The following is a 72,089-nucleotide window of genomic DNA, read 5'->3' on the forward strand; positions in this document are numbered from 1 at the left end:
TTAAGAGTCTTACTCAGGGACACACATGGACAAATTGCTGGCCTGGCCTCATGGAATCGTACCTGGGACAACCAGGGGCTCTGGCTTCCCCCAGGCGTGCCCTTCTCACCAAACCACTATGGTCACTAAACCATCTATGGCCGCCCTCAATTTGGGGATGGTCTGGAACTGAACAAGTTTGGCAAGCCTTTATCTAACTGGCAGTGACATGTAAAACTATTGTGAAATGTCACTTGGAAACGAAGAGCTGCAATGAAGGGCTGGGCTGCAAAAGAACTGGGTGCCCGGTCACACGAGCAGCATAAGTATACTGTAGAATAGATCAACATGACATTGATTCTGTAGACTAGGAACTGTTTCCCCTCAAGTAGCTTCCAAAGTGTTCAGTCCTTCAAAATGTCACCATGCACATTGGAGTGGAGCTCTCCATGCAACTACTCTAAAGCAACACAATTACAACACAATTACAATACCATTTTTCAGTTTCTCTTTGCGGAATTACTGTAAAAAATAAAATAAAAATAAAACAACAACCAAAAAACCTGCAAGCCTCCCCCCCCCCCCCCCCCCCCGCCCCCTCTTTGCATTCTCATACCCTCTCTGAGTTTGGTGATTCTTTCTCTTTCTCATCCACCCACGCAGAAAACCCAATTGCAATTGCACACACACACACACACACACACACACACACACACACACACACACACACACACACACAGCACACGCGCATGATATATCGTCTCTTTCACTACCCACCTTGGAAAATAGCTCGGAAAATATTAACCTTTTCAATCACGTATATCACCTGCTCAAACCTATACAATACAATTATAGTGCTGTCTACATAACATGCTATAAGTCTGTGTCAAATGCTATCTAAGCCAACAGAAATGCTATCTAAGGGGTTAGGGTAAGTGCTATGGGCCATGATGGAGTCTGAAAAGGTGGGTTTTCAGGCTACGGCGGAAGATTGGGAGTGATGCTGCAATTCTGATCCTTTGGCCAATGGTTGTGGGCTTCGCATCCTCACCGTTTGGCACGGCCCTCTACCATAATCTCCAAATTTCGCGAAAAACGGTTCAGCCAGAACTGCTATTTTTGGTGGAAGAAAAAAAACTACAAAAACAATAAAGGACCAAGTTCTTTCAGGACTGCTTGGTCCTTTAATAATAATAATAATAATAATATTTGGAAAACAAATCTTTGAACATTTTTAACAACACAATAAATACATAATAATTTTAGATGAACTGCTACAAAACAGGCAAGAGTTTGTGTTTGTGAGTGTCATTGTATTTAAAAGACACTTAAGTTTAAAAGTGACATTTTATTTCAACGCTCCCAAATTACAGACACACGTGATCACTTTGACAGAAGCCCTAATGGTGTCCTTCCGCGACTAGAGGAAAAATATAATACAAATTTGCATTAAATTATTTGTCAGAACTTGTGTGACAGCCACGTGTGTGCCAAATCTAAATGCATGTAAAACTATATCAATATCGTGTGTATTTGCTGGGTTTAGTTAGCTCAGGTGTGTGTGTGTGTGTGTGTGTGTGTGTGTGTGTGTGTGTGTGTGTGTGTGTGTGGGGGGGGGGGGTACTATATCTCGTAAAGGCGGCAGGATATGTGTTGTAAAAAAAACCTAGCCTGTTCTATCTTCTTTTTTCCTTCGGTGGAGGCCATGATGGAAGCCTGAGTTCAGCTGGAGAGAGAGAGAGAGCGCGCGAGCGAGCGAGCGAGAGAGAGAGAGAGAGAGAGAGAGAGAGAGAGAGAGAGAGAGAGAGAGAGAGAGAGAGAGAGAGAGAGAGAGAGAGAGAGAGCGGAGAGCGGAGCAAGAGAACGGGAGAGAGAGAGACAAGAAAGGAAGATGATTCCCCGGGACGGAACTGTCAAAAGAATCCGTGCAGAGCTCTGATGATCGAAACATTATAGTTGCTTTTACATTCACGGTGGAGCCTGTCACTTTTCCCCGCACGCGTTTTTCGGGCCGGATCGACTGACGACCATGTTGATTCGCTAGGAGGAGAAAAGGGCTCTTTTCCCCCTCTGTGTGGAAGAAGCAAGAAGAAGCAGCAGGAGGAGGAGGAGGAGGAGGAGGGATAGCAGGGTTAGCTATTGACGCTAACGGCAGCGAAGCTAGCCACGGTGCTAGCCTGCCAGGCAGCTCTATTTAACTGGGTTAGCTTAGCCTAGCCTCGGCTAGCTTAGCTTCCCTCTCCGTGCAGACAGAGTGACTGGATCCGGGGCTGCTCTCCCTCTCCCCCCACCACCACCACCCCGCTCTGTGACTCAATCACAGCGGATAAGATTGGAGCCTTGACCCGCAGCGGACGGAGGACTAGGAGGAGGAGGAGGAAGAGGAGGTTTCTTCTCCCAACATACAGCCAGAGATAGAACTTTGCATGTGTGTTTTATTTTTCAAGTGGGGGTCCTCCTGGTGGTCCTGAGGCCGCTGCTGCTGCTGGGGGAGGAGGAGGAGGAGGGGGTCTCGAGCTCAAGCAAAAAAAAAAAAGAGAGCGACGGGATTTCATTTCAGCAGGACTCTGGGGGGGGGGGGGTGTGTGTGTGTGGGGGGAAGATTCAAGAAGGAGTACTGGCTAGCTTAGCCTGTACCACCACCGGTTGGGGCCTCGGTGGGCCCGGACCGGGCCTGCACGGCACGGATCATCACCACCAACCACCAAGGCCCGTTCTTTATATGATCCAACAAGAAGAAGCCATTCTAATCCTATTGACAAGCTACTGCTACTCTGCTACTAGCCCCCGCTGCTAGCTAGCGTAGCTAGCCGGGGGAGCCTGCACCAACACCACGGTGAACGGTGCAGCGGTTCGGTTCTTTACCCCCACAGCGGGGGGAAAACAAACATTCTATTGGGACTGTGAACCCATTTAAGAAATTACACACATATATATATATATATATAAATATATACTTTAATAATTTGAAACTGTTGAAGGACTCCTGCCCACACATCGCTTTTACAATGGCTGCGATTATAAAAGAAATGGTCAGCCGGAACAAAAGGAGATATCAGGAGGATGGCTTCGACTTGGACTTAACGTGTATCCTTTTTTTGCCCATTCTGTGGCTTGGCTTTTTTATTTTATTTATTGTGTCTGAATCCAGAGGATGTTCGTCGCATTTAGGGGTAATGTTGATGTTTGGATTTGGATTTGTAAAAAAAAAAGAAGAAAAGACCCGCAGAGGAAATGTCAAACGAGATACGGCTAGCACCAGTTAGCGCCGCTGCTGCACTCAGTCCTTTCATTTGCTTTGACTCGGTTAGGTTAGCTTCAGTTTGGCTGTGCTAGTTTGATTAGACAGCGCTGTGCTGCTTTCCAGCCCTAGCGTTGCTGTCAGCAAAGCGTGTTTGAAAGATGGTGGATCTGTCAAAACCAACCAAAAATAGAGAAAAGAACGGGGGCACGTAATGCATAGTACATGTCGCAATCATAATCTCTTTGTGCAGTTGTGAACCCCCTCTATTGACAACCACAAAGCTGGATTATTCTCAAACATGTTGTATTCTTTTTTTTTCTTTACATAAAACCGATAGACAAAGCTCGCAGGCTGTGATGTCAGTTAGATATGTCAGTCGCCCAGCCAGCTGTGACATTAAAAGGGGAAATATGCCCCCTCTACCTTTAGCGTTTGAGACACCCACACTCAGGGCTGATCAATCAGGACCCCAGCAATTCATTTCTGTGAATGCAGGTCGATTTTCAGCATTTATGTTAGACGCTCATCATTACTGTATCGTTTATAACATGGGTTTGGTGGTGATGTTGTAGGCAATTGATGTGTGAGTCAGATATAATATGCTGGTGACTAGTCTGACTAATAACGGCATGTTGAAGTAGCGGGCCCCATTTCTGTAAGCTCTGCTGCAAAACACCCCCTAAAAATATGCACAACCAGGATTTTTCCCTGTGTCCTTTATGCTCCCGCATAATAATGTGACCCTGTACTTTCTTTTGGATAGATTTCCAAAGTGTCTGCCTCACTGCCGGAGTGTAGTTTTCCTTCCCTTTAGGAACCCAATAATTGCCATAATACATATTGCATACTTGTGCAGCACTATTTTATCGGACCCAGCCAGTGACAGTTGTTGACCTGGTTGTGTTGACTGAATAGCCAGCCATGGTGGATATAAAAGTGGACATAAAGCTACAAATTGTTGGTTAGCCGGGTTTGATCAATGCTATGTAGACCAGTGGTTCTCAAACGTTTTTATACATTTCAAGCACCCCTACATTGGTATTTATAAGGCCATAACTCTGAGTGTATAATTGAACCAAATGGATGGACCCGTGGGGTCCCATCTGGTTACATTTGTACATTATCTGAGTTACACACCTGTAAATGGTCCATTTGGTTTCCTAAACCTAACTATCAATTTAGCTGGGGACCCTCTGGAACCCCCCCCAGACTCCCCAGACCCCACTTTTGAGAACCACAGATGTAGACCACTATATTAATGTAACGTTGAGAAGCTGGTTGATGGAATATTAGTACTGCATTGCTTTTCAGGTGAGTGATCAATTTGTGGTGTCTTATATCATGGCAAAACAAAATCAATACAGTGCAGTTTAACAGCTTGATTTTTTTGGAATTTGGCAAATGAACATTTAAGTAGGTCAAGTAAACATTTATCGGATTATTTTGTTTTGGTTAAGGTCTATTGCTGTACTAGCTTGTAATTCATTTGTGATAACTTAAAATAATGTAGTAGTGTGATCATAATCAGTCTCTGTTGGGTGGAAACTTCATATGATGCTACTGTGTGACACTAGTATGATCCAAGTAGGCCGCTAATTTTCAAAAGAACAAACGACTTAAAATATGGAGATTAACACATTCCCTGCCGTCTGCCATTGGGGGAGCTCTCCAAGTCTAATCCAGCGATTTACTGCCGATGACAGATGTATATTGTTCTTCGCCAATTTACGATTGGTTCAAGGTTACCAAGTAACCGATACAACTGGAAATGAAACGAATTTCGCTTGCCGTCTGATTTGATCAGATCCAGAAAAATGCTTTTTTCCCATATTGCATTTTTGGTCAAAACAAGTTTTATTCAACTTTCTACATCCATTTCACGCCTCAGGTCCCGGTGGACCTTTGGAATAAGGGTTTTGGAGAAAAAAAAACCTGAAGGAAAAAAATGATGAATTAATTAATACCTGGCAGTGAATGTGTAAAGATGTTTATTCCCGACAGCAACGATGTACTTTTTGTTGCACACTCAATGATTCATGATCTTTTCATGCGGTCAGATTTGTCACGGCCTCAGGGTTTGATATGTGGTTGAATCTGGTGTCATCATTGACGGCTGTCGCCAGCACTGTGGTGTGCCTCTGAGACAAGAAAGTAGAGGGGCTGTCGTTGCTGAGTAGGACTGCAAGATATGGCTTCAAATCAATATTGTAATTTTTTCAAACCTTTGCCTTGATTACGATTAACGAACAATTAGTACGGGAGAAAAAAAGGTAAAAAATAGCTCACAACAAGTCACTATGTGGCTATGCTCGCTATTTTTTGTTTTGTATTTCTTTTGCTTCTTCTAACGATTGGTTCTGATATTTTTGGTTAATGCCCAGCCCTATAGCCTCTGAGATGAGGCTGATGTTGCTGAGCCAGGGCCATCGCTGCTTAAAACTGATGCCATTCCAAGGACAGTTGGGGTGAAAGTTCCCTCTAGTTAAAAATCCAGCATATATATATTCTTTTATTTTATTCTTTACCATCCCTTTTATCATGTTCGGCACGGTGTCAAAAAACAATATGGGCCTACTGCAGTTATGTAATGCAGTATCACAGTTCTGGGAATTGCCCTTAAAATAGCGTACCAGTGATCTTGTATCAGCAGCAATGCCGTCCGAGTGCTTTCCCTCTCTCTCTCTCTCTCTCTCTCTTCACCCACCATCACTCCTTTTCTCTTCTACTCCCACTCTAATTCTCTTTCCCTCCCTTCCTTGCCCCTTTTCCCTAGCTCTCCTCCTTTCCTGCCTCTCCCCTCCCCTCTCCAACTCTCTCTTTCCCCTGTCTTGCTCTCAGTAGTAGATTCGGCGTATGCACAGAGCTGGAGCAGGACTGGGCTTTGGAGTAGAGAGAGGCATGCCTGAAACGGCAGTTTTTCTTTTCCTTTTTTTTCTCCCCCCCCCCCCCCCCCCCCCTTCCTCCCACCAACGCACCCCCCACCCTGCTCTCCTCGCAAGGAGCTTCCGTCGGGGTCCTGCGTGTGCGTTTCCTCCCAGCTGCAGAGAATAACCCCCCCCCCCCCCCCCATGCCCTGGCCCAGTCTCTCCTGGGAGCACTGGAGCTTTTTAAAAACACTTAGAAATAGTCTGGCTGGATTGGAATCACTTTACCGCTGGGTCTGAAGGGTTATAGTAGGGCTACTATACACAAAAGCACTTGCATTTGCGTCCTAATTAGGACTTTGGAGGCATTAATGGAAGTTATTACAATACAGTATGTATTGACATGCTTCCATTTTAAGAACTATGGGGAGGTAGGCAGGCCATATGCATTAAAGGAGTGCCATTGATTTGCTGGGTAGGCTCATTGAAAGCCACAAGGCCTGCTCTGTGTTCCTAAAACGTATATCTCATGATATACTGCATTTAGTACAGTATTTGAATCCATCTTTAAGGCAGTCAACCGTTTTTTTGTTTTTTCCCCGCATGAATTTAGTTCAACCACTTAAACCCCCACCATCCGTATTGTGTATTAAAAAAATCACTCGTGTGAAGTGAGGGCCACTCTTATACATCACATTCCAGCTAATCACAATTGGCGTCCTCAATTTTCTGTACTCACTTTTTTATCCTCAAAACCGTTGGTAGACACAGAGCTCAGCCAATCAAATGATCGCTATGCCTGGGCTACGCACATTGCTCAGCCACTCAGATCATCGCTATGGGGTACACACAAAGCTGGGCACAGGAGGGCCTAGCGACCCTCAAAAATAGCCGATGTACAACATTTACAAAATAGCTGATCTGTTGTGAGCTTGTAGATCTGCTAGTTTCAGCATGCAGCAACCAAACAAAAGTACCACTTAGTTCTACTGGATCGCTTCTCTACTAGTCCCTCCCTCACATTTAGTCTAGTTCTTATTGCTGACGAAATTGTCCATATATTTAGTCTTAGTCATCCTATTGTAGTTTTTATTGAGTTAGGTAGTCAATAATATTTTTTGTCATGGTCAACAAAAACAACGCTGCAGCAATCCCTGCGTTCATGAATAAAACTGCGTTCATGAATAAAACCCCTTTACCCGAAGATCTGGGATGCTCGCCTACGTGCGTGAATCTGCGCTAGGACGAAGCGAAACACGCACAATAATTGTATCAGTTTTGAAGTTATCGTGAAATTAGTGCTGGACGATTCTTGCTCAAATTTGAATCTTTCCTCCGCAATAATTGAGATCACAATTCTCACACGATTCTCATTTTTTTTCCTCACTAAGGTCGCCGGGAACGGAATTCGAACACATTGGCAATTGGCATTGCAGCCAATAATCAAAATGCTTTTTGCTGCAATAATCGTGACATGTGATTGCATTATCGTCCCCTGATCCCTAGTGTGCACTGTACACATGACATGGGCTAGTTTAAAATACTGCAGTGTCCGTTGTCTTTTGTCTCACTGTCACGTGTGTGTGTCATATATTTTGGACCATTAAAAAAAACAATAAGCCTCTGAAATAGTTCAGCTCAAAAGTGAAAGCGTCACATCAAATTAGAAATGTTCTGCCTATCTATTTCCGACATAGACACAGGAAAAAGTTTGGCCTTTTAGTCGGTGGTCAAAATGTTGAATCCCATAGCCTATGTCGACGAGCAGACTTCAGTTGCAGGTAGGCGTTAAAAGCTGAGTCGGGGAGACATGCATGCCAACTCAATTATGCTTTTCTCTGCAACATGACACTGAATTGGATATGGGTCTTTACGATTGCATGAATATCCTAGTTTAATTGGTTCTGACATTCACCCCCCCCACTATCCTTCAGTAGAATATGGAGCCATGTTTGCTGATGGGAGTCTTTAAAGAATGGCAGTGTGGTGTAGTTTATCGTGGAACCTGGTGTGTGTGTGAATATAGAACCATGCTCACTGATGGAATCTTTAACCACTTAAATCCTGTACACGCTGTCGACCGGAGTCCCCCAGAGTTGCATCCTTGGCTGCCCCCCCCCCCCCCCCTCTACAGAAATAGACTATTTTGCAAGCTCACAATGAGTCACGTTGCAATGTGATGGGGACTTGTAGAATTTTATTTAGATTGTGGCTACTTTTGCAGAATGCCCACCTATTATGATGTGACCAGAATAACGACACTAGGGTAAAATAATGTGGTTAAAGAATGACAATATGGTGTAGTTTGCAGTTGGAACCTGCCCGGTGTGTGTGTGTGTTATCTCACGTCTCTCGGCCATGCCCGAGTGCGGCAGCTGATTCCAGGCACCGTGAGCTTCCATCACACCTGTGTACACAAAAAACTATTACGGTGTGGATGGATATATGGTGTATGTAATTCTTGGTTAAAAAGCTTCCTCGGTTTTCTGGAGGTCGGGTCGGTGTCTTTTTTGCATTACATCGGTTTCAACGTTGCGCTCGATTCGGCTGAGAGCTCGGGAGGAAAGAGAGAGATAAGCCCAACATTTGCAATGATCTCAATATAACTTTGGGCTCTAAAAATACATGCAGGTCAGGCCGTAGAGCCTCTCCTAGTGCACCCACATGTGGGCCTGGCTCAAGCAGGAGCACTGTACTCCTGTCCCCTCTGCTCTGCCTGCCTCTCACAGTCAAGGCCATCTGTCACAGCAGACACGCACAAGCTGATCAGAGCCCTAGTTCCCATCTATCCTGGCTATATCCAGACTATACAATGACACCGCTTATGTTCACGCGACTGGTGCAAGAGTTAAACAAACTTAATTGATTCAGTCGATTATGAAACGCAATCGCTATTTCGCTAATATAATGGCGTGAAAAATGAACACGACAAATGCAAACGCGGCATACAAAAGAGATGGGATAATTACATTTACCTCCCGATATGTTTTTTTCAGGCCAATTTTGGAGAAAAAAAAGGGTTTTACATCCTTCCCTGCCACCTCTAAATGGCTCAGAGCGTTGCGGTTTTAGCCCTAATGTGGCCTCTTTAAGAAGTGAGTCCGACAAAATTGACGGACTTCCGGGAACACTGAAGCATTTCAGGGGTGCACCCTAGCTACATGGTCAGTGGTCACAACAGCTGAAACGGTCCAGCGCGGTCGCCAATTATTTTTTATTGAGCTATCTATTTCTTTTTCAGTATAAAAGTCCATTTTCGTCCAATGTCGTCCGTGGCATACTGTGACCATAAATGATGGTCGTCCAATGTGGTCCTTGGCAGGGAAGTATGGTGTCGGAGCATTCCACATTTTGGTGTCGGAGTAGTAGAAGAATGAGAGGTGCTTGATCAATTATTTTAGTAACTGATTGAATAATCGCTGTGTAAATAATCAATGTATATACGATGACCCGCTCTGTGTTGTTAACTAATACTGAGCAACTGAGCAATGGGATAATTATTCAGTGGCAGTCGTGCAGCTGCACGGTCACGTAAGTATGTCGATCTGTAAACTAATGTTTAATTTTAAGCAACTTAAAGGTATATTCAGTGATTTCACTCAAAAAACCTTAGGTTTCGTTTTTGGCTGTGGGACCCAGCCTTTCGTCCAATCAGGATAGAGAGTCAAAAACGAAACCTAAGGTTTTTTGACCCCACAGGGGTTAACTGGGGACAGGGAGGAACTCCTTATATGGCCAGCACACTCTATAGTAGGGAGGATTATCACAACAAAACAAAAAAATAAGTGATATTTGAATTAAGTGAAATCACTGAATATACCTTTAACCCATTCTGACCGGGCACCCATTTTGGTGTCAGCATCACGTCATGCTTTAGCTATTGAAAAATAGCAGATCTACAAGCTCATATCGCGCCACCGAGTGGCGCGATACGAGCTTGTAGGTCTGCTATTTTTAAAAAAATCGAAGAACGACTGACATTTTTTAGAATCTGATCTCAGGTCAGAATGGGTTCATCAGACCAGTGTGTGTCCGGCGGAAACCTCGTATGAATCTGATCTCAGGTCAGAATGGGTTAAAGGATTCCCCTTGTTTGACTGATTGCTTCATTGTTGTGGTTGTGATGCTTTTCGTAAGGTTCAGCCTTGGTGTCTGACTGTCCCTGCATGGCTGCAGGATGCTTGTAGTCACACGGTGGACGGGACAGTAACGATTAACCCATTCTGACCTGAGATCAGATTCATAACGAGGTTTCCGCCGGACACACACTGGTCTGATGAACCCATTCTGACCTGAGATCAGATTCTAAAAATGTCAGTCGTTCTTCGATTTTTCAAAAAATAGCAGACCTACAAGCTCGTATCGCGCCACTCGGTGGCGCGATATGAGCTTGTAGATCTGCTATTTTTCAATAGCTAAAGCATAACATGATGCTGACACCAAAATGGGTGCCCGGTCAGAATGGGTTAAGCACATTGACATCAGTAGCTAGCTGTACTACAGGTTCTACAAATGCCTTCTAAACCAGTAGTTCTAAAACGCTTTCGTGCCAAGGACCCCCAAAATCATATGTATTTGGCCGTGGAACCCCCCCCCCCCCCCCCCCCATCTGAAATTACTTTCTTCCTGGGACTCCAAGAAGAGAATCTGTTAATATTGATGGAATACTGGAATATTAAAACCCAAATGTACTTGTTGTTGTTGACATAAAACAGCTTCCCCTCCCGAACAAGAGTTACACAAGTTACATTGTCATTGTTTAATTCACCATTTTTAATAACTTTTGGTTTTCCTCAGACAGGATGATGCGTTTGGATGATGTAACTGGAAATCGATGAGTCACGCTGGTTTGCTAGGGCTTCTGGGAAACTGAGGCGCAAATGAATGTCGGTCTATGTCTCGTATCGTAATGGCTGTGTCCGTGTGCGATTAATTAATTTCCCAGTCAAACTGTTGGTAGTAAATAGTAAAGGGTGCATTTATATAGCACCTTTTATCCAAGGCGCTTTACATAGACGTGCGATACATTCACACACGCATTCATACACTGATGGCGGAGGAAACCACACAAGGCACCAACCTGCACATCGGCAGAAATTCAGGGTTCAGTGTCTTGCTCAAGGACACTTCGACACTAACTCCGGGGTAGCCCGGGATCGAACTGGAAACCGGATACCTCCTGAGCCATCAATTTAATTTGTAGTGTTTTGTATAGCATCTATTTTCAATGCACACAAGTTTTCCAATACTTTAACTGGAGTACAACTTTCACTTTTAATGGAGTATTAATATTTGACCGGGACTATCTGTACTTGGACTCAAGTACTGGGGCATGTGTTGTGCACTTTTGTCTTCCACTGGTCATATACACACCTTGTATGGCTCCTTGACCAACGGCTGAACAGATATCTATCCAAACATCATTGCTATGGGCTTTCCAGCAGAGCGACTGGAAGGAGTGTACAGAAACAACATAGATGATGTTGTACGGTAAGTCCCATCGCCTAGGCCCTGTCTAGGAAATGGCTGATCTACAGTACAAGCTCAACGTCACGGCGTGACCTGTTTTGAGCTTGTAGATTGGCTATTTCCATGATTTCTTTTCAGTTATTAAGTTCGGTTAAGTTATTAAACTATGTAAATGTATTTGTCATATCTGCCCTGTGCAACTTTTGTTCATGAAGCCTAAAAGCATTCATATGCTCTAAGTGTTAAACGACAGAAATGCAATTTGTTGCCGTCGGGCAGAAACCTCTTCATCTCTATACGTTTGCTGATCTACAGGCTCAAAATGTGTCGCTTCACGCCGTATTTCGAGCTTGCAGATCTACTTTTGATGCTCTTGTGTGACGCCGTGGTGATATGATCAAGTAGGTCGTTTAATTTATGGAAAAACAAAAAGTTAAATATATATGGTGATAAAGTGGTTTCTGCCCTACGGCAACACATTGGCAATGTGTGAAGTGCTGATTGTCAGCTCTGTGTGTCTTAAAATACAATGTTTTATGTTACTAGGCCCTGCATGTGGTCATGCTCTCACTCTGGCTGTGCTCTTCTCTTCCCCGCAGGTTTCTCGACTCAAAACATAAAAACCATTACAAAATCTACAACCTGTAAGTGTCCCAAAAACAAAACTAACAAACTCTTGTTACTAATGCATGAGGATACATACTAGTATGTCTTAGCTGTGTTTACCTAGTACAGAGCTTCAGCGTTTTTAAAATGTCAAGGATCCCCAGGTTTAGAATGTCAAGGATCCCCAGGTTTGGTATGCATTAGGGACCATGGACGAGCGCAACCGTACAGGTCCATTTGGTTTCGTAATACTGCAAGCAACAGTAGTTTATTATACACGGGGGCAGAGAGAGGGAGAACAATCAAGGAGAACAAAAATGCATGATAATATGCATATATGCATAATGAGCACAAGGTGTGACGGTGCACTTGTCGTGGCATTACAGCCAGTTGTGAAACACAGGCCGGACGTAACAGCAGAAAAGTAACAGAATGCAGTCGGCAGATGCTAATACTAAGATAGACTTCCCTCCCTGTTTGACTGTTAACTGCTTGTGTTCTTTCCCATTTCAGCTGCGCAGAAAGACACTATGATGCTGCCAAATTTAACTGCAGAGGTAGGCCATCCCATTTCTGCCACACTCACACTCACACACTTCAGCGATCTCATGTTCTGTCCTTGCCTGAAAGCCCGACTTGTACCAGGTCATTGAAGTCTGTCTCTCTGCTGCTGTCTCGCTGGGCGATACGACTTCAAATCAATACCACAATTTAACGTGTGCCCCTATAATAGGATTCATGAATGATTATTTAAAAAGATTAGATTGTAGATCAGCTATTTTTGCACACTATTACAAGTGTAATAGAGGGCTAAAGGGGTTAATTAAACACACAGATTTGTTCGCTTTACAAAAAAAATTATCAGAACTTTAGTGTCGATTCGTAGATATGACATTTAAAAAACCTTAAATAAATAAACTGTAATTGGTTCTAAATTAAACTTTTGATTTTCAGCTAATCGTCCTGCCCTACTGTTTTCTATTCTTTTTTTTATTTATTTTAATGTCAGTGTCAAGCATTACTTGAGCTTGTAGATCGGCTATTTTCAGCATGCAACCAAATGTAAAATTTGCCAGATTTACGCCATCGAGGCCTGCCAAAATACTTTTTTAGTCAACTAAATCGACTAAATCGACATGACTAAAACTAAATGGAATGTCATTCAACCCATTCTGACCGGGCACCCATTTTGGTGTCGGCATCATGTCGTGCTTTAGCTATTGAAAAATAGCAGATCTACAAGCTCATATCGCGCCACCGAGTGGCACGATACGAGCTTGTAAGGTCTGCTATTTTTGAAAAATCGAAGAACGACTGACATTTTTTAGAACCTGATCTCGGGTCAGAATGGGTTCGTCAGACCAGCGTGTGTCCAGTGGAAACCTCGTATGAATCTGATCTCAGGTCAGAATGGGTTAAAAAGACTAACGCCGCTCTCTCCACTCCCGCCCCCACGCACGTCGTCAGTTGCACAGTACCCATTCGAAGACCATAATCCACCTCAGCTGGAGCTGATCAAGCCGTTCTGTGAAGACCTGGACCAGTGGCTCAGCGAGGACGACAATCACGTGGCGGCGATCCACTGCAAGGCGGGGAAGGGCCGCACGGGGGTGATGATCTGCGCCTACCTCCTGCACCGCGGCAAGTTCCAGGAGCCACAGGAGGCGCTGGACTTTTACGGCGAAGTCAGGACAAGGGACAAGAAGGTCGGTTGGGGGTGGCCCTGCTTCTAGGCGTTAATTTTGTCGTAACTGTTTCCACGTTGAAAGATGTTCGTACGTTAAAAAAAAAAGCTGAAATGGCTCATCTACAAGCTTATATAACGTTGTAAGCTTGTAGAGCAGCTATTTCCGCTGTTTGTTTTTTTTAGTATACGATTAATGAATTATGTCAGTTGTTTCTTTGTGTTTTTCAGTTATTTGTCATATCTGCCCTGTGCATTTTTTATTACGGGGCAAACAGCTATTCTTTCTTAACCCATTCTGACCGGGCACCCATTTTGGTGTTGGCATCATGTTATGCTTTAGCTATTGAAAAATAGCAGATCTACAAGCTCATATCGCGCCACCGAGTGGCGCGATACGAGCTTGTAGGTCTGCTATTTTTGAAAAATCGAAGAGCGACTGACATTTCTAGAATCTGATCTCAGGTCAGAATGGGTTAATCAGACCAGTGTGTGTCCATGTGGAAACCTCGTATGAATCTGATCTCAGGTCAGAATGGGTTAAATGTAATTGTGTCGTGGTGGCGCAGTCTGTAGCGCTGTCGCCTGACAGCTAGAAGGTCCTGGATTCATACAAAATCATAGGATAAAAAAGGGTCATTGTTGACAGCCCTAGAGGTCCTGCCCAGGGCCACGAAAGACACTCTAGTTTGGGATGCGTTTAGGCCATGGACCCCAATGTGCAAATACAATCAAATGGACCCATTTGTACATTCAAAGATGCCAAAGCTAACACAGCATATTTGTAGCTTTGCATCTTTGTAGCCGAAGTTGAAACTAGCTCAACCTTTAGTAGCTTTGTAGCTGTAGCCTTGCAGCAGCTACAGACATTGGCTGTATCTTTGTATCTTCATGTCACTGGCTTCCATTGAAAATGTCAGATTTTTGTGTCTGCCCGTGTGAACGCAGCATCGGGCCCTTTTTCTACCGCGCGCGCGTGTGTGTGTGTGTGTGTCAGACGCAGACAATGTGTTAAGTGCTTTTTCGTGGCTGTGCTCGTGGTCCGCAGGGAGTGACGATCCCCAGCCAGCGTCGCTACGTCACCTACTACAGCTACCTGCTGAAGAACCAGCTGGAGTACAAACCCGTGGCCCTCCTTTTCCACAAGATGGTGTTCGAGACGCTCCCCATGTTCAGCGGAGGCACCTGCAGTGAGTCAACACCTTTCGCTCGTTATGCTTAATTACAATTTATGACCAAATCGTATAGAAACATTCACGGTCATTTTAGAAAAGATTGTGCGTGGATTTGTCTTTTATCTGTTTGATCCATCTGTTATCGTCTCTGTCGGGTCGAAACCTCATATGTTCACTTTTACTTTTCACGATTCAAATTCAAAAGTAGTAGACACGGCCTCGAAACTTTTCAAACGTGTGGATCTGTTACTTTTGATGCTTTTTTTGCGACAACGTAGTCGGGCGTAGTATGATCAAGTACCGCGTTAATTTACTGAAATAATAATAAAATATGCAGTGAGAGGTTTCTGCCTGACGGCAGCGATGTCCTTGTTTTGTGCTGCATTTATCAAGGTCCATCTTTGTCAGACCGGAGCATTAGAGCAATTATGTAATGCAACTTGTTAGACATAATTTAAAGCAGTTGTTTCCCAAACATTTTTCCGCTTGAGACCCAAAGGATACATTTGGCGTCTCCCCTGGACCCAAACTTCCTATTTAAAAACCACTGGGAAGAAGTAGGTCTAAGAGCACACATTAAATGTGGCATTTGTACTGTGAGCATGTACTGTAGATCGGCTATTTTCACTACTTACACGTTTTGTTTTAATTTATGGATCATTATATAAAAAAAAAAAACACTGTTTGGGAAACGGTGATTTAAAAGGCTAGTGTCTCGGTGTCTCTGAGCTGCTCAGAGACACCGAACTGTCTGCCAGTGATTGAATGTGATGGTCAATCAATGTTCTTCCTCTACTTCCAATCTCAGTTCTGTGCATGCGTGTGTATGCTTTCTATGTGGAGAATTGTTATTTGCTGGTTTTTTAAGACGAAACACATGTTCTCTGCTCAGACTTGACTTGGTGTCCTTCCACTCTTAACATAACACCCGGATGTCGTTGCTGCCGGCCTGTCGGGTGGAATCCTTGTATGTCCAAATTAAGCTTTAGGAAATGGGAGAAAAGAAGTTATCTTGGTCACAAGCTCTTTCAGTGGCTATGTTTACATGGACAGTTAAATCCCCTTTTCATTCAGAATAAAAGTTAAATCCTATTAAAAGTTCTCATGTAAACACCTACAAAAACTTAAATCGGAATGAAAATGGTCAATCTGATTTAAACTTAGATCTGATGTAACTAACCGTTTTATTCCATTTTTAAATCCTATTGAAACAATTGTGGACTCATGTAAACACTCATTCGGATTGAAGTTCATTCTGGTCTTTCTGTGCATGCTTGTTTCCATGTAATTGGTATGGCTATATTATGCTCTTGTTTTGCGATTAATTATATTAAGAAATTATATTAGAAACCTACAGGATACATAAAATATAAAGTAATACGGCATAAAAGTGTTTTTCTATTATTATTATTTTGTTTTTACTGAAATGTAGTGTAGTAAAAGTAAAACAATTGGAAAGTAAAGTAGAAATACCTCAAAATTGTACTTTAGTACTAAAGTAAATGTACTTTCCACCACTGGACGTAAACATATCCGCCCCCTATCCAGAAGCCTTCCCAGCCCCAAACCTGATGTTGAATGAAATAATGGGATTTAAAAGTATTGTCCATGTAAACACTCATTCGGAATGACCTTTCCCATGTAAACAAGCAGCAAAAAACATTACTTCTGAATTAATTAATTCTGAAGTTTTCATTCTGAATGAAAAAGCCCTCATGTAACCGCAGCCATTGTCAAGCTTTTTGTGTAATAGCAGAAATAGTAGATCTACAAGCTTGCTTGTGCAGAGCGGCTATTTTAGCTGTTTTTCCACAACACTCACATAGAATAATGTCCAGGGAACCTCTGTGTTCCAAATGGGACTCTTTACAGGTCTATAACTCGGAGAGTTGTACAAATGGAACCAAATGGATCCTTGTGGGTTCCATTTGTACAAAAACTTGGAATGTGGAGATACAAGGTTTCTGTCCTGGCTGCGTTCATCCGTCTCTTTCCCGTTTGAAAAGGCCCTATTCTGAGCTGGACATGTTCCCCCTCTCTACAGCAGGGCTTACCCGAACATATTCAGCTCCACAACCTAAAAGAAGCATTTGGTGTCACCCCGAGACCCACACTTTAATTTAAAATAATAACAATACATTGTGAATTAAGCTCTTAACCCGTTGAGACCTGTTTCTATATTTCTATCAGTGGTTCTCAAACCCTTTCATGTCGACAAGGACCCCAAATATTATATGTAATTGGCCGCGTAGTGATAGTAATATCACAGCCTGCATGTTGGTCTCGGCATTAGATTTTATTTCTGCAATATGCCGGCCCATATTTGCATACTGGGCCCTAAGTTGATTATAGCCTGGTTCCAGACGATTCTGGTTGGCTCGTCACCACTTCTGCCGTGAAGTGCAATATGCATGCAAAGGCAGATGAAGGCTGGCTAATGCGAGGCTAGGTCTTAAGGGTTAAGTCATATTTCAAAAATAGTGAAAATGGCTAAGCTGAGTTTGCACATGAGCTATTTTCACATGTGTGTGTATATAAAAATATGGCTAAAACTAAATGAAACTGTTCAAAAGACTAAAACCAAATCAAAGTGTGCTGTCCAGAGCATGTGAGCGCTTTTGTCCTGCTCGCCATTCGCTCGTGTTGATCCCCTCCCACGCCGCTCTCGGCTCGCTCAGTGCTCACCTTTCATTTGCGCATCGGGGCACTCCGCTCAGCTACGCTCGCTCAGCAGCTGTTTTCCTGAAATTGTCTAATTCGACACATTGTCAAAAGTGCCTGAAGTGCCTTCAGAGCATAAACATTTATGTGTTTTAAAAAGTGTTACCGGCGATTAAACATGTTCTTCTTTTTATAATCTAAACACTGACACATTTAAAAGCACGTTCACTAGCTTTCCCACTTTAACCAACAGGTGATCGACGTCATCATGATGGCTAACTGAAGCAGATGAATTAGGCATCGCAGGTGTAAACTTGACACTGTTAACCCATTCTGACCTGAGATCAGATTCATACGAGGTTTCCACTGGACACACACTGGTCTGATGAACCCATTCTGACCTGAGATCAGATTCTAGAAATGTCAGTCGCTCTTCGATTTTTCAAAAATAGCAGACCTACAAGCTCGTATCGCGCCACTCGGTGGCGCGATATGAGCTTGTAGATCTGCTATTTTTCAATAGCTAAAGCATAACATGATGCCGACACCAAAATGGGTGCCCGGTCAGAATGGGTTAAGTACTGGTTTACCATAGCCTCCACGTTATTAGTAACCGCGTCCACTTGGTTTTGCGAGGGCGAAGGTTCCTCCTCCTCCTCCGCCGTCATCATCTTTCTCCACTTCTCCTTCAACGTCAGGGAGGATGTTAAATGCGCGTTGATGAATGTTCCAGTTTTTCAGCACACTTTAATACTTTTGGTAAATGCGCTGTGTGTCTGCACACGCTAAATCCACACGTTTTAGGTTCTAAACACATGTGCCGTGTGCACTGAGCGGCCCTGAGCGGAGGACAGTTCTCGCTCCGGAAGCCATTCTGATCCATTTTAACCCATTCTGACCGGGCACCCATTTTGGTGTCGGCATCATGTTATGCTTTAGCTATTTAAAAATAGCAGATCTACAAGCTCATATCGCGCCACCGAGTGGCGCGATATGAGCTTGTAGGTCTGCTATTTTTGAAAAATCGAAGAACGACTGACATTTTTTTTTATCTGATCTCAGGTCAGAATGGGTTCATCAGACCAGTGTGTGTCCGGCGGAAACCTCGTATGAATCTGATCTCAGGTCAGAATGGGTTAAAATGCATTCAGCGCTCAATTCAAAATCAAGCCGCTCCGCGCCGCGCTCCGCGCCGCTCACGCTCCGCTCACATGCTCTGGTGCTGTCAAAATCAGCACTGGTGTAGATTAGAATCTGTACGTCCATATATTCTGTAGAATGTGTGTATTGTGCTGTGCTTCGTGGTCCCTGCCAGGCCAGGCCAGTCGGTGCTTGTGTTTAAATTGTGTGTTGTTTCTCTCTCTCTAAAGGGGACAGTACCTTTAAAAACAGGAGTGAGCCGACCCCTCAGGGCTTCAAGAAAGGGAATTGGCATTGGGGTAAATGAGTCCTTTCATTTTGATCAATTTGTTTTTGTTCGCTGTTCATTTCATCATTTTTGCCTGTTCATTTGATTTTGATAGTTTGTTGTACGCCTTATCACACATTCTGGGTTTTGGAGATCGTCTATTTCCGGTGTGTCACGACACGTTATTATCGTAAATTAGCCGATCTCCAAACTCACGACGCATCGTCGTCGCGTTGCGGCAGGATCGGAGATTCTTTGCAGATCTTGCTTTTTGTTTCGCCGCGCGTCGTTAGCTGCCCCATTGTGCAGTTTTAACGTATGAATGTGTTTCGAGTTAAGGAAAGTTGCCCGCAGACAAGATAAGGGATCAATAATTAATTCTAATGTCAACAACATCCCAGGTTTAAAGGTGTAAAGGAGTGAGTGAGAATGGTTTCTTTGTGCGAGCTCCATCATTAAGTTGGAAAGAAGAATGGGGGGCACAGAGAGAGGGAGGGGAGGGCAAGGTGGAAAAAAACGATAATTCAACAAATCATAGATACCGACACATTGTCTACATCCCCTAAAGACATCCCCTTTGTCTTTATCAGAATAGGGTTTCTTTGTTTCTGGGTCTCTTTGGGTGTTATTTTTTTCTGTTACTCAGTTTCTCTTCCTTAATTCTGAGAGAACTATTTTTTGTGTGTGTGTGTGTACTTCATGGTGGTTTTTCTTTTTGCTTCGTGCTGTTAAACTCATGACACTAACACTGTGGTATCCTGTCTGGCCTCTCTGGTTCACCCTCCTCCTCCCACTTCTCCTTTTCTCTTTTTTTTTCTCTCTTTCTTTCTTTGAACGTTTCCTCTCCTTCTGTCCCTCCAACAATCTCTATAACTACGCTGCTCTTCCAAAACTCCGCTCCCCCCCCCCCCCCCCCCCCCCCCCGTGTGTGCGTCGTCGTCACTGACCGCGTCTTGCAGACCCTCAGTTCGTGGTGTACCAGCTGAAAGTGAAGATCCACACGTCCAACCCGGCTCACACGCGACGCGAGGACAAGCACATGTTCTTCGAGTTCCCCCAGCCGCTGCCGGTGTGCGGAGACATCAAGGTGGAGTTCTTCCACAAGCTGAACAAGATGATGAAGAAGGTCAGTCAGTGTGGCGTGTGTGTGTGTGTGTGTGCGTGTTGCACGTTGGGGACGCTTCGGGTCTAGGGCTGTCACGATTTACACATTTAACCCATTCTGACCTGAGATCAGATTCATACGAGGTTTCCACTGGACACACACTGATCTGATTAACCCATTCTGACCTGAGATCAGATTCTAAAAAATGTCAGTCGTTCTTCGATTTTTCGAAAATAGCAGACCTACAAGCTCGTAGCGCGCCACTCGGTGGCGCGATATGAGCTTGTAGATCTGCTATTTTTCAATAGCTAAAGCATAACATGATGCCAACACCAAAATGGGTGCCCGTTCAGAATGGGTTAAGTTGACGATTAATTGTCACACAAATAATTGCGATTAACAATTTTTTCATTGAACATTGGAACGTTAGTTTGCCTTTTAGGCTTCGTAATCACTTTTTTCTTTGCATTTCTTCTTTCAAAAAATTTCCAGAATAGCAGAAATAGTTTTGTCTACAAGCTTACAACATGTCACGACATGTAAGCTTATAGATCTGTTATTTTTGAAAAATGATTGAAAACATATTAACATAGCATTTTTCAACATGAAAACGATTGGCGTTTATGCAAAAATGATTGAGATTATCTAAAATAATTACGATTAGGTCGATTATTTAATAATTGTGACAGGCCTACACGGGTCATGAAATGTTTATTGCTGATTGATCGGACAAATTGTGCATTTATATAGCACTTCTATCCATTGCGCTTTACATCGACGGTGGCGGAGGAAACCATGCGAGGCACCAACCTGCTCATCGGGAGCAATTGGGTTTAGTGTCTTGCTCAAGGACACTTCGACGCTGACTCTGGGGGGGAGCCCAGGACCCTGAGATACGTGAGCAAGCATGGGTCCTTCAGCACGTTTTCAGTAGAGGGAGCGCTGTGATTGGCCAGTCGCTGTGATTGACAGCCTAAACCTAACTGAACCTAGCCTCAGTCAAACTATACCTATCCATAACGATCAGTCAAACTAAACGCAGTGGCTGGGGGGCGTTTCCAAGATCCCGGAAGAACGACGGAATCCGCTGAAGATCCCCCTCCTCGCCTGAGATGCGCTGTTATTACTTGACAATTAGACATATGAAGAACCCCTCTAGTGCAGTACCTAAAGAGTAAGACACGATGCAATACTGCACTGAGTGACATAGTGAAGACCCCGTGCGGTACATGCTGCTACCACAGGAAGAGGCTGGGGGACGTGATCTAGGCCTGTGGTTCTCAATCTGGGGGTCGCCAAATTACTTGGAGGTGTTGCCCCCCGTAAGCGTCCATTTGGTTTCATTTGTACACACAGACTTCAAGGGGTCCATTTGGAACCCCCTATAGGAATCGTTAACGGGAGCCGTTAAGCAATCAAAATTGACTGCCAGAGTTAAATCATTGTCCATAGATGCCCTTGCCAGCCATTCAGAGTGTTTTCTTTTACTAACCTTTGAAACGTCATAGATTGTTTTTTATTCACAACGAGCCACCTGCCGATGGCTTTGAAAGACACAGTCTTGGGGGTGTGTGTGTGTGTGTGTGTGTGTGTGTGTGTGTAGGCGGCTCCTTTTTTTACACGGTTTCACAAATCGCACATTAGGACTTGGCCATACAAAATGTTTCGTTTGTCGTTCTGAATGAAAATGAAGGCCCGGCCATAACTCTGCCCTACTGGGTAGATTGTCTTGTTTCCAGGATACCTACTGGGAACAGTTAGGGGACAAGTCCATTTATAAAACGTGTACCCCTGGAGAAAAATAAGGGGAGGGTTATGCCTTTCTGATCTCAGTCCATCAAGGGAAGGTCAGCTAATTTCAATGAGACAATGACGGTCGTTAACAAGCAATTAACACAAAGCAGTGTGAGCGTCCCTCACAGACGGAGAGAGAGAGAGTCAATTCAGCATCTCAACGGTGGTGATTGACCATCTTTTTTTCTTTTTTATCACTTAGGGAAGGTCATTGATTTTTTTTTCCCCCCCAGTCAGATGAAGGTTCATGGCATTTTATACCAGGGCACATACATTTTCTCCAGGGGTACACTTTATGAAAACCATACTTTTGTGCCCCGAAAACCCGAAAAGGTGTCATTATGCGTTTGAATGTCCTCAAAGTCACAGAAGCTCTGAACTGAGCATATTTATTGGACCTTTGTTCCACAATATCGGCCACTTTCTTCGATTTTCGAGTGCCCGTTTTGACTAGCCTGTTTTTCTTTCATAAATAAACACGGGCATAGGAATGTCGGAACAAACTAGATACCCGATTAAAGTTCACTTTGAGCTTCATCCAACACATGCACTTACGTTCCTGTCGGCTTTAACCTTAGGCCGCTAGGCGCAGTTGAAATAAATCTTTTTGTTTTACGTTTCCGAGACTCGAAAACGTCGGGTCGACTATAGTAGGCTATAGGCTCGGATCCGGGGCAGAATTTGAGAACTCTTAATGCATCTTCTTCTTCTTCTTGGGCCTCTCTCTCCAGGACAAGATGTTCCACTTCTGGGTGAACACCTTCTTCATCCCCGGACCAGAGGAGAGCGGGGAGAAGGTGGAGAACGGGACGGTGGTGAACGACGTGGTGGATGGCCTGGCCAGCCCCCAGGCCGGTGGCGGGCCGGGTGGGGGAGGAGGCCAGGCGGCTCAGATCCAGGGCTCGGCCGCCGCGGTGGTCCCGGCCCAGGCCCAGAGCCAGGGCCAGGGCCAGGGTCAGGGTCCGGGTCAGCTCCAGGGGGTCCAGAGCCAGCCACAGAGCTCGGAGCGCAGGGACAGTGACAGGGACTACCTCATCCTGGCGCTCACCAAGAACGACCTGGACAAAGCCAACAAAGACAAAGCTAACCGCTACTTCTCACCAAACTTCAAGGTAGGGGCGGTGAGGACGCTTTTTAAAATCAAATCAAATTAACATTTGTAATTGGAATGCTGTTTGGTCTTTTTAACCCATTCTGACCTGAGATCAGATTCATACAAGGTTTCCGCCGGACACACACTGGTCTGATGAACCCATTCTGACCTGAGATCAGATTCTAAAAAATGTCAGTCGTGCTTCGATTTTTCAAAAATAGCAGACCTACAAGCTCGTATCGCGCCACTCGGTGGCGCGATATGAGCTTGTAGATCTGCTATTTTTAAATAGCTAAAGCATAACATGATTCTAACACCAAAATGGGTGCCCGGTCAGAATGGGTTAATGAAAACTTATATGATAAATAACTTGCAAAGAATTTACTGACATATTTAATAATTTAAATAGCTAGAAATAGCGTCACAAAGTGACGCATTGTAAGCTTGTAGATGCTTTTTAATTTGTTTACTATTACGCGAAACAATTGTGAATATCTCAAATAATTGTGAAAAAGCACTTATGTAATTATTGTTAAAGTCCTATCATATCATGTCATTATATATGTAGTCATATCATGTGTCATTATACTGTAGGTGGTAGTGATTTTTCACTTAAAAGAAACATTCAGAAATAATGAAAATAGCACACCACACTGTGTGCTTGTAGATCTTATATTTTTCACAAGTTTGGCATGCATACTTTGGCACCAAGTGGTTAATCTATTAGTCCATATATAAAGTAAAACTAATTAAATATCTTTTTTTTTGCATGGCGCTAGAGCGAGACCAGCCGTTTATTTATTTATTTTTTGCCGTGGCGCTAGGAAACTATTTCTAATGATAGCATAATTGCTAAGAAGTAGTTGCAGATCCACTTCAAAGTCAGTGTAGACGGCTCTAGATAGTTTTTGTTGTGATCTGTGTGAAGCCATAATTATAAGATATATCATTTTAATGACTAAAAGAGACAATCTAATTTTAATGGCTAAAAGAGACAATCTACAAGCTCCCAACACGTCATGCTGTGTCACACTGTGAGCTTATAGATCTACCGTTTTTGCTATTCGGTACAACAAATCTACATAGAGTTAACTGTACTCTTACAGAGTTAAAAGTAGATTTAATGGAGGATTTTACGGTGTAAAATGACTTAGTCTTTTGTTTTTTTGTCTTTGCGGTCTGTCCAGGTGAAGTTGTATTTCACGAAAACCGCGGAGGAGCCTTCAAATTCGGAGGCCAGCACTTCGACGTCGGTCACCCCGGACGTTAGCGACAATGAGCCGGACCATTATCGATATTCCGACACCACAGACTCTGACCCGGAAAATGAACCTTTCGACGACGAGCAGCACACGCAGATCACCAAAGTGTGAACTCTTTTTAAAACGGGGAAAGAAAGAAAAAAAAAAGAAAGAAAAATATAAACCAGAAAGAGAGAAACGGAGAGAGAAAGGAGAGAGAAAAAATACAAGGAGAAAACTTGAATATGAACTCAAAAAAGAAGAACCTTTTGTCCCTTCCTCCCCCCCCCCCCCCCCCCCCCCCAGACGGCAATAGAATATCATCATGTCAGATGCCAATTTTAGGGAAAAAAGAAAAAAAAGAAAAAAAAAGAGAGATGAATATCCTTGACCAATATATTGTTTTTATTATTCGTTTCTTCGGCACAGCCGTGTAACCATGTGCGAGGTATCGACACTGTTGCCCCGTGGGAAAAGGTGCTGTAGCTCTTTAAAAAAACAAAAAATATAAAAAAGAAGTAAAAAAAATAAAAATAAAAAAGTGTTTATATATATACATACATATATGTTGTATATACACATATATACATGCATATATAAAGAAACTTTTTTTTTTGTGTCAAAGACAATGGAAAGATTTTACCACAATCAGGAGACGGGGGAGTTAGTTGAGACGCATGGGAGAAGTTTAGAATGATATGAAACTAGGACTATGCTGCTCCTTCTCCTGTTAAAAGCAGGAGCTAGTTGACGCATGGGAGAAGTTTAGAATGATATGAAACTAGGACTATGCTGCTCCTTCTCCTGTTAAAAGCAGGAGCTAGTTGACGTGTGGGAGAAGTTTAGAATGATATGAAACTAGGACTATGCTGCTCCTTCTCCTGTTAAAAAGCAGGAGCTAGTTGACGTGTGGGAGAAGTTTAGAATGATATGAAACTAGGACTATGCTGCTCCTTCTCCTGTTAAACCAAGGCCAGTGCGGTGCTGCAGTCACTTTGTTTCTCCCCCTCCACCTCCTCCCCCAGCTACTTTATCCTGTCCTCTACTCCCCTCTCATCCCCTGCCTCCCTTCAGAGCCCGTCCCCCCGCGCGTCTCAGTCTGGGCCACAGGAACCACCTAACTCCCCATTTTTATTTTTGAACCAATGAAAAGTATTTAAAAAAGTGCTTCGGACAAAAGCTCTTAACTCCATTGGACCCTCAAAACTGTCTGCTAAAGCAGCTAACTTCAGAAAAATGAACATTTTTAGGATTTAGGTGGAAACCTTTTTGTGTCGAGGACACCCCAAACTATTCTGTATTTGGCCGTGGACCACCCAATCTGAAAATGTTTTGTGTCCAGGGACCTCCCCCAGAAGAGAAGATGTTAATTTCTTTTTTTCAAAAACCCTTTCTATATTCTTTAAAAAAAATAGCAGATGTGCAAATCACAGCGTGGGCAAGTGATGTGCTGTGAGCTTGTACATCTTTGAATATCCAATATATAAATGGATAGTGGTTCAAATTAATGTGATGTTATAATAATTACTTTTGCTGGGGAACCCCCCCACGGACCCCCTGTGCGTCCCCCCCGGACACCACTTTCAGAAGTGCTGCGTTATTGGCACTTATGCAGCCGATCGTATGCCCCGATATTCTTTTATTTTATATATTTTTTAGCACTTTTCAACCTGTCGTCCAAGTATTTGGGGGCATGTTCTTGTTGGTGAGAGAGTTTTTAAAAGGTTTTCAAAAGAAATGTAAAAAATGTGTCTATCTTCATCGTCTATTTTTAGAACATTTTGAATATAGCGCTTACGTGTTTCAATGAAATAAATTTCAAGCTGAATGTTAATCAACATTGACTGTCACCGTTGAACTCCGGCGCTGTCGCTTCCCTCGCCCGCCACAATCACGGGGGGCTTTTATTTAGAAAACCCCCAAATTCACCCCAAATGAACCGGAAGCAAAATGGCCTATAGCTAATGTGGCGGTCGTAACTTGAAAATCATTAGAAGCGTTAATGTGACCGCGAGGTAGCGACGATTATTTTTAATGAGCCACTAACATGGACGTTCTGTTCAAACACCTCGATCTGAGCCTCAATTCCTATGGAGCGGCCATCTTGTTCAGGGCAACGGGGTCTGTTTAACGTTAGCTATAGCAACCTGATGCTAACGTCTGTTGCATTGTGAACGCAATCTATCTATCATAAGCTACTGTAAAGACCATATAGGACGTAATTATACGTCTTTGGCAGGGAAGCGTTGGATTTGATAGGACGTAAATATACGTCTTTGGCAGTGTTTTTCTTTTTTTTTTCTTGTCAAATTATAAAATTTCAGCACTTTCTTTTGGACAAAAAAAATATCGGTGATCGGTTGTTCTAGGACAGTGGTTCTGAAAGTGGTCCAGGGACCCTCAGCGTTCCAAATGGACCCCTTACAGGTCTGTTGAGAGTGGATTCCAAATGGACCCTTACAGGTCTGTTGACTCTTGAGAGGGGATTCCAAATGGACCCTTAACAGGTCTGTTGACTCTGAGAGGGGATTCCAAATGGACCCTTTACATGTCTGTGAACTCGGAGAGTGTACAACGTGGAACCAAGGGGGACGTTCCGTCTTTTGTGTACACTACACACTCAGGCGGTCCTTGAAATTAAAACGAAATTGGGATTCGCGTCGGGGACTCCAAAAACATTCTTGGCAATCGGTCGGGCTCTATAACCTCCAACCCTCTTTCCCCCCCCCCCCCCTCCCCCCCCCCCCTCTCTTTACTGTGAATGCTTCTTGTGCTCTTTGCAAGCTGTCCCACGTGACTTTCGGCCTTTTGTGCAGTGGAGACTGCATGCGGGCAGTGTGTGTGTGGTGGGGGGGGGGGGGGGAGGGGGGGTTGGGGTTAGTGGGGAGGGAGGGAGGGAAGGGGGGGGGGGGGGGGGTCGGGGGGGGTCCTGAAGAGGCTGTGATGATGTCTAATAAAAGCATTGCCATTCCTTTCTCCCCCCCCCCCCCACTGTGTGTATACGTTTTAAATTATGCAGAACAAGGCATCCCATGTAATTGTCAATGTTTTTTTTTTTTTTCTTTTTCTTTTTTTTTCTTTTTTTATCCTAAGATAATAAAAATATAATACCACGAAAAAAAGCAGGCGGAGACACGTTCTTGGGTTTTATTGGACGATGATGACTTGGATATCCGTTTTAAAGGGAGCTTGTGCATGTGTCGCAGTCGGTGTCGCGCGTCGCAGATTTACATCGGGTGTACAAATCTGTGTTTTTGTGCAAAACTCCATCGTTTTGTTGCGTTTAGGAAATGAATAAAATGCTGTTGTGGTTGTCGGAGAGGGAGAGCAAAGAGAAAACCATAAAAAATGATCTACATATATATATATATATGTATGTACATGGCGATTTTTCTACCGATAACCTTTTCGTTGAATCAAGAAGTGTAGTTTTCTTTTTTTCTTTTACATAAAAAGTATTATAATGTATATACATACAGTATATACTTTGTCGCAAATAATACTGAAAATAGCCGATCTACAAGCTCAACGCATCGCGGTGTGAGCTTGGATGCCTGGAATATAATAGGTATTGCAGCCCTATAGTTCTGCCATGTTTGTTCCAGGAGGCGTCCATCTGTGACGTGTGTTGTGTTGTGCGCGGGGTTCCCCCAGTGCTTCTGTTGAGTCATGAGAGATTTCCTTGGTGTGCACATTGATGTCATGAAGGTTTATGTGGGCGTGCGTGTGTGTAATGGTCTCCCGTGTGCGGGCGTGCGTGCGTGCGTGCGTGTAATCATGGTCTCCTGTGCGTGGGCGTGCGCGGGCGTGTGTAATGGTCTCCCGTGCGCGGGCGGGCGTGCGTGTGTGTGTGTGTAATGGTCTCCCGTGCGCGGGCGTGCGTGTGTGTGTAATGGTCTCCCGTGCGCGGGCGTGCGTGTGTGTGTAATGGTCTCCCGTGCGCGGGCGTGCGTGTGTGTGTAATGGTCTCCCGTGCGCGGGCGTGCGTGTGTGTGTAATGGTCTCCCGTGCGCGGGCGTGCGTGTGTGTGTGTGTAATGGTCTCCCGTGCGCGGGCGTGCGTGTGTGTGTAATGGTCTCCCGTGCGCGGGCGTGCGTGCGAGAGAGCTTTGTGAGAAAACAAACTTACTGTACAACTTGTGATAAGATGGGTACTGTGCTTGTGGTAGTGGTACTGCAGTTGGTTAGAGGGTAGGTGGGCACTAGGACTATTGGCTATTTTGTCCAAAATGTTAAAAAAATAAAGTATTTGAAAAAGGTCTTTAGTAATGTAAAGTATACACGATGTGAACATGCTCAGGTACATCATTATCATACTTAATTTCATCCTTTAACCTCTTGTTTAGGCCCCAAAATGGACTGGATGATGTACACGTTTTGTAGCAATTGTAGAAATTGGGGATGCACCGATATGGAAATTCTTGGCCGATACTGATGTTTTAAACCATTCTGACCGGGCACCCATTTTGGTGTCAGCATCATGTTATGCTTTAGCTATTGAAAAATAGCAGATCTACAAGCTCATATCGCGCCACCGAGTGGCGCGATACGAGCTTGTAGGTCTGCTATTTTTGAAAAATCGAAGAGCGACTGACATTTCTAGAATCTGATCTCAGGTCAGAATGGGTTAATCAGACCAGTGTGTGTCCATGTGGAAACCTCGTATGAATCTGATCTCAGGTCAGAATGGGTTAAAATAGCTATTTAGCCGATAGCGATATATGTTTATTTCGTTTTTGTTGTTTTTAATTTCCCCTTTTGTCGCCAGGGGCCAGGGAAACCAATATTTCTTCAATACAAGAAATAAATGTTCAGAATCTACAGCTTGGTAGGCTGCAGGTGACCAACATAGCCAACGACAAATGTATGCTTATCAACGGATAAATATCGGCTACTGCCATCGGTTAATGTCAGTTTTATTTGCCGATATTGACCGATAACGGCAAATATCGTCCGATACCGATGTGGCCGATAAATCGGTTCATCCCTAGTAAAAAATATTAGACCTTAATTGTCAAATGTTTAAGCATGTTCTAATGATGTACTTTACTTACTTTGGGTAAAACATTTTAATTTCTTCTTATTTTTTTTCTTTTTACATTTTGGAAAGAATAGCAATGTGCCCACTCTTCCCTGCTTGCCAACTATCCTGTTTAGGATGCCGTTATTCTCATCCCACAGTCTCGGCTTCACCCAGCAGATGTCTGGCCTGTCAGGCCCATTAGCAACATAGATGAGTAACATAGATACTAACCATGACACAACCTAGGCCTAACTGCTCGATATGGCCACCTCGACGGATATCCAGGGTCGGGGAATCGAACCTGGGACCTTTTGTTTCCCAGGCGGTGTCTCTAGTCTCTAGCAGTTCTAGCCGCCCGCGGCAGAATGGATGCTGTAGCTAGCAGTTGGTGATTCCATCGGGTCAGCGCCATTATTCCGACGGCCATTGGTCTGACTCGCCCCATTGCTAACCCTGTCTTTTAACCCTATAACCACACACGAAAAATAGCAGATCTACAAGCTCATATCGCGCCACCGAGTGGCGCGATACGAGCTTGTAGGTCAGCTATTTTTGAAAAATCGAAGAACGACTGACATTTTTAGAATCTGATCTCGGGTCAGAATGGGTTCATCAGACCAGTGTGTGTCCGGCGGAAACCTCGTATGAATCTGATCTCAGGTCAGAATGGGTTAAAATAGCTATATATAGTCATGGCGGCAAGACTAATGCTGCTTTCAGACTTGGACGGTTAGAGCGGCGTGATTACATGCAAAGTCAATGCAAAGACAGATAGTTGCGCGAGCGGGAGCGGCGCGACCTGGCAGGAGAAGAGAATAACTGATTTTCGTTTTTTGAATGCAAAACGAGTTAATAGCACAGGCAGACTCTTTACACACTAGAGCATGTCTGAAATAAATGTCAGAGCTGAAATCGACATGTAAATAATGAAATAAATGCTTAAACGTGTAGCTAGGTGTAATGTTAGAGTCCACAGAAGTGAACCTTTCAAGCCTGTTTTCTCAATTCGCAAGATATTACTCTATAGTATATAAGCCATATCTCCAAAACTGATGGGTCAAACAGTACAACCAATATGTCAATTTGAAGCTATGATTCCCTGCTTTTCATTATGACACGAAGCAACGAAAATGTAAAAAATGTCAATGACTGTGGCCTCGGTCAGAAGTGGTCACTAATTACGAACAGATCCCTGTTTCTATTCATCTTAACAGCCTAAGCCTATAAAGAGCCGACTGACAAGCCATCTAAAAGTACTCTAATTTGTAGTATTTAAAATTGGAAATGCTCCAGTAAAGCAAAAAACAAATATCTCAAAACTGTACTTAAGTAATTGTACACCACTGTTTATACAGATACTTTTGTACTTTTCTCAAGTGCATTTTGAATTCCAGACTTTTTACTTGTAACAGTCCTTTTTTTTTTTTTTAGCTCGGCTCTGCACCGGAGGGTGATGTAGAAAAAAAGAAAATGCTGCGTAGCAGGTTGTGAAACACGTTAGCGGTGACTTCCTGCTTCAAAGGTTATCGCTGGGGAGTGAAGGGTGGAGCAGGGAGCTACTGGAGGCTAAAGTAGGCTACCGCTGAGGTCAAAGAGTCAAATAGAGCTTGTAGATCTGATGCTTTTTTTAAATATTTGAGTCTCAAAGTCACAGTAGGACACTTGAGGTTTCTACCAGACCGAGACGATACAGTATATATACATCATAAGATGAAAGCAAAGTAAAAATGAAAGAGTAATGTCATTAACTATAGCATGTCACGATGATGGGCTCAGGTCAAGACCCTGGATAAAAGCATCATCGTAGGACCCTTGATAATACAATTGGAATGAGAAAGAAACATACACACACACGCACACACACGCGCATATATGTATAATATATATATATATATATATCTCACCCCAGAGGCAGACAGCCACATAATCCCCTTCTGCTCTATTAAAACTTGGTCCCCGGTTCTCTCATGTTGATAGAAACATCAAAGCCAGCCAGTGTGTCAGCGAATGAGACAGGCAACTGTAGCTGGAGCCTTACAGTAATTGGCTGAACTGAGAATGGGGGAGAGAGAGAGAGAGAGAGAGACTGTGGTGGATTAATAATGGATGTGCTGCTGTAGGTCGGTTGTGAGAGAGCAGAGAGAGAGGCCTGGTGCTCTGCTCTCCACAGGCAGTTGGAACTGAAGTGAATATGAAAGGGACTCTTTTGGTAGGAGACAGTTTCAGCTGGAGGGAGAGAGGGAGGGGCCATGATAGTTTTCATTGGTCCCTGGCACACAACTAGTGTCGATTTGTGACAGAAAGCTTTGTTTTAGTTGTAGTCATAGTCTTTTGAATACAACGTCATTTAGTTTGCGTCATATTGTTTTAGTCTAGTCACTGTAGTGTTAGTTGTTGCATGCTATAATTATTATCCTTTTTTTATTGGGTATTTCCAGAGAGCAACACCCGAGCCCAACCACACATAAAATGACTTAAGTTCTACTGGATCTCTTCTCCACTAGTCCCTCCTTAACATTTTAGTCTAGTTTTTGTCAGTAGGGCCTATATTTTAGTCATCGTACCTTCGTTTTTACGTAGTTTTCATCAGTGAAACTGAAACAGGTAGTCAACGAACATTTTAGTCATAGTTTTTTAGTATGAAATCCATTTATACATTACATTCTAGATGGAACTTTTGTGATTTTTCTTCTCTTCCTGTACATTAACGCCCTACTTGATCACACCACAGCGTCACACAAAAGCATCAAGGGGTAGCAGATCTGCAATGACAGTCACCGTGTGGGGGTCCCTGAGGGTCCCCCGAAATCACCCCGGACCACCCAGAACGTGCCCAGGGGGCTGGCTGGCCCGGTTCGGCGAGCCGCCCCACGTCCAAAACGGTCGAGAAATGACAGTTACCGTGTGGGGGCATCCCCGGAACATCCAGACCCCCAGGAACGTGCCCATGGGGGGGTCGGCCCGGTTCTGGTGAGCCGTCCCGCGTCCGAAATGTTTGAGAAATGACAGTTACCGTGTGGGGGGGTCCCCAGGGGGGTCCCTGTACTGTACTGTTACACCCCAAATCATCATATATACACTTAAGTATTATATAATATATGTATTAGGCGGCGCAACAGTGACGTTAAAACACTATTTCGTGCTCGGACACACAGCCAGTCAGAGAGAGTGGTTGCACCACTCAAAAATAGCCGGAGCAAAAACAGTGTGGGCCGGCAATTGTTTTGAAAGAAAACCAATCACAGTTGTGTGATCGCTCCTTTTAAAAAACATATGTGACGACCCACAAGAAACAAATATTAAGAGTCCATAGATTTTAAGACTTGGCTGCCACACTATGTTTGTAAAGTACTCTAAACAAACATTAAGAGTCCATATAGACTTGGCTGCCATATGACGTCATTTCAAAAGCCATGCGTTGGAGGAGCGCCCCCTCAAAAAGACAAATCTCCAATCGGGGTCCCTGCTGGCCGAAATGTCTTCAAGTCCACAGCCACATACATAGAGCTGTGTGTGTGTGTGTGTGTGTGTGTGTGTGTGTGTGTGTGTGTGTGTGTGTGTGTGTGTGTGTGTGTGTGGGTGGGGGGGGGGGGGGAGGGGGTCCTTGACATGAAACTGTTTGAGAACCACTGCTGGGTGAAAGAGTGGGGGGAGCCCAGATTTAACCCATTCTGACCGGGCACCCATTTTGGTGTCAGCATCGTGTTATGCTTTAGCTATTTAAAAATAGCAGATCTACAAGCTCATATCGCGCCACCGAGTGGCGCGATACGAGCTTGTAGGTCTGCTATTTTTGAAAAATCAAAGAGCGACTGACATTTTTTAGAATCTGATCTCAGGTCAGAATTTGGTTAATCAGACCAGTGTGTGTCCGGCGGAAAACCTCGTATGAATCTGATCTCAGGTCAGAATTGGTTAAACACAGTATTATGGTCAAATTGGGGGCACAGGGGGTGGGGACTTTCAGTAAGATCAACCCAGACTGGCGGTAACCCCCATTTCCAGGGGTGCCATGTCCGCTTGACTGTGGGCTTGTTTTTTTGTAAAGTTGCCAGTAAATCCTGGTAATTGCGGCTTGTTTTTTATTTTATTTTTTCGAAGTGTGTGTGTGTGTGTGTGTGTGTGTGTGTGTGTGTGGGGGGGGGTGGTTCTAAAGTGTGTGTAGGATATTTCGGCTCGCTTCATATAAGATTGTTTAAACCACATGTTTCTCAAACATTTTCAAGTCGAGGACCCCTGAACCAATATGTATTTTTATGCCAGTGAGTGGCACCCTTGTTAGAAGGTTTAAAAAAAAATCACACCAGTGTGAACTGTGAAGTGAGCGGCATTCTTATCATCATGCGTCATAATACATCTCATTCCGGCCAGTGGGAATTTGCGTTCTCACCTTCATCTTCCATGTTTGTGTTTTAGGCAATGTTTGTACACACACTCAACACTTTACATTCCTTGTCAATGGCGTTTGTGTTAGTTTGTGTTAACCCATTCTGACCTGAGATCAGATTCATACGAGGTTTCCACTGGACACACACTGGTCTGATTAACCCATTCTGACCTGAGATCAGATTCTAGAAATGTCAGTCGCTCTTCGATTTTTAAAAAATAGCAGACCTACAAGCTCGTATCGCGCCACTCGGTGGCGCGATACGAGCTTGGGTTAACACGCACACTAAAGGCTGGACATAGGAGGGGCTTGGGCCCCTCAAACAAATGTTTTGTTCAAATTTCTTCAAAATCTTTTTTGAAAATAGCAGATCTACAAAGCTCACAACACGTCGCAACTCGTTCTTCTGAGCTTATAGATCTGCTATTTTCCAATAGCTGCAACGTGTTATCTATGCTTAACCCATTTTGAGCGGGAACCCCTTTTGGTGGTTACATACATTGTTATAATTTAGCTATTGGAAAAATAGCAGATCTACAAGCTCATGGCGAACTTGTAGGTCTGCTATTTTTGAAAAATCGCTAAAATGTGCCTCAAATCTTTCCGAAAATTGTCATGATTTAGACGTCAGGCCTGCATGGGTTAAAGGGGCGAAGGGAGCTGGCATCTTTTGGGCATTGGGTGGTCATCACAGACCTATAGTTGCTTGTTTCCCGGCTCTCCCATCTGTTGGTAGTGGTTTGCAGCAGAGCTGGTATAGCTTCAGAGCTGAGCTGAGCTGAGCTGGCCAGGACCTGCCAACCCCTCCCCCTTTTCTCTGGCTCACTGCACAGCTGTGTTGCGTTTGGATTAGGCCAAGAATAAAACAGGAAGTAGAAATTAAACAAAAGCTTTGAAAAAAAAAGAAAAGAGAAAAGGAAAAGAAAGAAAACACACGTGCACAAAGACGCGCGCGCACGCGCGCACACACACACACACACGCACACACACACTCTTAGGCTCTCCTAAGTTACCAGAGCCTCTGCAGAATATCTGATGGTACACTCTTGCACACGCACACAAACATACACATGCACACTCTCTGACACACACACACACACACGCGCACACGCACACGCACACAGACGGACGGACAGTAACGCACTACAGAGTGAAACTGCATCTCCAACAGAAGCATAAAAATCACACCTGTGTGAACCGAGTGGTGCAACTCCCCTCTCTCTCTCTCTCTCTCTCTCTCTCTGCTCCGTCAGATTAGCTTTATTATGGATATCAATCCGCGTCGCTGAGAACTTTTTTTCATTATTATTTTGGCTCGGCCTTTCCTTCTTTAGCGATCCTAGACCGGGTTGCACAACAGCGGTCCCGTCCACCTCCCATTATACAGGCAAACTAAAAGCTGAATAACTCCTAATCTACAGAGCTCTCCGTGGTTTGGTCATTAGCGCGATGTTCGGAGGTCTTTGCTGATTATCCGGTGGTCTAGATGGAAACATTGGTGCTTTCTAGAGCAAGGATGGCTATATTTTAGCTCGCTAGCATTGACGCTATTACTTAGCACAAGATGGACGCCCACAACATCTGTTTCTGTGCTGCGTGCGCAGCCTCACAGTCAGAAGTTGGATTTGCGTCCAGCAGGTGGCAGCCATGTCACATACTTCTCTCGTTCCAATTTCACGCATGCGCACACCACTCGTGCTCACACATACATACAGGTACACATACATACATACATACAGGTACACGGACATTGCTGGTTGTAGGAGTGGTGGCACTACTCAAAAACTACGAATCCACAGAAGGTTGCCTAAGCTGGGCGCAGCCATTACTGAGGTGTACCATTAAAGCTGATTACGGTGCCCTGTAGGGTATAGCCTGGTTTCTATAGCCAGGCGCATACGTTGGTCCGACATACTAACAGTCCGACATGCGTGGCCTGTTTAGACTCACCCGTTGCGCCGCTATGCGTGGCCGGTTAAGACACATGCGTGGCCGGTTAAGACACATGCGTGGCCGGTTAAGACACATGCGTGGCCGGTTAAGACACATGCGTGGCCGGTTAAGACACATGCGTGGCCGGTTAAGACACATGCGTGGCCGGTCACGACACATGCGTGGCCTGTTTAGACTCACCCGTTGCTTGAGGTAAGGTGTCTGACTAATGCGTGTCGCAGTCGGACTGCAGCCTGGTTCGCTGCGTTCCGTGAATTTTGTCACGAGAAGCAAAGGGTCAAAACAAATTGACGGAACGCAGCGAAGCAGGCTGGGAAGCAGGCTGGGAACCAGGCTATACCTGTAGGGCAGGTGTTCTAAGGATATGAGGAGCTAGCTGGGCTGACTCCTGGTGACGAAGCTGCTATTGTTGCTTTTTAATCAGATCTTTGACATTTTCCATTATGAGATGGTGGATGCGGAGCGGATGCCAACACAACAATTAGAACACCATTAAGCACAGGTCTCTTATACACTTTAATTATAGTCACATTAATACACCAAAGAGTGTGTCTTGATTTAATCTAGGAGCAGCCAAGCAGTGGCCTGGACATCTGGAATGTGTGTTTTCTGTAAGCAGAGAGCACAGCTCTTTGCCCGGTGTTGTCAAGGGTTTTCGCTTCGTGGAAAATGATCATTTCGTTTGCTGTTGGGCAGAAAGCTCTTATGTCATGGATATTTTCAACTTTCAAATTAACACCGCTCACTACTTGACCATACTACGGCTGTCACACAAAAGCATCCGCGCAAAAGCTTGTAGATCTGCTATACTTTTGCAGTTTTAAAATTTCAAACACAGTTTCCACACCCCACTGTTTCCAGGAACCATACAGTATGTGGTCGCTGAGCAATCTTTATGGGTCCCTTTAGTTTTTTTCGTTTCCTTTAATTAATTAATTAATTAATTTTTAATTATTATTTCAAAATCCACCACTGCTCATTTCCAGCGACACCCTTTTGCGCAGACATGGACACACACGGTAAAAGCTGCTCTGCGCGGGAGCAGTTTGGGGCTCAGTGCCTTGCTCAAGGGAGGACCCGGTTTAGTATAGTGATTTAACACCATTCTGAACGGGCACCCATTTTGGTGTCAGCATCATGTTATGCTTTATAGCTATTGAAAAATAGCAGACCCACAAGCTCATATCGCGCCACCGAGTGGCGCGATACGAGCTTGTAGGTCTGCTATTTTTGAAAAATTAAAAACGACTTTTTATTTATTTAGAATCTGATCTCAGGTCAGATTGGGTCAATCAGACCAGTGTGTGTCCAGTGGAAAACCTCGTATGAATCTGATCTCAGGTCAGAATGGGTTAACACCAAAACACTCTCACTCTCCTATAAAACGGGAACTATAATGATGAGCGAGCGGGGGAAGTAAAATGGAGAATGATCCATCTACGGTGCAGGTGAGTGCTGCAGTTTGTATAAGTGAGACATTCACATATTATGATATGACTAAATGGTACGTTAATTGGTTGGCAACCATCAAACTCTGTGTCGGTATAAGACGATAAAGCGGGCTTTGGCGCTTTCACATATTTATTGCTTTTTACTGTCAAGACTGACTCACCTAATGACTCACATGGACGTGTGTGTGTGTGTGTGTGTGTGTGTGTGTGTGTGTGTGTGTGTGTGTGTGTGTGTGTCTTTACGAATAAGTGAGGCACATGGAAACGGTTACTGTAGCGCTGTCGCCTCCACACTCCACCCCTTTCCCCAAAACACACACATAATACACTCGTTCCCATCATATGATCAATGGAGAGCACACGTGTAGAGTAATAGAAGACATGCATGTGCTGTCGCTACGGGCAAATGACGCGCAGCTTATGTAAAAAAGACACACACACACACACACACACACACGCTTTACTGTAAAGACTCTCTCTCACACACACACACACACACACACTGAAAATAGCAGATCTACAAGCTAAAATTGAGCCGTAGATTAAACCTTTTCACAGATGGACAGCTTCCAAGACTTGTTTGAGAGTTCTGTCATCAGTGTGTTCTCACTGTCTTAGTAAACTTTACCTTAGGCTCTGTACTTGGTCTGCTCTTTTTCCCTCTACACCAAACCTCTTAGCTATTTCTGTTAGTTGTCTCCACCAGGCCGAAGGCATGGGAAGAGAGTATGTTTTGCACTCCACCCGTGTGTGTGTGTGTGTGTGTGTGTGTGTGTGTGTGTGTGTGTGTGTGTGTGTGTGTGTGTGTGTGTGTGTGTGTGTGTGTGTGTGTGTGTGTGTGTGTGTGTGTGTGTGTGTGTGTGTGTGTGTGTGTGTGTGTGTGTGTGTGTGTGTGCGTGTGCGTGCGTGTGTGCGTGCGTGCCAACATGAACCTCTGCCCCAAATTTTCCAGAACGGCCTGTTATAGCGCCACCAGGAGGCCGACTTTAAAAAAAAAACACAATCTTTGATATTACTCCTCCAGATTCTGTCCAAAAATCCCGCAAATTGTTACACAGTATCTCTATAGTCTATGTGTTAAAGATGGATCTGTCCGATATTTCAGATTCCATCTTAATTGGCTAACATTGGCTTTCAAAGTTTGCAGGATTGCCCCGTTTTGATCAAAAAGCCTCAAATCATGAACGCAGCGTGCAATTTACGGGAAATCTTTCACAGACAGAGACTTTCCTACTAGGTTGAGGAATATATATCCCACCCTTTTCACAATGGCCTGTTATAGCGCCACCAACAGGTGGGTTTTTGCAAAACAAATTTTTGGGTTGGATGATTTGAGGCAAAATGCCTCAAATCATCCAATTGCCATCCAAGGCATAAGAAGGAATGGCACCCTTTTCACATTATTATAGCGCCAACAGGAGGCCACAACCTGACCTGCAGCCCTGGTGGAGACCTGTGCTCGGAGGCGCACTTTATCTAGTTATTTTTCTTTTGCTTAGAGGAGGTCAAACTAGCAATAGAATACATGTTCAGAAGGATCTTCCAATGAAACATGAATGGGCTGCATGGGATATTTCATGAAACCAAAAAGTCAAAGCCTCAATCTGTGATTTCTTCAACCGGTCGACTCAGCAACATTATTTTTAGAACATAAAACCTATTTAGAATGTTACCTATTTACTTATTTAGTAAGATATACCTACCTTTAAAACCTATTTAGAATGATACCTACCTATTTAGAATGATACCTACAGCATACCTATACATATTTACCTATGTAGAATGATACCTACCTATTTACAACGATATACCTATACCTTTAAAACCCATACCTATTTAGAATGACGTATACCTAATTAGAATGACACCTGATTGAAATTGATTGATTGAAAGTGTTATTTCGTAGAATGTTTGTAGAATGGGTACAGTTCAACAAAAGTCCAGGTCAATACAAAAACTGCTACGAGTATGAAACCAGAAAAAGCACTCAGACTTGGTCCTCCATTTTTAATTCATCGGAACATTTAAAGACACTTTTATGCAACAAAATAAATCATCATACAGTTAAAAATAAAGGGGAGGGTGGGTAACCTTTTTACAGGGTCCGGTAACTGCTCTTTGAGCGCGGTTTTGAAGGCGTCTAGGGATTCACATTTCTTAACGGCTGTCGGCAGGGTGTTCCACCTTTTAGTGGCATATAGGAGCGAAATTAATTTAACTCCTTGTTGGAGCCGAATCTGGGTTTGAACGTGGTTTTTGGAACTATACCTCTGGTGTGATCGTGGACGTTGTTGACAAGTATTTTGACAGGTATATCTTACCTATTTACAATGATAACCTATTTAGAATGACAACATGTCTTAACTCTTCTTCTCAAATCCCAGACTGGGACCAAGTGGTTCTTCAGCCATGACATTGTATTTTATTTTGCTCTTTCTGTGTAGGTCTGCATCTTTGTCTTTCTCTTATCAAAGTACAGTTTACACAGCATGACACGAGGTGCAATAAAATATCTTTTATTGATGGGCGAAGCCAAAGTTCAGACGGCCATTATGTTTTAGTGGCAGTAAAGTATAAATACGTGTAGAAGCACTTTTTTTGTATACTGGTGGAACGTGTGTGTGTGGGTGTGTGTGTGTGTGTGGGTGTGTGTGTGCATGCGTGCGTGCGCAGTCAGCAAGTCAACCAGCCAGCCAGTGAGGGCTTTGGAAAGGGGGTCTGTGATTTGACAGAATCCCGTGTGCGTGTGTGTGTGTGTGCGCGTGCCTGTGTGCGTGTGTGTGTCCGTGCGCGCATGCGGGGGTGTTTGGGTATAGGATTAGGATTAGCAGCTGTTTCCCCTCAAACATTGAGCGAGAGAGAGAGAGACGACACGGCATGGCTGCACCACGCTGACGGCAAATTAAATGATGAATAGAACATGCGTGCATGGTCTCAGATAATGTGCTAATACCCCCCCCCCCCCCCCACCCCCCCCATCTCCCTCTCCCACCCCCTCGCTTTCAGAAATATAGCGAGGAAGAAGGTGTCCCTTCCTTGAACCCGGCTATGTGAAGCTACTGTCACAGTCACACACACACACACACACACACACACTCACGTACACACACGCACGCACACACACACACACAGTCACGCGCGCACACACACACACACACACACACTGTATATCGTCGCTGTCGGCAGTAACCTCTTATCTCCATATTCTAACATTTTGTGTTTTTTCGTAAATTAACCCATTCTGACCTGAGATCAGATTCATACGAGGTTTCCGCCGGACACACACTGGTCTGATGAACCCATTCTGACCTGAGATCAGATTCTAAAAATGTCAGTCGCTCTTCGATTTTTCAAAAATAGCAGACCTACAAGCTCGTATCGCGCCACTCGGTGGCGCGATATGAGCTTGTAGATCTGCTATTTTTAAATAGCTAAAGCATAACATGATGCTGACACCAAAATGGGTGCCCGGTCAGAATGGGTGAACGCCAACACTACAGCGTCATACAAAAGCATCAAAAGCATAGCAGATCAAAATGCAGTGTGAAGTAAGTGACACGTTTTGAGCCTGCAGGTCTTCTACTTTTGCTGTTTTTGAATTTGGATCCTGAAAAGTAACAGTTTTGGACTTGGAGGTTTCCACCCGACAGAGGTGCTATGTTTGTATTACTATACCTGTGACTGTGAGGTTCATCAACGTTTTCGAGGCCGATTTCACGAATGCATTGTTGCAATACATTTGCCATTATGTAGCCCTATAAAAATGCATGGTGCTGAGACAGTTTGTGAGCTTGTAGATCCACTATTTCCGGTGCATGTGTCCGTTCCGCGGTCAGACCAACCTGAGAATCCCATCGTCAAATATTTGGGAAAACAGCGAGTCTTGAGAGACTACAGTCAGACAGTGGGTGGGATTTCGGGACCAGGGGATCAGCTACGCTACGGAGAGTGCGTTGACACTGGGCAGCATTGTGGGAGTGGACTGGGAACTTGTTTCCTCTGGTGGTCCAGGACCACCAGAGGAAACAAGTTAATTCACCACACACACACATTCATACGCCGATGGTGGAGGAATCCATGCAAGGCCCCAACATGCTGCACATCGAGGGTTCAGCGTCTTGCTCAAGGACACTTGAGCTGGAGGAGCCTGGGATCAATCCGACAGGCCGCACTACTGGCCACTCTACCGCTGAGCCACTGCCACTGCCAGCCCCGCGGCCCCGCCACACGCACATGGGCATGTGTGTGTGCGTGCACACATGCACCAGCACCACACACTTGCACATGCAGCATGTCTGGACACATATACTGTAAGCAGCAGACTGTGCTCAGCGCTACATGGATCCTAATCCATGTTTAAGCCATGCAGGCTTTGTCATTTTGTGTAGCGTCTCTGTCGGGTGGAAACCTTGTATGTCCAAAAAAACTGTTACTTTTCAGCCAACGTAAAGAAGAACCCTGTGTTCAGTGGTGGAAAAACGTTGTTTACTTAAGTAAAAGTATCAATACTGCAATATAGAAATGCTGTTCGAAGCAGAAGTCTGGAATTCAAAATTGACTTGAGTAAATGTACAAAAGTATTGGCATCAAAATGTACTTTAACCCATTCTGAAAGGGCACCCATTTTGGCATCATGTTATGCTTAAGCTATTGAAAAATAGCAGATGTACAAGCTCATATCGTGCCACCGAGTGGCGCGATACGAGCTTGTAGGTCTGCTATTTTTGAAAAATCGAAGAGCGACTGACATTTCTAGAATCTGATCTCAGGTCAGAATGGGTTAATCAGACCAGTGTGTGTCCAGTGGAAACCTCGTATGAATCTGATCTCAGGTCAGAATGGGTTAAGTATACCAAAAGTACAAAGTACTCATTATGCAGAATGTGCCATTTCAAGTGTTCAAATGTATTTAAAAAAAACTTTTGAAAATAGCAGATCACAATGATGCGTCGAGGTGGGACACATTGTGAGCTTGTATATATCGGCTATTTTCAAATGGCCGAAATATATAAAGTGGGTAACTGGTTTTGTAATAGTAATCAAAATCTATAAAGTAACCATAACTATAACATTTTCAAATAATTGTAGTGGAGTAAAAGTACAATATTTGCCTCTGAGATCGATGTAGTCAAATAGAAGTATGGAAGTATGGAAGTATGAGTAAATGTACTTAGTTACTACACCACTGTCTGTGTCCCAATGGACCCAATGCAGTTAGTATTTTTCGCAAGCTCTTGCTAATACTTTTCATTGATTCAATATTCATAACACCTCATCTACACAGGCAAGGAGCGAGCGTTAATTTCCGACGGCGATATCGCGCAAAGAAACTCAAATAGTAGCCTTGTTGTTTCATACTAACCTGACGCTGCCAGATCCAAGAAGCTTGCTACACAAATTTGTTTCACAGCTTATTGGGATCTGGGATCGCGGAAGCAAATTCGATGACGGGGCTGTTCCTTTTTTTCAAGATACTTGGTAGATGATTGGATGGGACCGTCTGTCTATCACCGTGTGGGCGTGCAAACACAACCAATCATATTGACGTGTCTATATAGCTTCACATCCGGTTTCGCCCATGTCCCGCCCTTAGCTCACGCTGATTGGTCCGGTACGGAACGGATTTTTGTCAGCTCAACTGTCTGAGAGATCCCAGATGAATGCTGTGTTGGGATACATGGTTACCCAATACCGCCCTCATCTGGCAGCGTCAGGTTAGTTTCATACACGGAGAATGTAAAACAGATTTGTAAAAGGGTCAACGTTATTTCCTGGAGCGGGACCAAAATCCTGCTACTTCTGTCAAATTCTGCCCATTGAGCTAATTGAGCCTTGCCTGCTCGCCCGGAAGATACATTTTATCTTGACCATCAGGGCAAACTTTGTGTCAGATCCTGTGTCTATAGGTGAGACTTGACCTTTGGCACGATCTAAATGTCTCAATAGAAGAACAGGGAGACCAAAATCCAAATACAACCACCCCAAAAGTTATATTCTAAGATAAATAGTTAAATAGTGCCACTTTAATCACTTTCATGTTCAATTATTGTCATTTCTTTTCATAGCAGTTGTGGAGCTCTGTGCTATTTCAGATAGGTTATAGCTTGACACTCTTCTTCTACAAATTAGGGCATTAATTACGAGAAAGAAACATGGAGATACGAGGCTTCTACCCGACAGCGACGACATCCCTGACGGTATATGGGTCACATGCTGCAGCAAATCTGACACAGCCGTCTAAGGTTGACGACGTACAACATTAACATATTTCAACAAATGTCACATTTATATCCATGCCGCACGCACGCACGCGCACGCACGCACGCACACGCGCACACACACACACACACACACACACATGAACATTGCTAAATGTGTTAATACAGCATCACAATCATTTTTAACCCCTTCTTCCATCTCTGTACAGTAGGAGCCCTGGTGAGTCCACCGAACTTTGAGAATCACTGATCTGTCAGATAGAATTGGCAAAGTGCTGAGGTTTCATGTCTCTTCACTTCCTCTGTAATTTCTGGGGAGAGAGATATATATTGTGTGTGTGTGTGTGTGTGTGTGTGTGTGTGTGTGTGTGTGTGTGTGTGTGTGTGTGTGTGTGTGTGTGTGTGATAGCTTTCCTGACTCTTTTGCACAAAGCCCAGTGGATGTATCTCTGTAGGCCTATACGTATGTCCGTGTGTGTGTGTGTGTGTGTGTGCGCGCACGCGTGAACTCCGTGAATGCATTTCTGCTTTCATGTGCATGCACATACTGCACGTATGCACAAATGCATGCACAGCACGTGCGTGCGTGCGTGCGTGCGTGCGTGCGTGCGTGCGTGCGTGCGTGCGTGCGTGCTTGTGTGTGTGTGTGTGTGTGTGTGTGTTTGTGTGTGTGTGTGCGTGTGTAATATGTGTGGACGTGCGTGTGTCTCCAGAAGCTGTGTTGTCGACCTCTGGTGCCATCTGCCAGTGACAGGACAGAAATGCAAATCACATGCCGTCCCACAATGCACCTCTTCCATTAGAGGCAGCCCACAGACCTAAACTAGGTCAGACAGACCAGCAGCCAGCTGTGTGTGTGTGTGTGTGTGTGTGTGTGTGTGTGTGTGTGTGTGTGTGTGTGTGTGTGTGTGTGTGTGTGTGTGTGTGTGTGTGTGTGTGTGTGTGTGTGTGTGTGTGTGTGTGTGTGTGTGTGTGACTGAGAGAGAGAGGGCTTCCAATAAAACACATCTCTTTGTGTGTGAGATGCATGCTATACATGTGTATGCATGCATGTGTATAGTATACGTGCATGCATGAGTGTGTATACGTGTGTGCATGCGTGCATGCAGCGCGCGTCCGTGCGTGTATGTCTAGGGGGGGATGGGTCGATGGCACAGGACTCATAATAATATCCATAAGACTCATGGGTCGTCCTTCGTGGAAACCGCGTGTGCTTTTCAGAAAACCTACCATTTTCATTGTTATTTTGAAATATTATTTTAACAAGTAAGTTAAGCCCCAATCTTGGAACTCATTCGGTGAGAATAATAATAATAATAATAATAAATTAAAATGTATATATAATATCTTGAGAGATTAGTTATTATATTTTTGAGTGGCGCAACCACTCCAAGGAACAGCAATGTCCGTGTTCCGTTCACCTATGTGTTCACCCATATGTGTTGACCTATGTGTTCACCCACCTATGTGTTCATTAATGAGCGCCAGTATAAGGAGTACCAGTAGGGGGCGCTGTTGTGCCAGAAACGGAGAGAGGGATAGTTCTGCACTGTTGCCCGCTAATGAGAGAGAGGGGGGGGGGGGGGGAGTTGCACCACTCGGTTCACACGGGTGTGATTTTTTAATTATTCAGAAATAAATCTTCATTTTTAACATTTTTCTTTTTCGGGTGCACGGGGGAAATCTGCTGTAACCCTGTGCTGCGCCTATACTGCTGCGTGCCGTGAATAGCGGATCTACAAGCTCACAACGTGTCACATCTGTGACGCGTTTGTGAGCTTGTAGATCTGCTATTTACTGAGCACAGCATACCGACATTAGGGATGTGTAAATGTGTCCAAAATGAAAATCGATTTGTATAATTCAATATTAACGATTCATCGATTAATAGTTTTGGGGGGGGGGGATTTTTTTTAACTTTTTTTTTTTTAATGAACCCTACAAATAAAAGAAATCTTCCCCCCAAGGGGTACCTAAGTCAAAAAAGTTTGGGAACCCCTGATGTAGTTGATTAACAATAATTGTAACTCTTGAGAGTTAATAAGGGTCCATTTGGTTACTAACTCCATCTTTTAAATGAGGACCACAGGTGGTTCCTGGACCACTCAGTCATGCAGCTACACAGACACATCCCTGGCACACTTTGGTAGGCCTATAGCCCTGTCCTGTTTGGATGACAATATTGCCTTTCCAACAGATTTTCATTAAAAAAAAACAGAAAAAAAACGGAAAAAAAACGATTATCGATTATTAATTTTCATAATCGATTTCGGGTCCTATCAACGATAATCGATTAATCGGACCCATCCCTAACCGACATGCGACTAAAAAGTATACATCAGGCTTTCTTGTCCTGTCTGAGAGTGTTACAGACATTTCACTCCCAGAATGCAGCTCTCTCGCTCACTGATTCTCGAAGTGCGGTCCGGGGACCCCCAGGTGTTCCTCGAGGGTGTCCACTGGGGGTCCAGCCAGAATGGAAATCAGTATTTTATATACAGCGGCTGCTCGGAAATAGCACATGTACAAGCTCACATTTTGTGGCGATCACGTGACACGAGTTTGTAGATCTGCTATTGTCTTTTCGAATCTCTAAATATGTCTGTCTAGCGGCTAGACAGACATAAGGTGTGTAGCAGGTGTGCAGCTATACATAAGGCTAGACTCTAGCCTTATGCATAGCTACACACCTGCTACTATTTATGCCTTCATATACATATTTAAGCAAAACATTTTCAGATGGTGGCCCGTGGTCAAATCAATTTGAGGGCCCTTGGCAGTTGGCGCGGAAATTGTTAACCGTGCTATATTTTCTAATTTGATAAATGTGAATACTTTTACCTTTGTACTGTAAGTATATTTTGTCCTTTTACTGATGTAAATGTTTTAAAAGCAGGCCTTTAATTCTTGTAACAGGGCTGAGAGAGCTGACGAGACCAAATAAAAGGCTGTTATCAGAGTCTGGAATTAGAGCGCATACAGCCAACTGCACGCACGCACGCACGCACGCACGCACGCACGCACGCACGCACGCACGCACGCACGCACGCAACTGATAGGGGAGTGCATTAAACTGTGGAAAGAAACGAACCACCCAGGAGGGTGATGCAACGTGGATGCAACGCCACTGTAATGCAGACACACATGCACAGTTTTGCACACACACACGCGCGCGCGCGCGGGCACACACACACACACACACACACACACACACAGATGAGCACGTCCTCCTCTCTCATATCGCTGCAACACCTCTGAATTATGAATGAGGCCCTATGCGCCGCTCCAATGCAAACCTTGTCTTCATGCTACACATATATAATGTTCTAACATCAGGTTAATTTAATTCCCAAGACATTAACAGCCACTTTCAAGACAGACCCTGTTTTGGGCATGGCGTTATTGTGTGAAAATCCTATACTGTATACAGGCAGATTCTTTTCAAAGATTTTCCAAAAATGTGCAGATCTACACAGGCTTGTGATGTGACACACACACATTGTGAGCTTTTAGAATGTAGACCGTCTATTTTAAAATCTTCAAAGTATAAAATAGGGGTTGAGTGGTTCTAGCTATGCTGCTGAATATCGCTTTCTTTGTGAATAGAGTGTTATTTTGTCCAGTCTGTATGGTGGAGTATATGTTAATGCAATATGACTTATACAATTGTTGTATTTGGTCTCCCTGCTCCCTTTAGTGGTCAGGTTTAACCCCTGGTTGACAGTCAGGAGGTATACCTACTACTGCTTGCATGGAGGTCAAAACTCGACTTCTCCCCTGAGCAAGTAGGCAGGCTCTATTAGCTCAATGTTTAAAAAAAATCTACACTTCCAGAACATGAAAATTACAGAGCGTATAGGCTACAATACGTAGCTTTAAAATATTTCTGTGAAAATAACATCACCTCTCTGTCGGGTGTAAACTGTAAACTAGGGCGTTATAATTTACGAAAAAACACAATTGAGTTAAAATTAGGGCTGGGACTAATTGCGATTAATTTAGATTAATTAACTACAGAAAAATTAATCGCGATTAACTACAGATAAATTAATCGCACCTTTTTTTCCACTGCGGAACGTTTCTCACTGGGCGCTTTTCTATAGTACTGAAAACTGGAAATAATAAAAAGTCACCCCATTTTGTGTTGCCTAGAACTGGAGGTCTGACAAAAAACAGTAACAATATGAAGTAAGTACAGCTTTGTGATGTCACTGAGATGTACTTGTTACTGTTACAATTTTTTTTCAGACCTCCAGTTCTAGGCAACACAGAATGGGGTGACTTTTTATTATTATTTCCACAACAGGTATATTAATAAATATAAAAAAAATGTAAAATGTTGAAAATGAGTGGTATCCTGTAGTCACTATTCATTGATTCACTGGGATACCAAAAAACATAAAAAAAAAGGTTTCTCGCTGTTCTCGGGTTGAATATTGATATGCGATTAAAATGTGATTAATCTAGATTAATTAATCGCAAAGCCTCTGATTAATTAGATTATTTTTTTTAATCGAGTCCCAGCTCTAGTTAAAATATGAAAATAATAGGTCTGACAACGATCAGCTGCACCTAAGCAGGGTAAACAGTGCTATATCTATCCAGTTCGCTATCATGGTGTGCATGCTAAAACCATTAGCAGTGTTTATGTTGAAGTGCACCGACTAAGATAACATTCTGTCAGCTAAAAGAAGAAACAAATCACACTTGTGTGAAGTGAGTGGTGCAACTATACATGTATTGACCTATATACAGGTTTACTGTTTGTTTTTAGTTCAATTATGTTTGTTTTAAAAACGCCATTGACAATGAAGAGAAATCAATTGTTTTGTCCCTAAACACAAACATTAAATCCCATTAACAATAAAGATAATTGAATGTTTGTTTTGACAGCGTTTGTTTTACATCATCATTACATCACCTAATCATATAGCAACATGAGTTTTAGACTTTAATATATTAGAGATAAGAGCGCACCTCGCTTCACACGGGTGTGATTTTTGTTATAGTTACTGTAGGCCTACTGTGCTCTTTACTGTATTGTAGTGTACTGTGCTCTGTACTGTACCCTGATTAATTTTGGAAAAAGTCTTGAAAGTCTTTGAAACATCCAGACCCCCGTGAACGCAGCCAGGGTTTCCGACAAGCCTCCCCGTGTCCTACACGGTATAGCCGCAATTTGCAACTCTAGATTTTTTTACAATGGGTTGAATCTAGAGTTGCAACAAGCTCCGTCCACTTCCTATTCATCATTTTTGGTTTGTGATCCGCTTGTCTTAAATGACGTTAAACTCACCAACATTGCAGCTGCAGTCCAAGCTTGAATTATCCTCTTTCAATCTGCCGAGCTTGTTTTTCATAAAAATCCCCCGTAGAGATGTTATGAGCTACTTTCTGTCCAAAATATTCCAAGAGTGACATTCCGAGCCAGCCATTTTGCATTTTTGCAACGTGCCGTAAAACAAGATGTGAGGGGGAGCGCTTGTTTAATAGAAGGCTGTGCGTGATGGGGCGTCGCACTGCGTCGGCCTCTTCTTTGGGTGTCTTACCTGCGCAGGTAAGATTCTATTAAACAAGCGCTCCCCCTCACATCTTGTTTTACGGCACGTTGTCCTATAATTATTTATCTTAAATTAGGCAATATGTATACTCACAAAATCTCTCTCTCTCTCAAATGCTCGTGGGGGCATTTGGTCCTCACCTAGCCTATTTATAACTCTATGGTCCTCACAAGTATAGCCTATACCTAGGGCTAGGCTATATAGCCTAGTAATAATGTGTCTCACACACACGCACGCACACACACACACACACACACACACACACACACACACACACACACACACACACACACACATGCGCACACAGACAGACAGACAGACAGACAGACAGACAGACACACACACACACACACACACACACACACAGGGCTGTATTTTGCGTGTCTTAAGTACTAGGTCTTATTCCCTAACTTGAGTAAACTAAAGACCTGGAGGCGTGATCAATGCCATTTGGCTATTCCGAGTGGCCAAAGACCTGCTACTTAAGACACGCAAAATACAGCCCACAATCTTCTACTACGACTACTACTAGGCCTATACTACTAAAATTACCACATTCAAAAATCTAATCACATTAAAACACCTAATCTTTCAGGGCATAAGAATGATTTCCATCTCAGCCATATCACAGTTCAGTTTTATCATGACGCATTTACACCAGCCACAACAATATCACAGTTCAGTTATGATGCTGTCATGAATCCATTCTGACCTGAGATCAGATTCATACGAGGTTTCCACTGGACACACACTGGTCTGATCAACCCATTCTGACCTGAGATCAGATTCTAAAAAATGTCAGTCGTTCTTCGATTTTTCAAAAAATAGCAGACCTACAAGCTCGTATCGCGCCACTCGGTGGCGCGATATGAGCTTGTAGATCTGCTATTTTTAAATAGCTAAAGCATAACATGATGCTGACACCAAAATGGGTGCCCGGTCAGAATGGGTTAAGCCTGGCGGTTTTGGACAGTGTGCCTTCTCAGTAAAGGGGGCAAACCTTTGCAACTCTCTACCCACGGGTTTAAGACGGATGGTAATGTGTAACAGAGGACTCAAATTATGGTTGAAATCAAATCAAACTGTGCTAACATGAATTATTATGTCTACCTTTGTTTTGTTTCACAAGTTAATGTATTGGGTTTGATTTACTGTAAATGCATGCAGCCACATTACATTTCACACTATAGCAATTCTCAACCTGTTGGCCGGGGCCCACTGGTGGGCTGTCAGGGTATTGCAAGTTAGTCCGCAAGTTTTCATTGTGATACTGATTGATAGGAAAGTAAAATAGTTAGTTCCATTAATCCAAGGCGGGACACAATCGATTGATTTGTCATTAAAATAAATATGCTCTGGGCTGGGCCATGGCTCAGTGGTCCAGGCACCTTGGCTGGTAATCCAGTCTGGCAGTGTACCGCGGGTTCGACTCCCGATCCCGACGGCCTTTACTGCATGTCTCCCCCCATCTCTCTCCCCATTTCCTGTCAGCCTACTGACTGTCCCTCCATACAAAATATTAAATAAAGCCAAAAAAAAAAACATGCTCTGAAAGTGCACTCGGCCCATACCCACCTGACCTAATGACAAGGCCTATGTTCACAGGCTTCATGTGTGGCCTAGAGGGCAACTGAGCATGTACAACGCCATACCACTTACACCATGGTGTAAGAGGTGTCCTTTGGGAAACCCGACCATGCCTGTGTGAAAAGTGGGAGTGATTGGTGCAGGCAGTGAGGAGCTACGGCAGTGTTTCTGACACACACACACACACACACACATTCAGACATTTGGTAAATTTTAGTAGATGATATAGTATGATATGATGATTAGGAAGGTGGTGGCAGGTGCATTTCATTATTAGTGCTTCAGATTTGATCAAAATATCACACAAGTGATCTTTATAGTCATGTAATCACGCCAGATCTGTCATGTAATGTATGCCAGCCATTTTTTTTAAACACAGCATGCATTCATCTTTATAACATTACTAAGCATTATGAATATACTGTTACGTCACAAACGATCATATCCTGGTCCCGAGGGCCACTTTTTCTAGTTCCCTATGTTCTCAGCATCAGAATGCTTGTTACATTCAAAATTATAATGATAAAGAAAATGCATAGCATAATTGCCTATGCAAGCATTTTGGACATGGGCAATAGAGGCACAATGAAGAAGCAGCATGGTGGGGATTCCAAGCAAAACAGAAAATATAGCCTTTTGATTCCTGGAAAGTTAGCAAGCGGAAATAGAAGCCATTATTCTTGCATCAAACAAGTAAAACAAGTTGACAAACTTGACATCTTGTTCGAAATGTTTTTTCTTTGAGACACATGGCATTGGGTCCCATTTATTATAGTTGTTGGTGTGACACGACCAGGGAACCAAACCACGACCTCCTCATCTTGGGATGGTCAATTTGACCACAAAGCCACTGACTGGGATGGTATACTTTTCTTCATTCTTGATCTTTCAATAGCCTACTTTATACTTCTACACCAGAGGCAAATATAGCACTTTTTAATATGTTTTACTCCACTAGATACTTTGTAGATTATCACAAAACAAAACATACATTCATTTATTAAACCCTATTTTATACTTTTAGAGATAGCGGTAATCTGAAAATAGCCCATGTACAAGATCCCAATGAGCTTGTAGATCTGCTATTTTGGTGTGAATGCTGCTCCCCCCAGAATATAGGGATGCTATGCTATAGGCTTCAATGTTCAAGTCCTAACCATATCTTCCACATCGATCTTCTCATTGTCTCCACCAGCCGAAGGCATGCGGGGATTGGGGAGAGTATGTTTTGCACTCCGTCCGTCCGTGTGTCCGTCTGTGGACAGCTAATCTCTGGCCCCGTTGGCTTAACCCATTCTGACCTGAGATCAGATTCATACGAGGTTTCCGCCGGACACACACTGGTCTGATGAACCCATTCTGACCTGAGATCAGATTCTAAAAATGTCAGTCGTTCTTCGATTTTTCAAAAAATAGCAGACCTACAAGCTCGTATCGCGCCACTCGGTGGCGCGATACGAGCTTGTAGATCTGCTATTTTTCAATAGCTAAAGCATAACATGATGCTGACACCAAAATGGGTGCCCCGGTCAGAATGGGTTAAGCAAGAACACATGGTACAAATACATAACTAATAGTCATCAGACTCATCAAGGATCATACGTAAACTACGAACCTAACATGATCCGTCTACCAGTGGAATATCTATATAATGATGTACAGTATATACACTATAGAGTGAATGCTACATAAAACGCTATCTAAATTACATAAATTGAGCCTTTGCAGACGCCTGTATAAGGTCGTCAAGGCTAGGGCAAGTGCTACGGGCTAAGATGGGAGTCTGAAGAGGTGTGTTTTCAAACTATGGCGGAAGATTGGGAGTGAGTCTGCAGTTCTGATTGAAATGGGAAGTGCGTTCCATAGTTTTAATTTGGAGCCAGAAGGGAGAAGAGTTTGGGACGTGTGGAGCGGCGTAGGCTATTTAACCCATTCTGACCTGAGATCAGATTCATACGAGGTTTCCGCCGGACACACACTGGTCTGATTAACCCATTCTGACCTGAGATCAGATTCTAAAAATGTCAGTTGTTCTTCGATTATTCAAAAATAGCAGATCTACAAGCTCATATCGCGCCACCGAGTGGCGCGATACGAGCTTGTAGATCTGCTATTTTTCAATAGCTAAAGCAATGTTCTTCCAGCTTCCCTGCATTGGCTTAATCTGAGCACACGGGGGAGTGTCTATAACTTTTATGTCCAAAACTGTTGCTTTTCAGGATTCAAATTAAAAAAATAGCAAAAGTAGCAGATCTTCGAGCTTGCAGATCTGCTACCCCCCCCCCCCCCCCCCCCCCCCCCCCCACCGTTCCCCCGAATCCCCCACCTCCCCGTTCCTCTGCCTATCGGGTTGCAACTTGAACGGGGCTGAGTCGGCTCTAGCGAACTTCGCAACATTCCATATGGCTAATTTGCACGCTTTAGCTCGGTGCCGTCTCTGGCTATATGGCACACTGTCGTGTCAGAAAACAGCTAGACCAGGCATCGATTCTGGGGTTTTTTAAACAGCTGGTGGAAGGAAATGACGCCTCACACGCGGCTTCAACTTGTAAGCGTTGGCAAAAAAAACGGAAATGCTTTGCCGACGCTACACAAGTTTCCATCCATCAGCTGTTTAAAAAAACCAGGAAGAGATACCTGCTCTAGGCGTTTTCTTGACGCCTCTTGACGCGTATATGTGCCTGCACCCTCTCGTGGCTCAAGTTCGCTAGAGACGGTGCCAGTCTGTCGCTGTTCCTACTAGTAGTATTAACGGGGAGGCGGGGCAACAGGGGAATCTACAGGGAGCGTTGTAGGACACACTCTCTAGCTGCTGTGCGCCCTATTGTGTTATAGACGCTCAAGGAAGCTGGATGCACCACGGTGGATTTGAACCCACAACCTCTGCGGTGGCGGGCTTTACAACTGTACTCCCGCGCCACCTGACACCAGTGGTGTTTTGTGTTATTCCTAATTTGCTATAGCAAACTAAAGCCGTCAAATAATCGTAGCAGAGTAAAAAGTACAATATTTGCCTCTGAGTTGAGGTGCAGTGAGTAAGCAGGCTATAATAACGCATACAGAAATGGAATACTCAAGTAAATTTAGTAAAGTACTGTATCTCAAATTTTTACTTGGTTACTTTCTATCACTGGACAACACAAACGTCAACCTTCAGTGTTTTAATCTGATATGGTGATCCAGAAAACAATGTAGCTTCACTGCTAGAAATAGAAAAAAATGAGATTGAGACATTTAGTGAAAGGACATTATCTTTTAAATCTATACATTCAAGGACATACAATTAACATTATTTGCCTGCACGTTTCAAAGTGAGGCATTGGTCGATTGACAGTAATAAATATAGTTTCATCACTTGATTTGTTCATACACAACACATTTCCCCCATTGACATTTAAAATCTCTTGCTCTCATTGCATAAACACACATTATGCCTTCTTCATAGCATCAGTGACATCTGTGAACGGAAGTCACCATTTGTGGCACGAGCAATACATTTCTATAATGACGGTTTCATAGTGTTTACATTCGTTAAAGGCAAGGCACTTAAATTATTATGATTTTGTTTTTTTATCAAACACAATACAAAACATGAACATAAATAAAAAAGTAACTTACTTCCATTGTAATACAAATAGGTAGCAATATGGCACGCAGTTAAATCTATTTTGCGCAGCACCATAGATAAGATAATACCTAGTACCTACATATCTCAAATGATTCAGGAATGTTTCTTATTCTGATGGAATGTGAAAAATAAGCAGAAGAATATCGTTACCTTCAATCTAGTTAAATATATAGTTGAAGTTAAAATGCATAAGATCGTAAAAAACAAAGGTTTCAGTTGAACTGAAACAGAGATTGAGAGTGCTTGAGTGGGCTTTACGCACTCGCTCAAAGCACGTTGTTTAATTTAGTGAAAAAAGAAAATGGAGAAAGAATGTCACGACTGATTAATTCATTTGAACTAAATCTATCAATCAAAGTCATGACACTTGAAGGATGTCTAAAAGTCGTAATAAAATAATAATAATAATAATGCACAATAAAAATCCAGAGCGGCAATTTAACCCATTCTGACCGGGCACCCATTTTGGTGTCGGCATCATGTTATGCTTTAGCTATTTAAAAATAGCAGATCTACAAGCTCATATCGCGCCACCGAGTGGCGCGATACGAGCTTGTAGGTCTGCTATTTTTTGAAAAATCGAAGAACGACTGACATTTTTAGAATCTGATCTCAGGTCAGAATGGGTTCATCAGACCAGTGTGTGTCCGGCGGAAACCTCGTATGAATCTGATCTCAGGTCAGAATGGGTTAATTCCGGTGGATATCTTTATACACGGTCCGAGTTAACCGCTTAGACCCTATGATACCCTTATTGATCGGGGTCCCCCCAGGGGTCTATACTTGGTCCCCTTCTTTTTCCATCCCTACACCAAATGTCTTTGCTAGAAAACAGCCGACCCTACAAGCGTGAAGATCAGATGTTTATTAAGACATGCCCAGACCGTTTTTTTTGTTTTTGTTTTGCTGTGTTTTGCTCCATGCGTCGCGTTAAGGCCATTTCCATGCTTTGGAGCGACAAGTGTATAAACGGTGCATCGCGCGACAACAGTCACCTCGAAAACAACAGACAAAATGTGTTGCTGATTGTTTGGGGAAAATGAGGTAATTTTTCCGGAGAGTCGTTGAATTGCAGACCAGTGGTTCTCAAAGTGGGGTCCGCAAATGTCGTTAATATGGCAATATCGCAATCATTTTGACCATTTCATCCATTTATATGTTGGCTTATATTGGGATATATCAGATAAACAAGCTTGCAGAGCGCGGCACGAAGCTTGTACATCTGCTATTTCTGTAACATCTTTGAAAAATATCGAAATTGTTTGGAAAACGTTGAATAATCTTGAAATTCTTTTACACAAATCTTCTCTTCTGGGGGCTCAAAAACATTTCAGATGGGGGTCCGTGTGGCCAAATACCAGAGGTCCTTGACTTGAGAAAGTTTGAGAACCACTGTCGGCAGGCAGTGAAAAAAGGTACTCGGAATGAGATGAAAAACTTGTCGCTTCCAAGCTTAAATTGGCCTTTGGGAGCTATGTGAGAGTTTTTAGTCCTTCTGTAGCGAGCTATAGTAGTCGGTCAGAACCTTCCAGGCTTTGGGAGCCATGAAGCCTTCTGGGGGATTCTCTCCACTCCGAGCCAGCTTCCTCATCTTGGTGCCGGAGATGAACTCAAAGTCAGCATTTCTAAAAAATAATAATATATATATATATACAGGCATTAGTAGAGCAAAAACAAACAGCGGCAAATGTCTGTTAAGCTGTTCCAATCTATGGTAAAATTATGAAACAGTGTGACAGGAGTCCTCCACGCCAGTGCTGTTTCCTAAAAACAATTGGCACAATAGTTGTCAACTAAAACTATGTAAGGCTGCAACGATTCATCGATTAATCGTAATCAAATCGATTATTCAATTAGTTGTCAACTAATTTGGTAATCAATTAATCGAATCGGCAACTAATCACTAGTTTTTTGCAATTTATCATAGGTGATTTCCCACTTAACCATAGTTTTTAACCATAGTTATCCAGTGTTAAGTGTAACTAATTAAAGAGGAGTGATCCATCTCTCTTCCCTTACAATCTGATGATAGTTGCACAGTAGCGACTGCAAAGCAAAATATGACACATAACGATTTATAGTATCAAGTACAAAACATATGGCTTTTTTAAATGACCTATTTGAGTTCAGAAGATTACTGTTCCTTCTAGACTGACACATGTGCAGTTATTCTTTAATCAAATGTATGCAGTCAGAATAAGCCTAAAGACACCATGAGTTGCTTTCATTAATTTTAGTATTTTATTTGAATAGCAACCTAATCAGCAGCTAATCAAATGAAAATTTTAATTAATTATATTTTCTGTTAGTTAGAACATAGCTAAATTAGTGTCATAATCCGATTAATCGATTAATCGTTTAAATAATCGGCAGATGAATCGATTATGAAAATAATCGTTAGTTGCAGCCCTAAAACTATGACAAAAAAATGTTTGTCGACTACCTTGTAAGGTACGACGACTAAAACTATAATGACTAATTCATATATTGACAATAAATAAAAACTAGACAAATGTTAGGGAGGGACTAGTGGAGAAGAAATCCCGAGTGCGTTCGTATATATGCGCACTGGGAACGTGCTCGGTTATTTGTGTGCGCTGGGTGGTCACGTCACAGAGTAATAGAGAGTATGTGACGAGTATGTCATATGTTTACGAAATGTTCAAACATGGGCCAAAGTAAATGGTGTACACTTGTATGGTGATGCACAGTACAATGCTTTGCCTTTTTAATTAGTTAGCTTAGCTTTCGCCCTGACGCACTCACACTGAACAACCCCGACTTCTGAGTAGAGTCTTTCAGTGCAAGCGCTCAGCACACCCGGGGCGCAGCACACTAGATGATTGCCCCAAATATGGAGATGTCATACATCAGGTTAGGTTACACCATTGTTACACCTTATCTTGTTTTGTTCCAAGCCTGGGGCCAGAATGACCTTATACTCTACCTTACTGGCAGTGCTGGCCCATCAACATATTTGCATTGCAATGTTTAAAATGTTCCTGCAATGTTTTCATTTACAAATCGCCAAAAACCGGATATGTGTGTTGGCCCTGATCACAGGAGCTAAAAGTAGTTGAACCTCCAGCCTTATAAGGCCTTTTCACACAGAAAATGACTGACGCACCTTGGTGATTATTATTTGAGGGGTAGCTAAGTTGAGAAACGTTGACGCAAGCCGGGGGCGGGCCCCATGTTAAATGGTTGCGTGCATGCTCGTTTCTTCGACCTTTTCGTTGTAAGTGTGCTTTATAAATGTGGTTTGAGTATAGACAATTAGTCATCAGGTAAAAATATCACGATGATGACCCAGCCCTAATGGTGACAGACTAGTATTAACCCATTCTGACCGGGCGCCCATTTTGGTGTCGGCATCATGTTATGCTTTAGCTATTGAAAAATAGCAGATCTACAAGCTCATATCGCGCCACCGAGTGGCGCGATACGAGCTTGTAGGTCTGCTATTTTTTTTTTATCGAAGAACGACTGACTTTAAAAAAAAAATCTGATCTCAGGTCAGAATGGGTTCATCAGACCAGCGTGTGTCCAGTGCGGAAACCTTCGTATGAATCTGATCTCAGGTCAGAATGGGTTAACAATGAACAATCTCATCATATACTCACCGCTCCTTGTCATAAAAGTCCATGGCCTTCTTGACCTTGTTGTATGCAGCTACCCTGAAGGGGATGATCTCCACGGAGGTGAGGCCAGGGGCCATGGTGAGGACCTTACTCCCGTGGGTGGGCTCGTACATGTCCTGTTTGGTCTCGGGGTGGGGCATGCCCGCCGGGTCGCGGCCCACTATGTAGAAGTTGGCCCCAGCCACCATTCTTGCCCTGCAATGCCATTGCACCTGGAAGAAGGGGGGTTCGATTTGATTAGATCTTTTAAAACAATTCAAAAACAAATACACCAGATATTGCAAAAATATCTGTACTGTTACTGCATTGCCTCTGCTGACCCCTGCTGGACAGTTTGTTAGGTGCATAGATACAAAAGTCTACTTTGCACAAGCAGTATAGTGTTTGCATTTGTGGGTGACGTGTATTATTGTGTTCATTTGTTATGCTACGTTGATGAATTCAATGCATAGGACCACAATGGAAACAAGTCCCCCAGACAGTACCACGTGCTGTTTACATTTCTGACTAATAAAGTATTCAATCAATCAATCAATCAATCAATCAATCAATCAATCAGTGGTGGAAAGTAACTAAGTACTTTTACTTAAGTACACTTTTGAGGTATTTGTACTTTACTTGAGTATTTCCAATTTCCAGTACGTTTACTTCTACTCCACTACATCTCAGAACCAAATTTTTTACTTTTACTCCACTACAATTATTAGAACATTTTAGATACTAGTTACTTACCAATTTACTTAATTGGTAAGTAATGCGTCACGTTGCGACGCATTGTAGAGCTTGTAGAATAGATCTGCGATTTTCAATAGATTTTGTACACATTTTGAACTTGTGAAATGGGACATTCTGCAATATGAGTACTTTCACTTTTAGTACTTTAACAGTTTCCGTGCCGGGAATGGATTACTCCAGGTTAATGTCGCTGCCGTATCGGACATACCCGCCTTTTGTTTTATGTGTTTAATCCGCCGTAATGTAATGAATCAAAAGAAAATCCGTCTTCGTCGCGGAGTATGAGACTGGATGCCTTCGCTGTGATGACGAAACCGGAAATCGTCACATGCTGTGGGCTGCTAGGGCTTCTGGGAAATTGAGGCCAATGGAAATGCATTGGATGCAACGCCTCATTGAAACCAATCTTGTGTGCGTCTTCCGGATGCACCAAGATGGTGGATGCTACACACAGATCATAACAAACCACGGGAGCTTTTTTTGATGGATTTTCGCGGATTAAAAGCCCAAATAATTCAGCGTATGCTCTAAAGGTAATACAACAATCTCGGCAGTGAAGGGGGGTTGATTAAAATGCGGGTTAATCGTAAAAAACAGTCAAACTGTTAAAGGACCACTTCACCACTTTTCAACCTATCTTCATATAATAGGTCCCCACTAATAATCATGAAAAAAATGGAGCATTTCTTTCTACTCCGTCTGTGTCTCATAGGAGGGCTGTTCAGAAACCGTCTTCCAGTGACATCATCGATGGGGAATACAGGCTAATAAAAACTGCAGGCTTTCTAGTCCTGAAAAGTTGCAATGCGAAAATGGAAGCCATTGTTCTCACGATAATGAAAATATAAACATTTTTGTAAAAAAATCTTGTTTAAAAAATATCTGCCTAATGATGATGTCACTGGAAGACGGTTTCTAAACTGCCCACAGCCCTCCTATGAGACAGACTGAGTAGAAAAAGATCGTGCCATTTTATCATGATTATTAGTGAGGACCTATTATAGGAAGATAGGTTGAAAAGTGGTGAAGTGGTCCTTTAAGTACATTTTGACGCTGATAATTTTGCACTTTTACTCAAGTACATTTTCAATTCCGTACCTTTTACTTTTTAACGCAGTACTTCAAAATTGCAGTATTGGTACTTTTACTTAACCCATTCTGAACGGGCACCCATTTTGGTGTTATAGCATCATGTCATGCTTTAAGCTATTGAAAAATAGCAGATCTACAAGCTCATAGCGCGCCACCGAGTGGCGCGATACGAGCTTGTAGGTCTGCTATTTTTGAAAAATCGAAGACACTTTTAGAATCTGATCTCAGGTCAGAATGGGTTGATAATGAAACTGTCAGGATGTAATAGACAAATTCTACAAATGTCTTCTAAATCAGTAGTTCACTAAGTTTCAAAAATAGCAGAAAATAGCCACTCGGTGGCGCGCTACGAGCTTGTAGGTCTGCTATTTTTGAAAAATCCAAGAACGACTGACATTTTTTTTTAGAATCTGATCTCAGGTCAGAACGGGTTATAATCAGACCAGCGTGTGTCCGGCGGAAACCTCATATGAATCTGATCTCAGGTCAGAATGGGTTAAGTACCGTAAAACAATCAAGTATTTTTTTTTCCACCATCGCAACCAACCAACGACTCAATCAAATCAATCAATCAATCAAATCGATCAAAACCCTCACCTCGGTGGGCCCGGCGTACATCATGGGTGAGGGGAAGATGGCCACGATGGTGCTGTCGGGGTCCAGCACGCCCTCGTCCAGCACGGCGGCGTGCTGCCTCATCCTCCACTCCAACGGCACGTCGTCGTCCTTGGTCCAGCCGCCCAGCGGGTGCAGCAGCAGCACGGGCCGCTGGTAGCCGCGCTCCAGCAGCCGCCGCTTGGTGTCCTGCATGAGCAGCGCGTGGCCGTTGTGCACCGGGTTGCGCAGCTGGAACGCAAATATGGCGTCTGGGGAGGGGGTGTGGGGGGGTGAGGGGGGGGGGGGTGTGGACGTTAAAACCCATTTTGATCTGAGATCAGATTCATACGAGGTTTCCGCCGGACACACACTGGTCTGATTATAACCCATTCTGACCTGAGATCAGATTCTAAAAAAATGTCAGTCGTTCCTTCGATTTTTCAAAAAATAGCAGACCTACAAGCTCGTATCGCGCCACTCGGTGGCGCGATATGAGCTTGTAGATCTGCTATTTTTCAATAGCCAAAGCATAACATGATGCCGACACCAAAATGGGTGCCCGGTCAGAATGGGTTAAAACCCATTTTGACCTGAGATCAGGTTCTATGAATGTCTTTCTACGTCCTGACGGTTTTCTGAAAAAAGCTGTGTTTCTGTGTCGGTCGTTCTTTGATTTTTTCAAAAATAGCAGACCTACGAGCTCGTAGCGTGCCACTCGGTGGCGCGCTATGAGCTTGTAGATCTGCTATTTTTCCAATAGCTAAAGCATGACATGATGCTGACACCAAAAGGGGTTCCCGCCCAGAATGGGTTCAAATAAAAATCAGATCACTTCCATTGTGAATGTCATTCCTGTTGATTATTGTGTTCTGTATCTCGGCTACATTGAAAATGAGGGCCTGCCCCTCCAACTGTATACTCTGAGCTGACATAAAGGTTACGATGATGATGACGACGACGACATCAAAGTAAAGGTTGTTTGTAGACGACAAAATAAACGAGGCAAAGATAATTCAAAACTAAATGTAGGAAACTAAAAATATGAGGAACCCAACAAACGTGTCCCGACCCACTGTTTGGGAACCAGTGAATTAGATAAGTACACAGTAGCTACAGTGGACAGTGCACATAATGTATTCACCCATTATAAACACAGTTTAAGTAAAATAGTTTTTGTTTCACATTCCCAGTGTACATTCTGTGCAAAGTGTACATTACACACATACATGCCGCCATGAGTCATTATCAAAGCTCAGATGATGGGAGCACAGTCTAGAGCAGCAAATGAACATCAAAACGTACAACTCCAAAACGTTCAGAAATCATGGTGCAGAGTAGGGATTTTAATATATATATATATTTTTTAATAAAATGTATATATCGACAAATCGATTAACCACTTAAAGGATTAGTTCACCCACAGAAAAAAAAACTTATTTTCTATCAGTTACACGCCCCTGGAGTTTGTTGTTTTTAGTTTTTTTTTTAATCACATTCCTATATGCCAATAATTTGATAACCGGCTGTGCAGAGGTTGCGCTTCCGGTAGGAGACACAAAGTAGACTATTTGTGTCTCCATAGGGAACCACTGCTGGTCATCAAATTATTGGCAAAAAAACCCCCCACAAAATTACATTACAAAACAAAACAAAACAATCCATGAATTCAAGTCTCCATACTCCATAGGGTGAGTGATCGATAGGGGGAAAAGATATTTTTGGTGGCTGAACTATCCCTTTAAGTGTTATTTGAAAATGGTGGACCTACAAGCGCAAGCTTGTAGTTGTTGTAGCATCCGACAAGACAACGCAACCACTTAAACCCCATTCTGACCGGGCACCCATTTTGGTGTCAGCATCATGTTATGCTTTAGCTATTGAAAAATAGCAGATCTACAAGCTCATATCGCGCCACCGAGTGGCGCGATACGAGCTTGTAGGTCTGCTATTTTTGAAAAGTCGAAGAGCGACTGACATTTTTAGAATCTGATCTCAGGTCAGAATGGGTTCATCAGACCAGTGTGTGTCCGGCGGAAACCTCGTATGAATCTGATCTCAGGTCAGAATGGGTGAAAGAAAACCGAAATGACAACAGGTACAGAGCCCTGATGGACTCCGCTCAACCATAACGGGGTGGTTGAACGCATAGCGTTCCACAAGTCAAAGTGGGCGAAGGCGCACAAGAACAGGGTTGCAGCATTCATTCTTTCAACACTTTACAGATGCGTGAGGCTGCCATCAAGTGAAGTATAAACACAGCAACTCAGACATGCTTCATGCAAGCTTTTAGTTTACCATTATACTTTTTTCACCAGGTTCCTTTGTCAAGAGCTTCTGAAAAACATTTAAAAGTGGCTTTAACCCATTCTGACCGGGCACCCATTTTGGTGTCAGCATCATGTTATGCTTTATCTATTGAAAAATAGCAGATCTACAAGCTCATATCGCGCCACCGAGTGGCGCGATACGAGCTTGTAGGTCTGCTATTTTTGAAAAATCGAAGACACTTTTAGAATCTGATCTCAGGTCAGAATGGGTTAATAATGAAACTGTCAGGATGTAATAGACATTTTTTTAATCTGATCTCAGGTCAGAATGGGTTAAGTGGGGTCGCCCGCTGGCCAAGTGGTCCAGGCGCATGCCACATATATAAGGCTTTGGCCTGACAGCAAGTTGCGTGCTCGAGTCCCTCTCATGACGACCCTAGCTCCCTCTCTCCCTCTCTCTCTCCCTCCCTTCCTCCCTCCCGTCAATCTCCACTGGATACTATCAATAAAGGCAGAAAAAAGCCAAAAACAAATCTTTAAAAAGATAAATAAAAAGGTTTCTTTAAAAGGGACACTTCACCCTTTTGCAAAAAATGTGAATGACGTTTACAAGATTTAGAACACTTTTCTGGGGGGTCTTTATTTATGTAATATGTGGTTTTTAGATATTTCAGATTTTATCCCAATGTCTCTGATGGACTACACTAGTCCTTCCTGGACTACAATTCCCATAATGCTTTGGTGCACTGCTTCTCCTTGTAGATAGATGTATCGCGGGTTCGACTCCCGATCCCGACGACCGGCTGCGTGCCACCGCCCATTTCTCTCCCCTCATTTCCTGTCAACTTAGCCTACACTATCTAATAAAGGCAGAAAAAGCCCCAAAAATACATAAAAAAGGAAAAGTGTTGGATAAATCTGAGATATATATATTTTTTAAACACAAATGTTTTACTTAAGTAGAAGTATCAATACCGCAATGTAGAAATACTTTGTAGTGGAGTAGAAGTAAAGTGAATACTGGAAATACTCCAGTAAAGTAATACAAAAATACCTTGTACTTCATTTAAATTGTATGGTACCCGAGTAATGTACTTAGTTACTTCACACCACTGTTTGTTATCAGTATTAAATACATTATGTAAATTGAATTTCTAACCTGCTTTCATGTCTTTGAACTTCTGTTTGAGCTCCAGCGGAGTGAGGCGGTACTGGTCCAGCCCGTCCTGCCACCTGATTCGCTCCAGCACCTCGAGGTCACCGCCGACCAGCCATTCACCTCCCTCCATAACCATCTGCAAAAGATACAGGAAATAGAATCATCCACATCATAGACATATAAACCTTTATGTAGGGGTGTTGTGGGCAGGTTAGTATACCTTTATGTAGGGGTGTTGTGGGGCAGGTTGGTATACCTTTATGTAGGGGTGTTGTGGGCAGGTTGGTATACCTTTATGTAGGGGTGTTGTGGGCAGGTTGGTATACCTTTATGTAGGGGTGTTGTGGGCAGGTTGGTATACCTTTATGTAGGGGTGTTGTGGGGCAGGTTGGTATACCTTTATGTAGGGGTGTTGTGGGCAGGTTGGTATACCTTTATGTAGGGGTGTTGTGGGCAGGTTGGTATACCTTTATGTAGGGGTGTTGTGGGCAGGTTGGTATACCTTTATGTAGGGGTGTTGTGGGGCAGGTTGGTATACCTTTATGTAGGGGTGTTGTGGGCAGGTTGGTATACCTTTATGTAGGGGTGTTGTGGGCAGGTTGGTATACCTTTATGTAGGGGTGTTGTGGGCAGGTTGGTATACCTTTATGTAGGGGTGTTGTGGGCAGGTTAGTATACCTTTATGTAGGGGTGTTGTGGGCAGGTTCGTATACCTTTATGTAGGGGTGTTGTGGGCAGGTTGGTATACCTTTATGTAGGGGTGTTGTGGGCAGGTTGGTATACCTTTATGTAGGGGGTGTTGTGGGCAGGTTGGTATACCTTTATGTAGGGGTGTTGTGGGGCAGGTTGGTATACCTTTATGTAGGGGTGTTGTGGGCAGGTTGGTATACCTTTATGTAGGGGTGTTGTGGGCAGGTTGGTATACCTTTATGTAGGGGTGTTGTGGGCAGGTTGGTATACCTTTATGTAGGGGTGTTGTGGGGCAGGTTGGTATACCTTTATGTAGGGGTGTTGTGGGGCAGGTTGGTATACCTTTATGTAGGGGTGTTGTGGGGCAGGTTGGTATACCTTTATGTAGGGGGTGTTGTGGGCAGGTTGGTATACCTTTATGTAGGGGTGTTGTGGGGCAGGTTGGTATACCTTTATGTAGGGGTGTTGTGGGGCAGGTTGGTATACCTTTATGTAGGGGTGTTGTGGGCAGGTTGGTATACCTTTATGTAGGGGTGTTGTGGGCAGGTTGGTATACCTTTATGTAGGGGTGTTGTGGGCAGGTTGGTATACCTTTATGTAGGGGTGTTGTGGGGCAGGTTGGTATACCTTTATGTAGGGGTGTTGTGGGGCAGGTTGGTATACCTTTATGTAGGGGTGTTGTGGGCAGGTTGGTATACCTTTATGTAGGGGTGTTGTGGGCAGGTTGGTATACCTTTATGTAGGGGTGTTGTGGGCAGGTTGGTATACCTTTATGTAGGGGTGTTGTGGGCAGGTTGGTATACCTTTATGTAGGGGTGCTGTGGGCAGGCTGGTATACCTTTATGTAGGGGTGTTGTGGGCAGGTTGGTATACCTTTATGTAGGGGTGTTGTGGGGCAGGTTGGTATACCTTTATGTAGGGGTGTTGTGGGCAGGTGGTCCCCCACTGCCGGGCGCAGCGCTCCTCCTTGCGGTGCTCATAGAACTCGGGGTTCCTCAGGATGGCCACCCTGTTGCCCTGGAACTCCAGCGCCACGGCAGCACAGCCGTCCAGCTCCTCCTTGGTCTCGGTGCTGACAGGCAGCACGATGGGAACAGACAGGTTGATCGTACCGCCTGAAACAGCCCCCCAAAAAAACACATTAATTAAACATGCTAATGCTAACATGCTAATGCTAACATGCTAACAAGCTAATGCTAACATGCTAATGTCCTATCCACAGCTTTGTGTGTTTGTATGAATGAGCATGGAATGTGCTCGGCCGATTGGCTGAGCACGGGAATGTGATGTACGACGATGTATGATGATAAGAGCGTCCCTCGCTTCACGCGAGTGTGATCGATTTAGTCGTCGCTTATAATGCCTACTGTAGATATAATAGAAAAACGTGCTTCTCAATAACTAATCTCTCACAAAGCTAGCTCTGATGAAAAAGTTGACTGCAAAAAAATTATAATAATAACCCATTCTGAACGGGCACCCATTTTGGTGTCGGCATCATGTTATGCTTTAGCTATTGAAAAATAGCAGATCTACAAGCTCATATCGCGCCACCGAGTGGCGCGATACGAGCTTGTAGGTCTGCTATTTTTGAAAAATCGAAGAGCGACTGACATTTCTAGAATCTGATCTCAGGTCAGAATGGGTTAATCAGACACAGTGTGTGTCCAGTGGAAACCTCGTATGAATCTGATCTCAGGTCAGAATGGGATAATCATGGGATAAAAAAAAAGAAAACCACTGGACTAGATCAATCCTGAGTCGAGGGACAGCCCTATAGAATCTTACCATCCAGCAGGTTTCCAAAGTGCTGAACCTGGAGGAACTCTCTCTCCCTCATGAAGCCCTTCAGAGGACTGGCCCAGCCTTCTGCCAACACCTGCACCCACTGGAGGTCCAGCTGCACCAGGAGGACAAGCCATATACGTTAATAACACTCACATCAACTGCACCAGGAGGACAAGCCATACGTTAATAGCACTCACATCAACTGCACCAGGAGGACAAGCCATATACGTTAATAACACTCACATCAACTGCACCAGGAGGACAAGCCATACGTTAATAGCACTCACATCAACTGCACCAGGAGGACAAGCCATATGTTAATAACACTCACATCAACTGCACCAGGAGGACAAGCCATACGTTAACAACACTCACATCAACTGCACCAGGAGGACAAGCCATACGTTAACAACACTCACATCAACTGCACCAGGAGGACAAGTCATATATACGTTAACCCATTCTGACCTGAGATCAGATTCATACGAGGTTTCCGCCGGACACACACTGGTCCTGATGAACCCATTCTGACCTGAGATCAGATTCATACGAGGTTTCCGCCGGACACACACTGGTCCTGATGAACCCATTCTGACCTGAGATCAGATTCTAAAAATGTCAGTCGCTCTTCGATTTTTCAAAAATAGCAGACCTACAAGCTCGAATCGCGCCACTCGGTGGCGCGATATGAGCTTGTTGATCTGCTATTTTTCAATAGCTAAAGCACAACATAGTGCTAACACCAAAATGGGTGCCCGGTCAGAATGGGTTAATAACACTCACATCAACTGCACCAGGAGGACATGCTATAAATTAATAAAATAATCCATTCATAATTAATCCCTATTTTAGGCATAGGTTAAATGTATTTAAAAAAAATACCAAAGAGAGTGTATACGATCTCAAAGGGTTGTGATGTCATTCAGTGGTGGAAAGTATATACTCAAGTACTGTACTTGGAAGGATTTAGCCGCGGTTGCCGCGGGTAACGGCAGTTTAGGGTGGAATTGGGTCAATTCAATATGTTATATTGGATAAACCGCGGGTGAAATAACGCGGGAAATAAATTAATGGCATCCATCTATATGCTTATCATAGCTTTTAAAACACACAAAATCTTGGCGTTAGTATGTATTTTAATTTCATCATTTTCCATGAACTGGCACAAATTAGAGAGAGAGTGGAGAGTGACATTGTTTGTACAAGTACGTATAAATAGCCGATCTACAAGCTCACAACGCGTCGTAGCGACGCGTTGTGAGCTTGTAGATTTATTAATAAATTGGATTAATTAATAAATTGCGGTCGGAATAACGGGCGGATTATAATTATGCACGCGGGAATTCGGGTGACAAAAAAAGCTCATCCGCTGATCTCTAGTACTTAAGTAAAGTTTTGAGGTACTTTTACTTTACTAGAGTATTTCCAATTTCCAATACTTTTTACTTTGAAAACATTAGTTACTAGTTACTTTGTAGATTTTGATTAGTATTACAAAACATACCACTTCATTCCGGCCATTTGAAAATAGCCGCTCCGTCTGCATCTTGTATGTAGATTTGCTATTTTTGAAAACTTAAAAACGGCCAATTCTTACATAATGAGTCATTTTACTTTAGGTGCTTTAACCCATTCTGGGCGGGCACCCATTTTGGTGTCAGCATCATGTCGTGCTTTAGCTATTGAAAAATAGCAGATCTACAAGCTCATATCGCGCCACCGAGTGGCGCGATATGAGCTTGTAGGTCTGCTATTTTTGAAAAATCGAAGAACGACTGACATTTTTTAGAATCTGATCTCAGGTCAGAATGGGGTAATCAGACCAGTGTGTGTCCAGTGGAAAACCTCGTATGAATCTGATCTCAGGTCAGAATGGGATAAAGTATTCCATCAATCATTATTAAACATGTTACCTTGGTGATGGTGATGGTGGGCAGTGTGCTTGCGTCAGCCACAGCCAGGTGAAGCTTATTCTCTGGAACAAAGAGCTCATTCACCTCTTCCAGAACCCCACTGGGTACTATATTCTACGGGCACAAAGACAAAAAGGTATACAATATTATATATTATATTTCTGTGCAAAGCCAACTGTAACCTCACCTGGAATATTTTGAAGGCTGTTCAATTTAAAAGATGCAGAGGCTGACATACCCGGTAATGCCACTTAACCCATTCTGTACGGGAACCCATTTTGGTGTTAGCATCATGTTATGCTTTAGCTATTGAAAAATAGCAGATCTACAAGCTCTTATCGCGCCACCGAGTGGCGCGATAAGAGCTTGTAGGTCTGCTATTTTTGAAAAATCGAAGAACGACTGACATAGAAACATAGCTTTATCAGAAAACTGTCAGGATGTAGAAGACGTTTATAGAATCTGATCTCAGGAAGAATGGGTTAATTACATTATGCTTTAATTGGCTACTAGATTAGTGTGTAAACATTAAATGTACAATATTCCATAAAGATTAAGTGCAGTGCTGTGCCCTGCACACCCACAGCCACAACACTAGAGGGAGCAACCATGATCTAGTACCACCTGAATGTAGAACAAACATGGGGGAAAGAAATCTCCTTCAACTACTCAGCCATCAAAACACGGAACGCCCCCGACAGCATCCATTTACCCATTCTGACCTGAGATCAGATTCTAAAAATGTCTATTACATCCTGACAGTTTCATTATTAACCCATTCTGACCTGAGATCAGATTCTAAAAGTGTCTTCGATTTTTCAAAAATAGCAGACCTACAAGCTCGTATCGCGCCACTCGGTGGCGCGATATGAGCTTGTAGATCTGCTATTTTTCAATAGCTAAAGCACAACATGATGCCAACACCAAAATGGGTGCCCGGTCAGAATGGGTTAAAGGATGTAAATCACTGGGTTTCTTCCAAAATTGGCTTAAAAACATGTAATTGTCCCATCATTTGTGTTTGTGTTTGTTGATGACATGCATCGTGTTAATCTTTTATGTCGATTCATTGAATACTGTACCGGACCACAATGGAAGCATTCAATCAATTAATATTCAATGCTTGCCTAAATGCACTTGGTTATTTTCTAGCACTGAATTGTTGATATTTGTTGGTTCAGGCAGAGGTTATCTCATTCTGAACGGGCACCCATTTTGGTGTTAGCATTATGTTATGCTTTAGCTATTGAAAAATAGCAGATCTACAAGCTCATATCGCGCCACCGAGTGGCGCGATACAAGCTTGTAGGTCTGCTATTTTTGAAAAAATCGAAGAACGACTGACATTTTTAGAATCTGATCTCAGGTCAGAATGGGTTAATCAGACCAGTGTGTTGTCCAGTGGAAACCTCGTATGAATCTGATCTCAGGTCAGAATGGGTTATAGAACGTGCTTCCTGTCCCCACCTGGTCCCTCAGCAGTTTGAGCACTTGCTCGATGCACTCGTTCACAGTCTGCTCTCCCGTCTTCAGCACCAGCTCTGGTGTCTCCGGTCGCTCATAACACGAGTCGATCCCAGTGAAACCTGACAACGAAGAGAGAGAGACAGAGAGACACAGAGAGAGAGAGAGAGAGAGATATGTGATTAATTATCACATGAACACCGACGTCCCTTTTCCGGTTGAGGACCCCTTTAATGAAGTAGACAGGGGTTAAAGGTTCAAGGTTCAAGGTTGTTTATTAGTGTCCCCGAAGGGCAAAAGGTTTTACAGCAGGTCATAATGCTTGAAACACATATAAATACATCAGTCAGACCAAAGTTATTGCTGCTGGTCGCAAGCGTGCGCTGCGCCCGGCTACTTGCATCTTCAGAATAGAAAAGAAAAGGCGACCGCCCTCTTCAAGAGGCAAGCATCTACTTAAAGTGGTGAAGTTTCATTAAGAGATGGCTCAGCCAATTCAGTTCCTACTTCAGTGGTTTTCAACCTTTGTCATATCGAGGTCCATTATTTATTCGGCATAACTTCTAGCTAGGATTGCCAAATTCCTATAGTTAAGACCACCATGAGGACATTGGCCTCGGCATCAGTTCGATGCCATTTTGATTACACCTGCCTATAACCTGGTACAGTTAACGTGGCATATCTGAAAGTGCTGCCTGTTAGGGAGATCATATAATAAATCTTCAAGGAAACTAAATTAGAGAACGTTAACCCATTCTGACCGGGCACCCATTTTGGTGTCGGCATCATGTCGTGCTTTACCTATTGAAAAATAGCAGATCTACAAGCTCATATCGCGCCACCGAGTGGCGCGATACGAGCTTGTAGGTCTGCTATTTTTTGAAAAATCGAAGAACGACTGACATTTTTTTTAATCTGATCCCAGGTCAGATTGGGTTAATCAGACCAGTGTGTGTCCGGCGGAAACCTCGTATGAATCTGATCCCAGGTCAGAATGGGTTAACCAGCACATAGTTTGATATGAACGCTGCCAGCAGACACAGACCTTTGATCTCTCCAGCGCGGGCCTTCTTGTAGAGTCCCTTCACATCGCGGCTCTCACACACCTCCAGCGAGGCGTTGATGAACACCTCGAAGAAGGGCAGACCGGCGCCCATGTGGATCTTCCTGGCCTCGTCACGGTCCTGGAGAATGGTAGACAAGAGAGAGAGAGAGAGACGGGGATGGATGTGGGTCTTTAAACATTTCAACACTCCTTCCTTTCTTTTGTCATGTTGTTGTACTGCCTTTAGCGTCTGTGAATTTCCCTGGCAGGATCAATAAAGGTGTTCTTATCTTTGTATCTCTACCAGGTGCTCATGGTTGTGAAACACCACTGCCTGAACAGGATCAACACAATACAATACACACAATTAACTGCAAACGCAAATGAACTATAACGCATAATTTATGCTCTGCAGTAAGATGGTGTTGTACAGTATAATAGCTGATCTACAGTACAGTACAAACTGCACATGCATCCATGCATGCAACCAGAGACACAGAGGATGACAGTAGAGACGAAGGGCAACTGCTAATAACAACCATGACTTTAACCCATTCTGACCTGAGATCAGATTCATGCGAGGTTTCCGACTGGACACACACACTGGTCTGATGAACCCATTCTGACCTGAGATCAGATTCTAAAAATGTCAGTCGCTCTTCGATTTTTCAAAAAATAGCAGACCTACAAGCTCATATCGCGCCACTCGGTGGCGCGATATGAGCTTGTAGATCTGCTATTTTTAAATAGCTAAAGCACGACATGATGCCGACACCAAAATGGGTGCCCGGTCAGAATGGGCTAGATGATCATTTCCCTGCAGGCACACATTGCTATTTTCATTAAAAAGGTGTGCCTGCTGGTATTATATACATAAAAGAAACCCAACCCAACAGAGACATCTGTTGAAGTTCCAAGGCTGCTAAAAAATGTCATCCATCAAGACAAAGGCAAGTCGCATAACCTTCAGTGGTTCTTAGGCATGTAACGATTCACTGAACTCACGATACGATTCGAATCACGATACTATAGGTTAGATTTTTCACAATTTTTACCAGCTGCTTGAAAAGCGGCTGGTTAACCTGACCTGAGATCAGATTCATACGAGGTTTCCACTGGACACACACTGGTCTGATTAACCCATTCTGACCTGAGATCAGATTCTAAAAATGTCAGTCGTTCTTCGATTTTTCAAAAAATAGCAGACCTACAAGCTCATAGCGCGCCACTCGGTGGCGCGCTATGAGCTTGTAGATCTGCTATTTTTCAATAGCTAAAGCATAACATGATGCTAACACCAAAATGGGTTCCCGTTCAGAATGGGTTAAAGAATGACTAGGAAATGTACGCGACCAGTCACGACCTATAGTCTACTCCAGGGTTGCCAAGTCTGCTTATTTCCAGCAACACTTGGATTGTTTGTTTCTTTTTCTACACAGTTGCTTGCCTGGTTTTTGGAGGTTGGTTAGCTTAATTATTTCTGTCACGACAGTTAATTGCCACCACTGGCAACAACCCATAACATCCCATCGTCTGTTGCACGGCATGGCTAGTCGAGCAGTTCTGAT

At 43.5% G+C, this 72,089-nt stretch overlaps 2 protein-coding genes across 7 annotated transcripts in view; one reads left to right on the forward strand and one right to left on the reverse strand.

The window, feature by feature from the left end:
• The first annotated feature begins 1,788 nt into the window (after positions 1–1,788).
• Positions 1,789–27,172, forward strand: ptena (phosphatase and tensin homolog A). Of its 5 annotated transcripts, none has more exons than XM_083774148.1 (11): positions 1,791–3,066; positions 11,493–11,577; positions 12,156–12,200; positions 12,676–12,719; positions 13,630–13,868; positions 14,895–15,036; positions 19,053–19,121; positions 20,050–20,216; positions 22,721–23,110; positions 24,270–26,786; positions 26,831–27,172. In XM_083774148.1, exons 1-10 carry the CDS (start codon positions 2,988–2,990, stop codon positions 24,453–24,455), a joined length of 1,446 nt encoding a protein of 481 aa, XP_083630274.1. In that variant the 5' UTR covers positions 1,791–2,987; the 3' UTR covers positions 24,456–26,786; positions 26,831–27,172. The 5 variants fall into 5 exon arrangements, with proteins under 5 accessions (XP_083630277.1, XP_083630274.1, XP_083630275.1 ...); XM_083774150.1 differs by having other exon boundaries at positions 1,792–3,066; positions 22,721–23,101; XM_083774151.1 differs by lacking the exon at positions 19,053–19,121 and having other exon boundaries at positions 1,789–3,066.
• Positions 27,173–54,826: 27,654 nt separating this feature from the next.
• Positions 54,827–72,089, reverse strand: part of LOC310865979 (bifunctional 3'-phosphoadenosine 5'-phosphosulfate synthase 2-like) — a 19,676-nt gene continuing 2,413 nt past the window's right edge. The window contains exons 3-11 of one of the 2 annotated variants that reach the window (XM_083775221.1): positions 70,522–70,660; positions 69,480–69,598; positions 68,013–68,126; positions 66,100–66,211; positions 65,221–65,426; positions 63,622–63,757; positions 60,196–60,464; positions 57,754–57,983; positions 54,827–55,755 (exon numbers count right to left, since the gene is read on the reverse strand). In XM_083775221.1, the coding sequence (XP_083631347.1) occupies positions 55,617–55,755; positions 57,754–57,983; positions 60,196–60,464; positions 63,622–63,757; positions 65,221–65,426; positions 66,100–66,211; positions 68,013–68,126; positions 69,480–69,598; positions 70,522–70,660 (1,464 nt within the window). In that variant the 3' untranslated portion in view covers positions 54,827–55,616. Of the gene's footprint in view, positions 55,756–57,263; positions 57,476–57,734; positions 57,984–60,195; positions 60,465–63,621; positions 63,758–65,220; positions 65,427–66,099; positions 66,212–68,012; positions 68,127–69,479; positions 69,599–70,521; positions 70,661–72,089 lie in introns of those variants that run through there. The other variant, XM_083775222.1, reaches the window with a different exon arrangement.

The sequence above is a fragment of the Protomyctophum parallelum genome (genome assembly GCF_964188405.1).
Source record: "Protomyctophum parallelum genome assembly, chromosome: 10".
In the NCBI taxonomy this organism is placed as follows: Eukaryota; Metazoa; Chordata; class Actinopteri; order Myctophiformes; family Myctophidae; genus Protomyctophum; species Protomyctophum parallelum.

Bases quoted from the DNA above. Each gene is read 5' to 3' on its own strand.
- ptena (XM_083774149.1), top strand. From the start codon at position 2,988: ATGGCTGCGATTATAAAAGAAATGGTCAGCCGGAACAAAAGGAGATAT. The intron at 15,037-19,052 runs GTGAGTCAACAC...CTCTCTCTAAAG, and splicing joins GTTCAGCGGAGGCACCTGCA to GGGACAGTACCTTTAAAAAC. The intron at 19,122-20,049 runs GTAAATGAGTCC...CGCGTCTTGCAG, and splicing joins GAAAGGGAATTGGCATTGGG to ACCCTCAGTTCGTGGTGTAC.